Here is a 71,558-nt window from a genome sequence, read left to right on the forward strand (position 1 = left end):
GAATTTATGATATGATATATAAAGGTATTTTTCCCTTTTGTTTTGATCAATCTTTTAATGATAGCTAACTTTGAACCTCTATAAATATTCCATTTTAATCACTTTTTTAAAAAGATTTATTTATTTTATTTGAAAGGCAGAGTTACAGAGAGGCAGAGGCAAAGAGAGAGAGGTCTTCCACCTGCTGGTTCATTCCCCAGATGGTTGCAACCGTGGGAGCTGTGCCGATCTGAAAGCAGGAGCCAGGAGGTTCCTCCAGGCATCTCATGCAGATACAGGGGTCCAAGGACTTGAGCAATCTTCTACTGCTTTCCCAGCCACAGCAGAAAGCTGGATTAGAAGTGGAGAAAGGGGCTGGCACTGTGGCGTAGCTGGTAAAGCTGCCGCCTGTGGTGCCAGAATCCCATATGGGCGCTGGTTCGAGTCCTGGCTGCTCCTCTTCCGATCCAGCTCTCTGCTATGGCCTGGGAAAGCAGTAGGAGATGGCCCAAGTCCTTGGGCCCCTGCACCCACGTGAGAGACCCAGAAGAATTTCCTGGCTCCTGGCTTCAGATCAGCGCAGCTCTGGCCGTTGCGGCCAGTTGGGGAGTGAACCAGCGAATGGAAGACCTCTCTCTCTCTGCCTTTCCTTCTCTCTCTGTGTAACTCTGACTTTCAAGTAAATAAATAAATAAAAAAGTGGAGCAAGCCGGGACTTGAACTGACACCCATATGGGATGCCGGCACTGCAGGTGGCGGTTTTTACCTGCTATGCCACATTGGCGAGCCCCCATACTTTTTCACTTTATGCATTTATTTCAAAACTAATATGGGCTCATCATTTCATACTTTATTCAGTGGGTTATAATCTATTAATATTTATTTTGCAGTTCAGATTAAACCTATTTTACTGTCAGTGCTCCTGTGAACTGGCTCTTGGGAACTTTGTTTACGTATCTCATTCTTTGAGCACTTACTTGCTTCTTGCACAAGATGTTCTGGGTTCACCTCATGTTTTTCTGTGCCTCAACCCTGTAATCAGCCATATCTCTAAGAAGTCCTCTTTCTTTTAGTGGATAATATTATTTAGAAGACAAGATCTTGACATTAAGGATGCTCAATATTCTTGGAGTCTTACTGCTTCTTAATTTACAATTATACTTAAGTCTACATCTAGCTATCATTTATCAATCAAAAGCCATGATTTTATCCTAGTAACTCCAAGTTCAATCCAACATCACAACTTTTTTTTTTTTTTTTTTTTTTTTTTTGACAGGCAGAGTGGACAGTGAGAGAGAGGGACAGGGAGAAAGGTCTTCCTTCCGTTGGTTCACCCCCCAATGGCCGCTGCGGTCGGCGTGCTGCGGCTGGTGCACCACACTGATCCAAAGCCAGGAGCCAGGTGTTTCTCCTGGTCTCCCATGCGGGTACAGGGCCCAAGGACTTGGGCCATCCTCCACTGCCCTCCCAGGCCACAGCAGAGAGCTGGACTGGAAGAGGAGCAACCAGGACAGAATCTGGCGCCCCAACCGGGACTAGAATACCGTGTGCTGGTGCCGCAGGTGGAGGATTAGCCTATTGAGCCGTGGCGCCGGCCAACTTTTTTTTTTTTTTTTAAGATTTATTTATGTGAAAGTCAGAGTTACACAGAGAGGAGAGGCAGAGAGAGAGAGAGAGAGAGAGAGAGAGAGAGAGAGAGAGGTCTTCCATTCAATGGTTCACTTCCCAATTGGCTAGAGCTGTGCCGATCTGGAGCCAGGAGCTTCTTCCATGTCTCCCACATGGGTGCAGGGGCCCACAGACTTGGGCCATCTTCTATTGCTTTCCCAGGCCATAGCAGAGAGCTGGATTGGAAGTGAAGCAGCGAGGTCTTGAACTGGTGCCCCTATGGGATGCCGTTGCTTCAGTTCAGTATGTTAACCCGCTGTACCACAGCACCGGCTATTTTTTTTTAAAGATTTATTTTATCTATTTGAAAGACAGAGTTACAGATAGAGGTAGAGACAGAGAGAGAGGTCTTCCATCCTCTGGTTCACTCCCCAAATGGCCTCAATGGCCAGAGCTGTGCCGATCTGAAGCCAGGATCCATGAGCTTCTTCTGGGTCTCCCACGTGGGTGCAGGGGCCCAAGGACTTGGACCATCCTCCACTGCTTTCCCAGGCCATAGCAGAGATCTGGATCAGAAGAGGAGCAGCAGTGACTAGAGCCGGTGCCCATGCAGGATGCTGGTGCTTCAGGCCAGGGCTTTCACCCGCTGCATCAACAACACCGGCCCCCAACATCACAACTTTTATTTTACTTTTCTCCCTTACCATGTGTCTAATTCACTGATAATGAGAAAATCATGGATTCCTATTATCCCCATTGTGTTGATTTATTTTCTATCAGTCTGCCAGTTTGTAACCAGTCTCTTTTGCTTCACCCTTATCTTTCCTGTGTAGATGCTCACTTGAACTCTAACACCTGCTCTAGATTGTTCTATGTGCTTTTGATCCAGTTTTTTTTTTTTTTTAATTTTTATTTTTTGACAGGCAGAGTGGACAGTGAGAGAGAGAGAGAGAGAGAGAGAGAGAGAGAAAGGTCTTCCTTTGCTGTTGTTTCACCCTCCAAACTCTGACCTCTGGTACTGAGTGAGTGCCATCATTGTTTGCTGCCGGGATGGACACTCTCCTTATCCTCGTTTGGCTTTGAAATCTTCTTCGAGATACCCCTTCTCAGAGACCCTCTTCTCATCTAGTGGGCGGAAAAGAATTGATATATGGCAGACATAACTACTTAAGTTATCTTGGAACACTTGAATCCCCATCAGAGCACCTGGGTTTGTGTCCCATCACCACTTATGATTCCAGCTCCCTGCTAATGTGCACCCTGGGAGGCAGCAGGTGATGGCTCAAGTACTTAGATCCCTGCCATCTGCATGAAAGGCCCAGACTGAGTTCCCAGCTCACAGCCTGGCCCAGCCCTGGTTGTTGTAGGCATTTGAGGAATGAACCAGCAAATGGAAGATCACTCTATTTCTTCAACTTTCAAATAAATAAATATATAATTAATATTTAATCATCATAATAAATAATATAAATCAATATAGTAGGTTTTAGATGCTGTCTAGACAAAGCTCTGCTTTCCAGCTGGCCCTTAGTTGGCATCTAGGAACTTGGGTTTCACAAGTTTCCCACCATCCCCACACTGATTAGGGTAGATCACTGGGCCCAAACTGCTTGCATAAACAATGTGGTTTATGATGAACAACTGTTTTCCTTGTGGGAATCTAGAATTTTGGTGCATGTTAGACCAAGAGTGCCCACATTACCAGCCCCCAATAAAAACCTTGGGCACTGAGTTTTTTGTTTTTTTTTTTGTTTTTTTTTTTTTTTGACAGGCAGAGTTAGAGAGAGAGAGAGAGAGAGAGAAAGGTCTTCCTTCCATGGCTATGGCTGGTGTGCTGCGGCCAGCACACCACGCTGATCCGAAGCCAGGAGCCAGGTGCTTCCTCCTGGTCTCCCATGCAGTGACATCCTCCACTGCCTTCCCGGGCCACAGCAGAGAGCTGGATTGGAAGAGGAGCAACCAGGACAGAACCGGCGCCCCAACCAGGACTAGAACCCAGAGTGCCTGCGCCACAGGCGGAGGATTAGCCTAGTGAGTCATGGCGCCAGCCGGCACTGAGTTTCTAACAAGCTTCCTTGGGAAATAGCACTTCCTATACCAGTATGCCGTCCCAAGTTTCTTCTGGAGGAATGAAGCATGTGGAGTGTGTGATCCCACTGGGAGGGAACTTTTGAAGCTCACCCTGATTTCCTCTGTACCTTGCCCCGTGTGTCTTCTCCTTTGCTGATTTGGGTCTGTGTCATTTTGTTGTTGTAAGTCATAGGCGTGGCTATAGTGATAGCTGTAACTGCATGTTGAGTCCCATGCATCCTGCTAGCTAATCATCAAACCTGGGAGCAGACGTGGGCACCCCTGACCCATTTTGCTTGGGTTCTGCAACTCCATACTGGGCTGCCTCTCTGTAGAACACTCTCTTCAGTCTGCCTGGTGTGTAGGCCTCTGTGGGGAGCCACTTTCCTCATTCTGTCTGGGCCCTCACACCCTGTACCAGGTTGCACTACTTCAGGGACTGGTCTCACCCACTTGTTTGTGGTTTGTAGCGGTTGTGACCAATGCTGCTGTAAATGTTCTTTTTTTTTTTTTTTTTTTTTTTTTTTTTTTTTTTTTTGTGGACATATGCTTTTCAGTTCTCATGGGTAGATACCTAAGGATGACACTGCTGAGCCGGCGCCGTGGCTCACTAGGCTAATCCTCCACCTTGCGGCGCCGGCACACCGGGTTCTAGTCCTGGTCGGGGCACCGGATTCTGTCCTGGTTGCCCCTCTTCCAGGCCAGCTCTCTGCTGTGGCCAGGGAGTACAGTGGAGGATGGCCCAAGTGCTTGGGCCCTGCACCCCATGGGAGACCAGGAGAAGCACCTGGCTCCTGCCACCGGATCAGCACGGTGCGCCGGCCGCAGCGCGCCGGCCGCGGCGGCCATTGGAGGATGAACCAACGGCAAAGGAAGATCTTTCTCTCTGTCTCTCTCTCTCTCACTGTCCACTCTGCATGTCAAAAAAAAAAAAAAAAAAAAGACACTGCTGGGTCATGAGGTAGATATTTGTTTACTTTTGTAAGGAACTGCCAAAACTTTTGTCGAAGTGTTTGCACCATTTAACACTCCTACCAACAATGTCTGAGTACCTATTATCACTAAGAAATTATGTAATGAGAGAAAAGTCTTTTCTGTTTACCATTTTTGACATTCTTTATTCCTCTGTGGGTTTGTATTTTCTTCTGCCAACAGTCTTGTTCAACATCTCTCTCTCTTTAAAGATTTTTACTCATTTATTTGAAATCAGAATTACAGAGAGAGTGAGACAGAGGCAAAGAGAGAAACCAAGAGAGGTCTTCCATTGGCTGCTTTACTCTCCTAATGGCCACAACAACCAGGGCTGGGCCAGGCCAAAGCCAGGAGGAGCCAGGAACTTCTCCGGCTCACCCACATGAGTGCAAAGGCCCAAGAACTTGAGTCATCTTCTGCTGCTTTTCCAGGTGCATTAGCAGGGAGCTGGATTGCAAATGGAACATCCAGACTAGAATTGGTGCTCATATGAGATGCAGGCGCTGCAGAAGGTGGCTCTAGCTCCACACCGCAGCGCTGGCCCCTGTTCAACATTCCTTATATTCCAGGTCTACTGATGATAAATCAGCTTTTGTCTCAAACGCCCTCATTTTCTTTTTGTGTCCTTTACAGATGCAGCCATTTTTGATAGTTTTAAAATTCTTGATTCACAGTTTCATTTTATTTTCTTTAAGTACTTTCAGGAATTATTCCATTTTCTTGTTTGCAATTTTTTGTTTATTTTTTTATGATTAGTCAGAATTTGTTTTCATTTTTGTTCTAGACATGAAATATGTCTTTCTCACCCAGGCTTCTTCTGGTCATTTGAAAATTTTCTGTTCATCTTTGGCAATATCACCATAATGTGCCTGAGTTTATTTTCTTTTATTTATCCTGCATGAGGTTCATTAAATTTTTCATCTTTAGTCTTAATATTTTCAATAAATTTCTAATTTCTCCAGTTACTTCAAATACAATATTTTTTTTCTTTCTTTCTGAAATTCTGACTAGACATATGTTAGACTCAGCCCATTTTCTCTGTGTGCTACAATCTGAGAAAATTCTTTTGCCCTGTCTTCAGATTCACTGGTCCTTTTTCATGTGGTATCTAAACTGCTATTAAGCATGTTAAGTAATTTTTCATTTCAGAAACTGTTTTTCAGTTCTAGGATTTCTATTTTGTTAATGATTTATAAGTTACATTTCTTTATATGATACTCCTCATTCTGCTGGTTCACTCCCTGAGCTGGGTCAGGCCAAAGCAGGAGTCAAGAACTTCATCTGGGTCTGCTAGGCACATTAGCAGGGAGCTGAATTAGAAGTGGATCAGCTCTGGGACTTGAACCAGTGCTCACAGAAGATGCAGTGTTGCAAGTAGTGGCTTAACCCACTGCACTACAATGCTGGTCCCAGCTTCCTTTACATTCTTAAATATGTTTACAATTACTTTCCTAAAATGTAATTTCTTGGAAATGCTATTTGGCACAGTGGTTAGGTCACCACTTAAGATGCCTGCATCCCATATCTGAGCCTGCATCCTATATCTGAGTGCCTGGTTCAAGTCCCAGTCTTCCACTTCCAATTCAGCTTCCTTCTAGTGTACTGCCTGGGAAGCAGCAGGTAATGGTTTCAGTTAAGTACTAGAGTCCTTGCCACCTGTGAAGGGACACCCAGATTCAGTTGTAGTTCCTGACTTTGGTCTGGCCCAGCCTGGGTTTTGCAACTATTTGGGGAGTGGATGGAAGATCTCTGTCTTTTTTGTCTCTCTGTCATTCAAGTAAATTGAAAATAAATAAATAGATAAATTTTTAAAAAGTCAATTCTGGGTCTATTTGTTGATTTTTCTTCTGGTTATGGATCACAATTTTTTTCCTTCTTTTTTTAAAAAAGTTATTTATTTATTTATTTATTTAGGAAAGGCAGAGTTACAGAGGAGAAGGGAGAGAGACAGAGAATGAAAGAGAGATCTTCCTTCCTCTGGTTTACTCCCCAAATGGCCTCAATGTCTGGAACTGGGCCAATCTGAAGCCAGGAGCCAGGAGCTTCCTCTGGTCTCACACATGGGTGCAGGGGCCCAAGCATTTGGGCCTTCTGCCACGGTTTTTTCAGGCCATTAGCAGGGAGCTGGATCAGAAGTGGAACAGCAGGGTCTTGAACCAGTGCCTATATGGGATGCTGGCACTGCAGACAGGGGCTTAATCTACTACTTAAACTACTTGGCCACAGTGCCAGCCCCTCCGTGCAGTTTTTTAAAACGTCATGTAGCTTTTTCTTTTAATAAAAATATTTAATAATTTTTTTACTTGTTAAGATTTATTTATTTATTTGAAAGGCAGAGTTAGATAGAGAAAGGAGAGGCAGAGAGAGAGAGAGAGAGAGAGAGCGGTCTTGCATCCAATGGTTCACTCCCCAATTGGCCACAACAGCCAGAGCTGCACTGATCTGAAGCCAGGAGCCAGGAGCTTCTTCCAGATTTCCCATGGGGGTACAGGGGCCCAAGGCCTTGGGGCCATCTTCTGCTGCTTTCCCAGGCCATAGCAGAGAGCTGGATCAGAAGTGGAGCAGCTGGGTCTCAAACCTGCACCCATATGGGATACTGGCGCTTCAGGCCAGGGTGTTAACCCACAGTGCCATAGCCAGGCCCCTAATTACTTTTTCAAAAGATGTATTCATTTATTTGAAAGGCAGAGTTACAAAGAAAGAGATAAAGAGAAAGATCTTCCACCTGAACCTGGAACGCCATCTGGGTCTCCCACATGGGTAGCAGGGGCCAAAGTACTTCGGCCATCCTCCACTGCTATCTTGGGCACATTAGCAGGGAGCTGAATTTGAAGTAATGCAGCTGGGACTCAAATTGGCACCATATGGGATGCTGGTGGTGAAGATGATGGCTCTACCAGCTACACCGCAACACCAGGGCCTCCCCCCTCAACAAGCTTTTTAAATTAAAAAAAATTTTTTTTCTCTCTCTCTATCTCTCTCTCTAAAATGATTTGTTTATTTGAAAAGCAGAATTAGAGGCTGGCGCCATGGCTCACTTGGCTAATCCTCCACCTGTGGCGCCAGCATCCCATATGGGCGCTGGGTTCTAGTCCTGGTTGCTCCTCTTCCAGTCCACCTCTCTGCTGTGGCCCAGGCGGGCAGTGGAGGATGGCCCAGGTACTTGGGCCCCTGCACCCACATGGGAGACCAGGAAGAGGCACCTGGCTCCTGGCTTCGGATTGGCACAGTGCTGGCCGTAGTGGCCATTTGGGGAGTGAACCAACGGAAGGAAGACCTTTAAACAAAATAAAAAATAATAAAATAATAAAAAAGAAAAGCATAGTTAGAGAGACATCTTCTATTTGCTGGTTGGTTCATTCCCTGAATAGCTGCAATTGCCAGAGCCAGGCCTGGCCAAAGACAGGAGCCTGGGACTCCATCTGGGTCTTCCACGTGGGTGTCAGAAACCCAAGCACTTGGGCCATCTTCTGCTGCTTTTCCAGGTGCATTAGCAAGAAGTTCAATCAGAAGTGGAGCAGCTGGGACTTGAAGCACTTGAACTGGCACTCATTTGGGATGATGGCATTGCAGGTGGAGACTTAAACCTCTGGGCTACAACACCAGCCCCAGCAGCTTTCTAAAGCTGCTTTGTTTCTCTCTGGTATCCTGTCCTGCAGTCATATTGATAACTTAGAACTCCAGTCTCTTTCTTATGTCAATAACATCACTGTGTTTTTGAGCTACTCCTTCTTGTGGTGTGGCCCAGAAAGAACCTTCAGATAGAAACCCATTGGTGAACATGAGGTTTACCTTTTGTTTTGTTTCCTTTCTCCCAAGGATCATATCCCCTGACTGGATGTTTTAATTCAATATTTAAAAATAGTTGTTTCAGGGCCAGTGATGTGGCATAGGGAGTAAAGCTGCCTCCTGCAGTGCTGGCATCCCATATGAGTGCTGGTTCAAGTCCCGGCTGCTCCTCTTCCAATCCAGGTCTCTGCTATGGCCTGGGAAAGCAGCAGAAGATGGCCCAAGTCCGTGGGCCCCTGCACCCACGTGGGAGACCCGAAAGAAGCTCCTGGCTTCACATTCGGGCAGCTCCGGCCGTTGCGGCCATTTGGAGAGTGAACCAGCTGATAGAAGACCTCTGTCTCTCTTTTTCTCTGTAACTCTACCTTTAAAATAAAAATAAATAAATCTTAAAAAAAACAAGCAAACAAACAAAAATCAGTTGTTTCAAATATGTTGTCCAGCTTTCCAGTTGTTTACAGAGATGGGACCAATCTGGTACCAATTACTTTGCCGTGGCCAGAGTAGAAATCTCAAATTGGTTTCTGTATTATATTTTAAAAAGATTTTCCAGTGGTTTCTCTCAGGGAAGATGAATAGTGAATTGGAAATATGGGGATCTTCTGGGGTACTGGCAATTGTATTTTTCCTGATTTCTCAACTCCCATGTTGAGTTTGTGAAGTAGGCTGTGATGCTTAATTACGTCTATTCCTCCATATAGTATACTTTCATAAATGTTAATTTTAGATTCTCAGAAAGTTTCTTAACTTTTATTAGAAAAATATTTTGCTGTGCTTTCACAAAGGCTAGGCCTCTGGGACCTGTGGGGCAAGACTAAAAGCGGAAGAGGATATCTTTGCTCTGGAGACTAGGAGGGAAGAGAAAAGGGGTGGAACTGAGAATAAACAGGAAGTACAGACGTGTTGAAAGGAGTTTATTAACTGTGTCTATTCAAACAACAAACAATAATAATAATTGTTCAATATTATTTTGTGGAATTGATTTTCTTTTCTTTCATTCTCTTCCAAATATTCATTCATTTAACCATTTGAAAGGCAAAGTGACGGGGGTGAGGGAGGAGAGAGAGAGAGAGAGCGAGAGGTCCTCTATTTCCTGGTTTATTCACTAGACGCCAAAGCCAAGGAGTCAGGTCTCCCAGGTGGGTGGTGGAGACCCGTATACTTGAGCTACCACCTGCTGCTTTGCAGGGCATGCTTAGTAGGAAGCTGGGAGTGGACCCAGGACTAAAACTCAGCTACTCCAATGTGGGATGTGGGCATCTGAAGCAGCAATTGTTTTTAGGGAACTACCTAAAGAGACCACTGCCTCTTGTAAATAAAGCTTTCCTGGAGCAACTCACACTAACCAGTTTATTTGGGGACACTCTAAGCAAATGAACCTCTAATAGTACCCTTAGCCCAGATTTTCAAAGATAAGCACAGCTGATCATAGGGAAACACTGGGGAGAAGATGTTAAGGCAGGAGGTTAATTACTGCAAGGGCACAGCACAGCTAGTGAGGGTGGCATGTTCAGAATACTATATATACCTTTCTACCTCATTTATGTATTTATTCATATTGGATTCAGAGTCAGCTAGATCATTTGAGCTTTGGTCAGATCCTGAAGGGCTTCACAATTATCTCTTAGAGAACACTCTGGTAGTAACATAGAAAATTGATCAGAGGTAAGTCAAAAGAAGGATCATGAAATGTGAATAGAGTAAGGAGGGGCTGGTGCTGTGGTGTAGTGGGTAAAGCTGCTACCTGAAGTGCTGGCATCCCATATGGGTGCCGGTTTGAGTCCTGGCTGCTCCATTTCCCATCCAGTTCTCTGCTATGTCCTGGGAAAGCAGCAGAGGATGGCCCAAGGCCTTGAACCCCTGTACCTATGTGGGAGACCAGGAAGAAGCTCCTGGCTTTGGATTGGCACAGCTCCAGCTGTTGCAGCCATCTGGGGAGTGAACCAGCAGATAGGAAACTTTCTCTCTCTCCCTCTGCCTTTCAAATAAAATAAATAAATCTTTAAAAAAAAAAGAGAGAGGCCAGCGCCGCAGCTCAATAGGCTAATCATCTGCCTGTAGCGCTGGCACCCTGGGTTCTAGTCCCAGTAAGGGCACCAGATTCTGTCCCGGATGCTCCTCTTCCAGTCCAGCTCTCTGCTGTGGCCCTGGAGTACAGTGGAGGATGGCCCAGGTCCTTGGGCCTTGCACCTGCACGGGAGACCAGGAGAAGCACCTGGCTCCTGGCTTCGGATCAGCTCAGTGTGCCGGCCACAGCACGCTGGCTGCAGCGGCCACCGGGGGGGGGGAACCAAAGGAATAAAGGAAGACCTTTCTCTCTGTCTCTCTCTCTCTCTCACTGTCCACTCTGCCTGTAAAAAAGAGAGAGAGAGAGAGAGAGAAAGGAGATGGAGACCAGCCTGGACTAAGTGTTTTTTACTGGACTTAAGTTTGAAAGTCAGGAAGGAATTCATTCATCCATCAAGTTGAATGTAATAAATGAACATTAAATGAGAAATTTTGGCTTTCTCACCTGAGTATAAAAGGGAAACTGGTGATGCCATCTTAAAAAATTGTGAATACAGAGAGTAGATTAAGTTTGGAGGGAAAGATGTTGATTTCATATTTAAATGTTGTGAATTTGACATGTTTTTGGAACATGCTGGTGTAAATGTCTAACAGGCTTTACGTGCATCATGTGGCATTTGAGATTGCTAATATTTGAATGTTTGTCCCTTCAAAAATTCATGTTGAAATTTAATCACCATTTTAACAGTGTTAAGAGGTGGGGCCTTTCAGCTCTCTGCTGTGGCCTGGGAGTGCAGTGGAGGATGGCCCAAGTGCTTGGGCCCTGCACCCCATGGGAGACCAGGAAAAGCACCTGGCTCCTGGCTTCAGATCAGCGCAGTGCACCGGCCGCAGCGCGCCGGCCATTGGAAGGTGAACCAACAGCAAAAGGAAGACCTTTCTCTCTGTCTCTCTCTCTCACTGTCCACTCTGCCTGTCAAAAAAAAAAAAAAAAAAAAAAAAAAAAAAAAAAAAAAAAAAGAAGAGGTGGGGCCTTTGAGAGGTGATGAGGCCACATGAGTGCTGCCTTTAAGAAAGGAGTTTCTGGGAGGCCGGCACTGTGGTACAGCAGGTTAAAGCCCAGCCTGCAGTGCCGGCATCCTATCTGGGCACTGGTTCAAGTCCACTTCTAAACCAGCACCCCTGCCGATGTTCCTAGGAAAGCAGCAGAGGATGGCCCAAGTCTTTGGGTCCTCGCACCCATGTGAGAGACCCAGCAGAAGCTCCTGACTCCTGGCTTCAGATCAACCCAGCTCTGGCTGTTGTGGCCATTTGGGGAGTAAACCAGCGAGCAAATGGAAGATCTTTCTCTTTCTCTCCCCCCCGCTCCCTCTTTCTCTCTGTAGCTCTCAAATAAATCTTTAAAAAAAAAAAAAGTTTCTGGGAGGCAGGTTAGTGGTTAAGACTAAATTAGGATGCTTGCATCCCATAAAGTGCCTGGGTTCACGTTCCAGCTTTGCTTCTGACTCAAGATTCCTACTAACTCCGACACTGGGACACAGCAGGTGATGGCTCAAGTAGCTGGGTCCCTACCACCCACATGGGAGACCTGGATTAAGTTCCAGGCTCTAACCATGGCTGTTGTAGGCATGTAGGGGAATAACCCAGTGAATGGGAGCTCTTTCTCTGTGTCTCAAATAAAAAAAAAAAAAAATCCAATCATTGAAAGTAGGTTGTGTTTTGCTCTGGTGCACTCTCCTGCCTTTTTTTGTTTACTTGCCTTTCTGCTTTCTGTGATGGAATTATGTAGTAGTAGAAAGATCCTCACCTTGATGTTGGATTTTCTAGTCTCCAGAACTGTGAGCCAAATACATTTCTGTTGTTTATAGATTACCTAGTCTGTGGTATTCTGTTACAGCAACATAAAGAGGACTGAAAAAGAGAAAAACATTTCTTTGTGAGTGGTTGTTGAAGTAGTGACTAGGCTTGCCCAGAACTTAAGCATTGTGAACAGAGTGGACACCTTGGTGGAAATACCAGAATTTAGGTTGTGGGGTAAAGACGTTCCTTCAAAAGTATCTAACACATGGTCAGAGAATTATGAAAACCATGCAGGAGGGAGCAGTTAATGTATGAAGCAATGCAGACAGGTAGTAGATTACAGGAAACTAACCATGTATTCAACAAAAAGAAGCTCATTAATGACCACAGCAAGGAAAGTTTTAGCTGAGAAAAGGTGGTAGAAGTCAGGAGATAAGGCAGAGGCAGGTAGAGTATCCAACGCGAAACTCAGGGCCTTTCCTTCCAGTCCAGCTCTTCTTGTAGTCTTAGTACAATTACTCCCTTCAACTTCCTGAAGCAGAAACTCTCCAAATACTGAGTCCCTTCCCTATCACTAAGATCCCCATCTAATTAGGACACTAAGTCCCCTGGATTCTACTTTAACATTTCTAGTATTCCAGAAAGGCATGTCCCACATAAAATTATCTATGGGTATTAATATCAGAGATAATTTTAATGTTTTTCTGACTGATAATTTGCTTTGTCAATACTGTTCTGGAATGACTGCATTTACTCATGTAATTAAAGTAATAAAAATGTATGTGGGCTGGCGCTGCGGTACAGCAGGTTAACGCCCTGGCCTGAAGCGCCTGCAACCCATATGGGCACTGGTTCGAGACCCGGCTGCTCCACTTCCAATCAAGCTCTCTGCTATGGCTTGGGAAAGCAGCAGAAGATGGCCCAAGTCCTTGGGCCCCTGCACCCATGTGAGAGACCCAGAAGAAGTTCCTGGCTCCTGGCATCGGATGGGTGCAGCTCCGGCCGTTGTAGCCAGTTGGGGAGTGAACCATCAGATGGAAGACTTCTCTCTCTTTCTGCCTCTCCTCTCTGTGTAACTCTGACTTTCAAATAAATAAATAAATAAATAAATATTTTTAAAAAGTAATAAAAGTTTGAAAACAGTTTTTCTCATTCATCACCTTATATATGATATTTTTTCTTTGTTTCCAGGCCACAATCCTGGCTCAAGCCAGTATAATTACGGTAACTTTGTAACCTCCCTTTCTGTTGCTGTTGTGACACTCTTTCAGTTTTACTTTAATAAGTCTTCTCCAGTGAAAAGTTCTTCAATGGCTTCATGTATCTTTGAGGATTAAGTTCAAGCTTTCAGGCTTTGTGATAAAATCCTACTCCTATCTCTCTTTCTGGTCTCCTGCCCTTTGTTTCAGACTTAAAAAAATAAATACATATATATATATATGTATTATTTATGTATTTATTGGAAAAGCAGAGTGACAGAGGGAGACAAGATAGTTTTTTTTTTTTAAAGATTTATTTATTTGAAAGACAGAGTTACAAAAATGAGAGAGAGAGAGAGAAGTCTTCCATAATGGCTGGAGCTGGGCCAATTGAAGCCAGGAGCTTCTTGTGGGTCCCATGGGGGGGGGGGGGAGAAGAGGGAGAAAGAAGAAGAAGAAGAGATGAAGAGAAGAAGAAGGGGAGGAGGAGAGAAGAGAGAGGAGAGAGAGAGACAAAGAAAAATAAAAAGAGAAAAGAGGAGGGGGGAAAGAGAGAGGAGAGAGAGAGGAGGGAGAAAGGAGGAGAGAGAGAGAGAGAGAGAGAGAGAGAGAGAGAGAGAGAGAGAGATCTTCCATCTGCTGGCCACAATAACCAGAGATGGGCCTTGCCAAAGCCATCTGGGGCTCTTAGATGGATGGCGATCCACTACCTTCCCGGGTACATTAGTAGGAAGCTGGATGGGAAAGGGAATATCTGAGACTTGAACCAAACTCACACTCCAATATGAGATGCTGGTATCACAAATGGCAGCTTAATCTGCCGTGCCACCATGCTGGCCCTCAGGTTGTTGATTATTGGCTGCCTTTTTTGTGTGTGTGAATTGATGATTCATGTTCATCGCTCTTTTTCCTATTGAGTTATGATATTCTTACTGACATAGTAATTCTTATTTGTGTGGCTAATTCTTTTCTCAGTCTTTTTTTATATTTAGAGATTACTTTTGTTTTTGCTGTAAATTTTTGGTTTTTAATAAATTTTCTTTATATATTATATTTATATGAAAGGCAGAGAGAGACACACACACAGACAGAGGTCTCCCACCTGCTGGTTGACTCTCCAAATGCCTACACCAGCCAGCACTGGGACAGACCTAATCAGTAGCCAGGAACTCAGTCTGGGCCTCACAGGTGGGTGGCAGGAACCCCGGTACTTGAGCCATTCATTACCTCTTGCCTCCCTAGAATTCAGGCACTCCAATATGGAGTTAGAGTCTTAACTGCTGTGTTAAATACCTGCCCCACTAGTCTTTTTTTTATGTAGTAAAATACATCAAATGTATTCTAAATAATTTTGCTTCTTACTCATTAAGACCTACCTTACTCTAAAGATGCACATTTACCTGCTTGTGCATTTTTTCTAATATTGTTATTTTAGTTTTTCCAGTTATGTCTTGGAATGTTTTTGCACCATCCACATTATTAGTCTCCTTGTAAATGATTTTCTATGATTGAAAATTCAGTAAGTTAATTGAATGCCCACAATGGTACTCAAAAAGATAAGGTCCCTGACTTAATAACACTTATATTCTTGAGGTGGAGGTGCAAAATAAGTAACTCATGTAAGTATTGTTTTTAATAATGACTACGCAGGAAATAAAATGGGGAAGTATCTCTTTGGAGACCTCAGAAGTAGACAAAGGACATTTACACAATACCATCAAATGAGTCTTCTATAATTTACTTAGCCATTTTCCCTTACTGTCGGTTTTTAGATTTCTTGCACATTCTTGCCATTATACTAATAAATACTATTGATCAGAACAAATCCTTCTGCACGTTTGTTTTCATTGAGTAATTTCCTGGAGCTGTAACTGTGCCTGAATAGGAACAATCAGAATATTTTTATACATTGCCACGTTTGCGTTTAAGAGGGAGTTCCAATAGTCAGCTATGACAGCAAGCTGAATGCTGCTCTGAGGGGTAGGAATAGAAATGTCTAAAAGGTAAGTTTGGGTTCAGCAAGAAGAAAAGCTAAGTGTAATGACCCGGATTTACTAGTGAGGTTGGGCAGGACGATGGTAAGTACTTGCTCGGAAGCAAGAAAAACCGGATTCTAAATCCACTTCTGCCACCCTGTGACCTTCACAGGTTATAGCGCCTCCCGAAGCCTTAGCTTCCTGAAATGCAGTTAGATCGCGATCAGGCTTTTCTTCCCACCATCTTCAGATCACGCATTCTCTACCCCTTCCGATTCTCGACACCTGCTCGTGCAATTGGCGTACAAAACAATGGAGTGAACCGTCAGCCGCGAAACGCCTACTAATCACTGGCAAGTACTTCCGGCGGCAGGGACAAAGGCTTTGAAGTGCTTGGGACCGCACTTCCGGCTCTTTCAAGCTGCGCAATTCCACACCGTGCGCGAGCCGCAGCCTGGTGACTTGGGGGCCGCGAGTGCGCATGCTCCCCTCAGGCGAGGGGCGGGGCCGCGAACGGGGCGGGGCCGGACCCTGACTTGTCTCACGGTTACTGGGCCGGCGCGAGCGCGCGAGGCTTGGGGGCGGGGCGGGGCGGAGCCTAGTCCTAGTCTGCCCGCCCTGCGGGTCTCTGAGCGTCACGGTGCTCCGGGGCCAGAGGTCCTGTCAGGTGAGGAGGTCGCGCCGGCAGAGGCTCTGGCTGTGGCAACTCGGTGCTGGAAGCTCTTGCCGGGGGAGTTTAGTTGTTAAGTGGGCGCGGCACCACCCCGCTCGCTCCTTCCCTTGTGGCAGCCATGGCGAAAGGCAGAGTCGTCGAACGATCGTCGACGGAGGCGCCGCACACGACCCCAGTGAGAGATGGGGCAGCGAGGACGCGAGGTCCCGCGGCGTCAGGTAGCGGAGACCACCTGAAGGGTGAGTGGGCCCGGGAACCGGAGCTGGGGCTGGCCCGGGGGCGCCAGTGTTCCTGGGGGCCGCCCGCGGGGAGAGTTCCTCGGTGGGTCTGGCGGACTTGTGGGGAGAGTGGGGGCCTGCTGACGCCCGCGGGCGAGCGCACAGGGAGTGGGGGGCTTGGGCTGGGGCCCCGCGCAGTGCTTGGCCGGCCACCCATTGGATTTGTTGTAATTTTTTTTTTTTTTCAATTGAATTCAGTTAAGAGAAGGAATGACACTGTCTTGACGCTCAGGGAGCTCGCAAGGTTGATGATAAACCTAGGCAGAGCTGGAAGGAACATTAGCGCTCGCTGCGTTTTTACGGATGAATAAACAGGCTCAGGGTGTATTTGGCTTGTGCAGATTCCCAAAGTGGTAGTTAGGAACAGAATTTACTGCTAGGTACCACTTCCAGGTGATAAGAGTTCCTGGAGTCGAGTCCATTCCCTTCCGTTTACTTATGACTTTGGACTCGTTGGGGATAATAGTAGTATCTATTTAATAAATTGGTACATGGGCTACATGAAATAATTAATGTAAAGGAATTAAATAATGCTGGGCCTGTGTGAGAGGGGACTAAATAAATGTTAGCAATTACTATTATGGCTCATTCTAAAGTTCTTTTTCCCCCAGTACACCATCCTGGCATTTTTCAGAGTCCTGAATACCTAGAAACTAAAAACTTTGATTCCATCCTGGCGTGGAACTCTTTGTCACTTTCCAGATGAAATGATTAAGCTCTTTAAATGCTTTTAAAGCTCATGAATTGAAGTGATCTTAACAAATCACCATTAAGTTGTCTGCAGTTCTGTCACTGTGATGGCTAAAGAGAAGATCTTTGGAGAGTGTATAGCGGAAATGTTAATGTAATTTTCAAATAATTCAAGATGTTTTCAGCATTCTAATTTGACTCTTCAAGCTTTATATATTTGGTTACTTTTGTGAATGATAGACTATAGAGCCAAATAACTTAATGTAGCTTCAGAAAATCAAATGAATCCAGTTTTTTTTTTTTTTAATATTTGCTTATTTATTTGAAAGTCAGTTACACAGATCTTTCTAACTGGTTCATTCCCCAAATGTCTGCAACAGCTGGGCCAGGTGGAAGCCAGGAGCTTCATCTGGGTTTCCCACATGGGTGCAGGGGCCCAAGCACTTGGGCCATCATCCGCTGCTTTCCCAGGCACATTAACAGGGAGCTGGATCAGAAGTGGAACAGCTGAGACTCAAACTGCTGCCTATATGGGATGCCAGCATCAGAGGTGGTGGCTTAATCCAATACACCACACTACTGGCTCCGTGAATTGGTTTTTAAAGTATAAATCTAGGGGCTGATGCTGTGGAAGTGGGTAAAGCTACTGCCTGCAGTGCTGGCATCCCATAAGGGCACCGGTTCGAGTCCTGGCTGCTCTACTTCCTATCTACCTCTCTGCTATGGCCTGGGAAAGCAGTAGAAGATGGCCCAAATCCTTGGGCCCCTGTACCCACGTGGGAGACCCAAGGACTTGGGCCATCTTCTACTGCTTTCCCAGGCACAGCAGAGAGCTGGATCGATCGGAAGTGGAGCAGCCAGAACTTGAACTGGTGCCTATATGGGATGCCCGCACTGCAGGACTCGGCTTTATGTACCCTGAGCCACCATGTTTTAATGATTCCCTATTTTTTCTTCTTTCCTTTCTCTCTCTTTTAATGTTGGTAATTCTCTTGATAGGCAAATGATTTTTGTGGCCCTCTTACCTGATAGGGTTTGGTGGTAATCTGTTGATGTGATGGCATTAGTAACTACTTAGCATCTGATTTTGCAAGATTTGAAGAACAGCTTTTATTAATTGTAGGTGGTAATTTAGGATACAGAAAAAGTAGACTTTGAAGAGAAAGGTTTTTGTAACCCTTGAGAAATTCATAGTAATAGAATGTTCTTGTAAATTCCATGTCACTTTAAATGAATATATATATATTAAAGATTTATTTATGTATTTATAAGTCAGAATTACAGAGAGAGGGAGAGAGAGATCTTCATTTGCTCGTTCATACCCCAAATGGCTGCAATGGCTGGGGCTGGGCCAGGCTGAAGCCAGGAGCTTCCTCCAGTTCCCCCACGTGGATGCAGGGTCCTAAGCACTTGGGCCATCCTCTGCTACTTTCTCAGACACATTAGGAAGTGGAGCAAGCAGGACATGAACTGGTGCTCATGTGGGATGCTGGGGCTGCAGATGGCGGTTTAACCTGCTGTACCACAGCACCAGCCTCAAAGGAATTCTCTCTCCCTCTCCTGTCACTCTGCCTTTTAAATAGATAAATAAACCCTTTTTTTTTTTTTTAATTTATTTATTTATTTGAAAGGCAGAGCTACAGAGAGGCAGAGAAAGAGAAAGGTCTTCTATTTGCTGGTTCACTCTCCAGATGGCCGCAACAGCCGGAGCTTTGCCGATCTCAAGCCAGGAGCCAGGAGCTTCTTCCAGGTCTCCCACACGGATGCAAGGGCCCAAGGACTTGGGTCATCTTCTGCTGCTTTCCCAGGCCACAGCAGAGAGCTGGATCAGTAGTGGAGCAACTGAGACTCCAACCGGTGCCCAAATGGGATGCCTGCATTGCAGGTGGTGGCTTTACCCATTATGCCCCTAAATAAACGAAAAAAAAATGTTTTATTCTTTTAGTGGATTTGTTGCTATGACTCTGGTCATGTTTAAGATTTGAGTCTAATAGACTGTTGACCACTTTGAAGAATTGAGCAGCAACCCTGAAAGTCTAATAATTCTTGCATGATAGGGAAAGGTGAGAGCAGACAAGAAGTAGAACTTGTTAAGAAGCTTTTAACCTAATCTACGTTTAAGGGTATTTAGACCAGAATATATTCTTTTTTTTTTTTTTTTTTTTGGACAGGCAGAGTGGACAGTGAGAGAGAGAGACAGAGAGAAAGGTCTTCCTTTGCTGTTGGTTCACCCTCCAATGGCCACTGTGGCCGGCGCGCTGCAGCCGGCGCACTGTGCTGATCCAATGGCAGGAGCCAGGTGCTTCTCCTGGTCTCCCATGGGGTGCAGGGCCCAAGGACTTGGGTCATCCTCCACTGCACTCCCTGGCCACAGCAGAGAGCTGGCCTGGAAGAGGGGCAACTGGGACAGAATCTGGCGTCCCGACCGGGACTAGAACCCGGTGTGCCGGCGCCGCAAGGTGGAGGATTAGCCTATTGAGCCGCTGCGCCGGCCTAGACCAGAATATATTCTTATTGTGCTGTTTGTCCTGACCTGTTTACAGGCATATTCCCCATTTTAAGAGAACTCCCAGGACTAACATTTTCAGTGTATAGGTCATTCATTACCCTTGTATGGGGTGTGGAGTCAGTTTGAGGGATGATGATGAATATTTTAAACAGGAATGGAAAATACTAGAGTGCTTTGCATGTAGAAAGAGGCAAGTATTGTTTCTTAACATCTTTTCTTTTTTCCAGTTACATAGATTGTGTGTACCACTTTGTAATCTGAAACACACTGCTTATTGTGAAACACAGTCAAAAAAGTTTGAGAAACAGTGTCTCAAAATTAGTTTTATTGCTCTTAGAAGACAATAGGACTTGTTCTACCTTGTATAATAAATTTCTCTCAAATCTCTTTTGGGTCATGCCCTGTTAATTTGGTTCAAGAGATACAACTTAAGCATCTGCTAGGGCAAGATACTAGCTTAGAGGCAGAAGGAAGCTCTGATTACTTATAAATGGGATCCAAGGGTAGAATTGGCAAGTGGACATCAACCAAGGTATTAATATGATTTGATTAGGGGCCAGCTTTGTGGTACAGCTCATTAAGCCACCTCTGGCATTCCATATGAGTACTGATTTACTCCTAGCTGCTCCACTTTCTGATCCAGCTCCCTGCTAAAGTGCCTGGGAAAGCAGCAGAAGATGCCCCAAGTGCTTGGGTCCCTAACACCCATGTGGGAGAATTAGGTGTAGTTCCAGACCCTGTGGGTTCAGCCTAGCCCAGCCCCGGCTATTGTTGCCATTTGGGAGGTGAACCAGTGGATGGAAGATCTCTCTCCCTGTTCTTCCCTAATGCCTTTCAAATAAATACATCAATCAGTCTTTAGAAAGAATGTGATTTGTTAATGCCAGTGTCAACCCAAATATTATATGTGGTGATTATTATTATTATTTGCCTATAATCGTTAAAAAACCGAACTTAAACCTTTGTTGAAAGAGAGTTTATTGGTTCATGTAGCTGAAAAATCTAGTGATGAAATAGAATTTAGTGGCTTCAGCCTGGGACCAGAATGTTCAGTATCAGATTTGTTTCATGTTACTAGCTTTAGCTAAGTTTGTTTCCTCTTTTTTTTTTTTTTTTTTTTTGGATAGGCAGAGTGGACAGTGAGAGAGAGAGAGAGAAAGAGAAAGAGAAAGGTCTTCCTTTACTGTTGGTTCACCCTCCAATGGCCGCCGTGGCCGGCGCACCGCGCTGATCTGATGGCAGAAACCAGGTGCTTCTCCTGGTCTCCCATGGGGTGCAGGGCCCAAGCACTTGGGCCATCCTCCACTGCATTCCCGGGCCACAGCAGAGAGCTGGACTGGAAGAGAATCCGGCACCCTGACTGGGACTAGAACTGGATGTGCCAGCGCCGCAGGTGGAGGATTAGCCTGTTGAGCCACGGCGCCGGCTTTTTTATTTATTGGAGCCAACGCTGTAATGCAGTGGGTTAACACCCAGGCCTGCATGCCAGCATCCCATATGGTCGCAAGTTCAAGTCCCAACTACTCCACTTTTTTTTTTTTTTTTTTTTTAAGATTTATTTATTTGAAAGAGTTACACAGAGAGGAGAGAGAGAGAAAAGTCTTCCTTCCTCTGGTTCACTCCCCAATTGGCCATAATGGCTGGAGCTGTGCCAATCTGAAGGGTGCAGGGGCCCAAGGACTTGGGCCAGCTTTTACTTCTTTCCCAGTCCATAGCAGAGAGCTGGATGGTTAGTGTGCAGCCTGGATTGGAAGTGGAGCAACTGGGACTCAAACTGGCATATGTATGGGATGCTGGCACTGCAGGCGGCAGCTTTACCCACTATGCCACAGCGCCGGCCCTGGTAAATAAAATATTTAAAAAAAAAAAGAGTTTCAAAAACTGAATATCACTTTTTATTTTGGTATTGTTATCTGTTGTTTTCTTACATCGTTGTTGAAAAAGTTTTTCTAATTACAGAGTGAAGAAAATAGATTTCAAATTAAATCTGGAGGTTAGTTTTGTTCAGATGTCTATATATTTCATCATCTAGATGTAAGGCAACAGATTGTAATTAGAGAGAGAGGTTCTCAGCAAAAAGCAAGAGTAATGATCTGCAATACAGTTAACTGTTGTCTGATACCTTTCTCCTGTTTGACCCTTACTTAGAACAGGTATATTTATAGAATGAAGAAAAATACAGGTTGAGCAGCCTTAGTCTGAAATCCAAAGTGCTCCAAAATCCAAAACTTTGAGTTATAGATATGATGCCAAAAGTGGAAAATTCTACACCTGACTTCATGTGATAAGTTCGATTCAAAACACAGGTGCATTGAAAATATTGTATAAGATTACCTTCAAGGCTGGCGCCGTGGCTCAATGGGCTAATCCTCCGCCTTGTGGCGCCAGCACACCAGGTTCTGGTCCGGTCAGGGCGCCGGATTCTGTCCCGGTTGCCCCTCTTCCAGGCCAGCTCTCTGCTATGGCCCGGGAGTGCAGTGGAGGATGGCTCAAGTGCTTGGGCCCTGCACCCCGTGGGAGACCAGGAGAAGCACCTGGCTCCTGCCATCGGCAGCGCGGTGCGCCGGCCACAGCGGCCATTGGAGGGTGAACCAACGGCAAAGGAAGACCTTTCTCTCTGTCTCTCTCTCTCTCACTGTCCACTCTGCCTGTAAAAAAAAAAAATCTTAAACATGTCTCTCCCAAATATTTTACATAAGGGGTAGTAAACCTGTAGTGTAGTTTAATTTTAATAGGAAGCATAGTAAATATCTTATTTAATTTTTAACTTAATAGGACTACATTACCTGTTCAGAGTTTTTTTTTTAAATATGAATTGATTAATAATTTTTATGTCTTTTAAAAAAGATTTATTCATTTATTTGTATGTCAGAATTAGGGAGAGAGATCTTCTGTCTACTGGTTCACTCCTCAAATGGCTGCAATAGCCAGGGCAGAGCCAGGCCAAAGCCAAGAGACAGGAGCTTCTTCCTCAGCTCCCACATGGGTGCAGGGGCTCAAGTACTTGGGTTATCCTTCAATGCTTTTCAAGGTGCATTAGCAGGGAGCTGGATCAAAAGTGGAGGAGCTGGGACTCTTACCAGTGTCATGGAATTCTGGCATTGCAGGAGAGATTTAACCTTCTATACCACATAGTAGAAGTTCTAAAGACAAGTTCTGTGAAAGGGAGAAGGATCAGCCATTTGTTCTTAGAAGTCATTCTCGTGTCCACATCCTCAAGAGGAAACAAAACAAAATTATTAGTGGCTATGAAGGATTTAAAAGATGCCCATAATACTAAATTATTTGTGTTAGTCTTTATACTCTGGGCCTGATTCTAGCATGGGAATTAAAATTGTAGACTACAGCATGTCAATACCAGATACATTTAAAAGGTACATACCCTTAAGAAGCAATAGGCATCCTGAAAAAATACAGGGACCACTTCTGTGTGTAACATGTGTTTGCAAAGTCAGCCTCTACAAACGTATACTCAAAAATTCATTATTTCTTACTGATTTCCTTTATAATAGTGTCTTTTTATTTAATAAAGTAGAAAAATAACTTTATCTTGTGAGAATAGTTTGTATTTAAAAAGATTTCCATTCAGAAACCAAAACTTCATTCTTGATAGACTTTGTTATAGCATGTGCTAATTTTTTTTTAAAGAATTATTTTTTATTTATTTGAAAGAGTTACAGAGTAAGGTAGAACCAGAGAGAGGTCTTCCATTCCTCTGGTTCACTCCCCAAATGACCACAATGGCCAGAGCTGAGCTGATCCGGAGCCAGGAGCCAGAAGCTTCTTCCAGGTCTCCCATATGGGTGTAGAGGCCCAAGGACTTGGGCCATCTTGTACTGCTTTCCCACGCCATTGCAGAGAGCTGGATCGGAAGAGAAGCAGCCAGGACTTGAACTGGCGCCCATATAGGATGCCAACGATGCAGGCTGGGGCTTTAACCCGCTGTGCTACAGCTCTGGCCTCTGTACTAATATTTTTGTAGCTTTCAACTAATTACTCTTTTCTTTCTTTTTCTGATTTTTTAAAAAAAAATCTATTTATTTGAAAGGCAGAGTTACAGAGTGAGAGAGAAGGACAAACAGAGAGAAAGGAGAGATCTGCTATCCACTGGTCACTCTCCAAATAGCCTTAATGACTGGTGCTGGGCCAAGCTGAAGCCAGAAGCCAGGAGCTTCTTCCAGGCCTCCCAGGCTGATGTAGGGGCCCAAGCACTTGGGTCGTCTTGCACTGCTTTCTCAGGCCATAAGCAGAGAGCTGGATCGTTAGTGAAGTAGCTGGGACTCAACCGGCATCCGTATGGGATGTTGGCATTGCAGGTAGAAGCTTAGAAGTTTTACCTGCTATGCTACAGTGCCGGCCCCAGATATGTTTTCATATTTGACCTTCCTCAGGTGTTTCAGGTATGTTTTTAATTCTCTGTGCTACAAAAAAACAAAACAAAACAACAACAACAACAACAACAACAAAACAAACCAAACCAAAACAAAACAAAACAAAACAAAAAATACCAAAAAACTGTGCATAATAGTTCATCAGATGCCAGCATTGTGGTGCTGCAGTTTAGGCTGCCACTTAGAACAGCCATATCCTATACCTTGTGTGCTGGTTCTGCTTCTGATCCAGCTGCCTGCTAATGTGCCTGAAGAGGCAATGGAAGATGGTCCAAGTACTTGGGCCCATGAAACCATGTGGGAGATCAGGATGGAGTTCCTGGCTCCTGACTTTGGCCTAGCCCAGACTTGGTGTTGCAGCCATTTGGGAAGTAAAGCACAGATGGAATCTCTCTCTCTTTCTCACTCTGACTCTCTCACTGTATTTCTTTGTAACTATGCCTTTCAAATAAATGACTAAATCGTTAAAATATATATTTAAAAAGTAAATAGCTTATTAGAAGGCAGACGTGCTGGATTTATTAATCCATTTTGGAGGCACCTTTTGTGCTATCTTATGATCCCATTCCTTCCTGCAGTGTGATGTGAGCAGATAACCTTTGAGGTTAGAGGAAATATAACCAAGTTAGAATAACAGGGACTAGTTGGGAGGTTAGCCTGATGAGTGACATGCTTAGCTTATAGATATTCAAAAAGATAATTTGAAAAATTTTAAAAAGTTTTATTATTTGAAAGGCAGAGTTACAGAGAGGCAGAGAGAGAGAGAATCTTCCATCTGCTGGTTCACTCTCCAGATGGCTACAACGGCCATAGCTGGGCTGATCCAAAGCTAAGATCTCAGAGCTTTCCCTGGGTCTTGCACGTGGATGCAAGGGATCAAGTACTTTAGCTGTCTTCCAGTGCTTTCTCAGGCCATCAGCAGAGAGACAGATCATAAAAGGGACAGCAGAGACAGGAACCGGCACCCATATGGGATGCCAACACCGCAGGTGGCAGCTTAACTCAATATGCCACGTTCCAAATATTTTACTAGTAGCCATTTTGAAATATAGAATTAATTGTCAACCATGGTTATCCTGCTGTGTTATAGACTATTTTAAGTTATTCCTCCTATCTTGGAGGACTGTTAACCATTGTTTCTCCATCCCCTCCCTATTCCTCCCTTGTAACTACTCTGCTCTCTACAAGCTTTAAAAAAAATCATTTCATTATTTGAAAGACAGAGCATGCAAGTAAATGAGTGTGCCCATCTACTTGGTTACTATTCAGATGTTTGCAGTGGCCACATCTGGGCTAAGGTTGAAGCTGGGAATCAAAAATGCAACCCAGGTCTTCCATGCAGGTGTCAGGAGCACGTTACTTGTTACCCCCACTTCCTTTCATAGTCTGCCCTGGCAGGAAGGTAAATCAGGAGCTGAAGCCAGGAATGGAACTGAGATGCTTCAATATGCGATACAGACACTTTAACCACGAAGCTAAACACTTGTACCTCTACAGGATTTTCTAAAAATAGAGGATGCATCCTTTTCTTTTAGCTCCTATGTACTTACCTATAAAATAGGCAGAGTGGTTTACAGGCAGAGTGGTTTAGAAGCTTTTAGGTGTGTATAGGTCATCTAGATATTCAGTTATGTCTAGGCTGGGGCCTGAGAATCTTTATTTCTTTAAAAAAAAAAAACTTCTAAAAAAGATTAATTGATTTGAAAGGCAGAATTACGAAGCATGATGTAGGGACAGAGATCTTCCATCTGCAGGTTCACTCCAAAAATGGCCACAAAAGCCAAGAAAGAGCCTGGAACTCCATCCTAGTCTCTTGCATGAGTGACAGGAGTCCAAGTACCTGGGCCATCTTCTGCTTTCCTAGGCACAGTAGCAGGGAGCTGGATTAGAAGTGGAGTAGCCTGCATATAGCCACTTCCTGCAATTCCAGAATCACATATGGGCACCACCTTTTTGAGTCCTTGGCTGCTCCATTTCCAATTTAGCTCCCTGCTAATGTGCGTGAGAAAGCAGCAGGTGATGGCCCAAGTGCTTGGGCCTCTGTACCCATGTGGAAGACCTGGAAGAAATTCCTGGCTTCTGCAAGACCCAGCCCTGGCCTGACCCAGCCCTGGCTGTTGCCATTTGGGGAGTGTACCAGTGCATAGAAGATCTGTCTGTCTATCTTCCTTTCTCCCTGTAACTTTGATTTCCAAATACATAAATTTTTTTAAATTATTTTATGTGGGGAGCAACTCGGACTAGACTAAGTTACTGGAATTAAGACTTATTCTATGCATCTGCTCTCCCACAATATGGCGCTGGGAGAGGAGGCAACAGCTTCTACCCAGCTGCCTCTCACCAACTTGACAAGCTGCAGGACCTGCTCCTGATTGGAGGAGAGCAGCGTACTCGGCGTGTGGGTAGCAGAGTTGGGATTGGCAGAAGAGGACTATAAAGGAGGAGAGAGACAACATGCACCAGGAACATCTAAGAGGAACATCTATCTGAAGGAACACCTGTGCAGCCCCCGAGAGAGCCGGCCGGTGGTGTGCCGCTCCCCCGCGGAAGTGGGGAAAGTGGCTAGGGGGAACCGCCCTTCCACGGAGGTGGAAGGGTTGGTAGCCAACCTGGGAAGAACCAGCAGCAAACCCGGGGAGGGCCGAGCAGACAAAAGAACAGCGCAGGGTCCTGTGTCGTTCCTCCACGAAGACGGGGAGCAACAATTTTATTTTATTTTTTTATTTTTGACAGGCAGAGTTAGACAGTGAGAGAGAGACAGAGAGAAAGGTCTTCCTTCCGTTGGTTCAACCCCCAAATGGCTGCTACGGCCAGCGCGCTGTGCCGATCTGAAGCCAGGAGCCATGTGCTTCCTCCTGGTCTCCCATGCGGGTGCAGGGCCCAAGCACTTGGGCCATCTTCCACTGCCTTTCCGGGCCACAGCAGAGAGCTGGACTGGAAGAGGAGCAACCGGAACAGAATCCGGCGCCCCAACCGGGACTAGAACCCAGGGTGCTGGCGCCTCAGGCAGAGGATTAGCCCAGTGAGCCATGGTGCCGGCCTGAGAGTCTGCATTTCTAACAAGCTCCTTGGTGATGCTGATTCATGTAAACTGCAGAACACAATTTGAGTAGCAAGGAGCTAGATGGTTTTTATTGCTTTGCTCAGCATAAAATTTAGCAAAATCACTCAGTAAAAGACTACCACGGGGCCAGCACTATAGCAAAGTGGGTGAAGCTGCCACCTGCAGTGCTGGCACCCTGTATGGGCGCCAGTTCAAGTCCCAGCTGCTCCACTTCCAATCCAGCTTTCTGCTATGGCCTGGGAAAGCAGTAGGAGATAGCCCAAGTCCTTGTGCCCCTGCACCCGTGTGGGAGACTTGGAAGAAGCTCCTGGCTTCTGGCTTTGGATCGGTGCAGCTCCAGCCGTTGCAGCCATCTGGGAAGTGAACCAGTGGGTGGAAGATCTCGCTCACTCTGCCTCTGCCTCTGTAACTAAACAGACAAACAAATAAATCTTTAAAAAACAAAAACACACAAAATACTATAATGGTTAAAAATGCAGTTTATCTTGAAGATTTTTTGATTGAAAGGGACAGGATTTTTTTTAAACCAGCACAAAAAAAGAAGATATAATATATGTATACACAAATACATATGTGTGTGTGTGTGTGTGTATATCTGGCAGTCTTACTGGCATTCCTAAGTAAAATATTAAATTACAGCCCGGCTTCAAGGGAAGTAAAAATTTAGAAAGCAATAAATAGGGGCTGGTGTTGTGGCATAGGGGGTTTAACCTCTGCCTGAGACACCATTATCCATATGGTCCCTGGTTCCTATCCTAGCTGTTTCACTTCCGATTCAGCTCCCTGCTGATGTGCCTGGGAAAGCAGTGGAAGAAGGCCCAAGTACTTGGGCCCCTGCCATCCATTTGGGAGACCTGGATGAAACTCCTGATTCTCGGCTTTGGCCTGGCGTAGCCCTGGCTATTGTGGCCATCTGGGTAGTGAACCAGCGAATAGAAGATCTCTCTCTGTCTCTCCTTCTCTTTCTGTAACTCTGATGTTCAAATAAATGAATCTTTTTTGTTTCTTAAAAAAAAGGTTCTGTGGGGAGTAAGTAGCTGGAGGATTCATGTAGTTGTGGCTCCATCCTCAGGGAACTGAAAATAATAAGTCCTAATAACAGTATGCATATTTTTTAATTCCCTGAGTTATCAATTATCCATGAGGTAATGGTAAAAGTGGGCAAAGAAACTGAATCATCCTCTGCTACCATTTTCCCAGTGAGTACTTTGGTAGCTTACCTGTCCTGGCCTCCTTACTACTCACTGCTTCCTGGCAGACCAGGGCTGCTCATTCTTCTGCTTACTGTTTCTTGGGTCTCATTTTGTACTTTATTTTACATATACTTTTTAAAAAAGATTTATTTATTTATTTGTCAACTATACAGAGAGAATGAAAGAGATCTTCTATCTGCTTTTTATTCCCCAAATGGTCACAACAGCTGAATGGGAAGTGGTGCAACTGGGACTCAAACTGGTGCCCATAAAAGATGTGGAGACTGTGGGCATGACTTTCTTTGCCACAGTGCCAGCCCCTCTTGCATATAATTTTTTTTCTCAAAGATTTATTCATGGCCGGCGCCGTGGCTCACTGGGCTAATCCTCCGCCTGCGGCGCTGGCACTCTGGGTTGTAGTCCCGGTTGGGGTGCCGGATTCTGTCCCAGTTGCTCCTCTTCCAGTCCAGCTCTCTGCTATGGTGGTGGTGGTGGGGCGGTGGAGGATGGCCCAAGTGCTTTGGCCCTGCACCCGCATGGGAGACCAGGAGGAAGCACCTGGCTCCTGGCTTCGGGTTGGCACAGCGCGCTGGCCGTAGCAGCCATTTGGGGGTTGAACCAACAGAAGGAGGACCTTTCTCTTTGTCTCTCTCTCTCTGCCCCCCCCCCCAATTATTCATTTATTTGAAAGGTAGAGTTACAGAGAGGCAGAGAGAGAGAGAGGTCTTCCAACTGCTGGTTCATTCCCCAAATGTCAACAACAGCCAGAGCTGCGCCGATCAGGAGCCAGGAGCTTCCTCTGGATCTCCCATGCAGGTGCAGGGGCCCAAGGACCTGGGCCATCCTCTACTGCTTTCCCAGGCCACAGCAGAGAGCTGGATCAGAAATGGATTAGCTGGGACTCGAACCGGCAACTCATATGGGATACCGGCACCACAGGTGGCAGCTTCACTCTCTATGCCACAGCATCGGCCCTTTGCATATAATTTTAGGATATAACATTGAGATTGCCTTTCGAGGAAATGTAGACATTCTCATTCTTGGAGTCATAGAACTACCCAAAAGATTTGAGGTTCAACTATATATATTTTGAAGCCCTTGGTGTAAAGAGAATACAACATCCTCCAGGTTTTGTTTTTTTTTATTTTGTTTTTTTTGTTTTGTTTTGTTTTGTTTTGTTTTTTTTGACAGGCAGAGTGGACAGTGAGAGACAGAGAGGTCTTTCTTTTTCCATTGGTTCACCCTCCAGTGGCCGCTGTGGCCAGTGCGCTGTGGCCAGCGCACTGCGCTGATCTGAAGGCAGGAGCCAGGTGCTTCTCCTGGTCTCCCATGCGGGTGCAGGGCCCAAGGACTTGGGCCATCCTCCACTGTACCCCCCGGGCCACAGCAGAGAGCTGGACTGGAAGAGGAGCAACCAGGACAGAATCTGGTTCCCTGACTGGAACTAGAATCCGGTGTGCCGGCGCCGCAGGCGGAGGGTTAGCCTAGTGAGCTGCGGTGCCGGCCATCATCCTCCAGTTCTATTAGTGATTACCTGTGTTCTTAAAATAGTTGAAATAATTGCCAGATTATTTCATTTTTTCCTAAGATGTCTTTCAGTCTATGCTCTTGGCTCCCATTATAGATAGATAAAATGATAAAAATGAATGAGTGATAATATTTAGAGCATTTAGAGTAGTGCTTTTTTTTTCCCTCTTTGACTTGAAGGACAAATCAATGCTGTAAATTCTAGTATTCTGTTCATTCATGCTTCTAAAATGTATATAGCCCCAAAAGTAAACTTCAAATACTATATTGTACTATAATTTAACATCATAATGTTTTAGACAAATATGTGAACAGTTTTCTGGAAAGAAAAACATTTTTTAAACCTTTTTTGTTTGCTTAAATTCTTTGTTTTTGCTTTATTTGAAAGACAGAGAGATAAAGATCTTCCATTTGTTAAATGATTCCCAAAATGCCCACAATGGCTAGGACTGGGCCAGGCCTAGAGGGGCTGGAACTCCATCTGGGGCTCCCATGTGGGTGGGAGAGATCCAAGTACTTGAGCCATCATCTCCTGCCTTGAAGGGTACACATTAGCAGGAAGCTAGATGGAAGCAGAATAACAATACTCAAACCAGGCACTCTGATATGGGATGCAGACATCATAAGTGGGGTCTTACTATTTGCTGGCTTGGAATACTGTCTTCCTTTATTTTAATAATATACTCTTTTTTTTTTTTTTTTTCTTTCAGAAAAAGCCTGGGCAGAAGCTGGGTCAGCAAGAATGTCACTCCTTATATTGGTGTCCATTTTCTTATCTGCAGCTTTTGTTATGTTTTTGGTATACAAAAATTTTCCTCAGCTTAGTGAGTAAGTATACCCATAGAGAAACTGAAAATATCTTGATATTTATACAGATGAAAATGGATTAAAAGTTAAAATTTAAAGGTACATTAAGCAACAGAACTGTTGGGGTGATTGTGTATCAGTTTTTGTGACTTAGAGAAGTCCTCATCAACACTCTTTTTTTTTTTTTTTTACAGGAAGAGTTAGACAGTGAAAAAGAGACAGAGAGAAAGGTCTTCCTTTTGTTCGTTCACCCCCCAAATGGCTGCTACGGCTGGCGCGCTGCGCCGACCCGAAGCCAGGAGCCAGGTGCTTCCTCCTGGTCTCCCATGGAGTGCAGGGCCCAAGCACCTGGGCCATCTTCCACTGCCTTTCTGGGCCACAGCAGAGAGCTGGACTGGAAGAGGGGCAACTGGGAGAGAATCTGGTGCCCCAACCAGGACTAGAACCCGGTGTGCCGGCGCCACAGGTGGAGGATTAGCCTAGTGAGCCGTGGCGCCGGCCCTCATCAACACTCTTACTTAAGTACTTTTCACAATTGCCTCTTGATCTTTATAAAGTTTTTTTATTTATTTATTTGAAAGACAGGCAGACAGACAGAGGTCTCCCATCCACTGGTTCATACCCCAGATGCTGGCAACAGCCATCTCTGGGCTATACCAAATTCAAGAGCTAGTTACTTAACACAAGCCTGCCACATGAATGGCAAAGACTCAAGTACTAGAATCATTCATTACCTGCTAAGTCCCAGAGTATGCATTATCATATCCTAGAGCAGAACCAGGTACTCTGATATAGGATGAGGGCATCCTAAGAAGCATTCTAACTGCTACACCACTCTCTCCATACCTCCTAATTTTCTATGCAGTTTTCCTAGTTATGGCCTTAGCTTTCTAATAACTTTCAACATTTTTTTAAAATGACATTATAGAGGCCAATGCTGTGGTGTAGAAGGTTAAACCTCTGCCTGCAGTGCCAGCATCCCATATGGTCACCGATTTGAGTCCCAGCTGCTCTACTTCCAATCCAGCTCCCTGCTAATGCCCCTGGGAAAACAGTGGAAGATGGCCCAAGTACTTGGGCCCCTGCACCCATGTGGAAGACCCAGAAGAAGCTCTTGGCTCCTTACTTTGACCTGGCCTAGCCCTGGCCATTGCGGCCACTTGGGCTGTAAACCAGTAGTTGGAAGGTATCTCTCTCTCTCTTTCTCTCTCCCTCCCTCCTTCTTTCTCTCTCTCCCTTTCTGTCTCTCCTTTTCTTTCCCTCCCTCCCTCTCCCTCCCTCCCTCCTTCCCCACCTCCTCTCTCCCCCCCTTCTCTCTCTGTATTTCTGCCTTTCAAATAAGTAAATAAATCTTTTTTTTTTTTTTTTAAAGGTACTATAATGGGAAAACACATTTTTATATCATGATCCTGCACCTTTCCCCTTCAATCTTGCATTCATCTAAATCTAAAACTAAGTTAAAGTTTCATGATACAAAGGATGTTTTTCTGTTATTTCTATTTTGTCATCATCTTTTTTTTTTTTTTTAAAGATTTATTTATTTATTTGAAAGGCAGAGTTACACACAGAGAGAAAGAGAGGCAGAGAGAGAGAGCAGCCTTCCATTCTCTGGTTCACTTGCCAATTGGCCACAACAACTGGAGCTGTGCCGATCCGAAGCCTGGAGCCAGGAGATTCTTCCAGGTCTCCCATGTGGGTGCAGGGGCCCATATAGGATGCCAGCACTGCAGGCCGGGGCTTTAACCTGCTCTGCTGCAGCACTGGCCCCTGTATTCTTATTTACAAATGTTTTTTGTCTACTTGAAATGCAGAACAACAAAAGGCAGTATCTTCCATCTACTGGTTTATTCCTCAGATATAGCCAGGAGTAGGTTAGGTCAAAGTTAGGAGCCTAGAACTCTATCCAGATCTCCCACATGAATGGCAGGGCCCCAAACACTGGACCATCATCATCCACTGCCTTTCAAGATGCATTAGCAAGAAGCTGAATTAGAAGAGAATAACCTGGACTATAACTGCCATTCTAGTATGGGATGTGGGCATGCCAGAATCAGCTTACCCGTTGGTGGCACAGTACCCCCCACCTTAATTTATCTTATTCTATTTTACCACAAACCTTTTTTTCTTTTCTTTTTTTTCAATTTTCATTTTATTTGAAAGGTTGAGAGAAAGAGATCTGTCATCTGCTGGTTCGCCAAATAGGCACAATAGCCAAGGTCACGGCAGGCTGAAGCCAGGAGCTTAGATCCCCTCTGGTTCTCCAATGTGGGTTACAGATACCATCTGCCTCCTAGGGGTACACATTAGGAGCAAATTGGAAGTGGAGCCAGGAATTCCAGTATGGGAGTGGCATCTTAACTGTGTGATGTCTTACCTGCTGTGCCCAACCTTTGCTCCACACAAACTTTTTGAAGTACCTTTGCTTATGTATGTGTTCATACATGCCTGCTCATGTATATACACTCCTGTAGAAAAGAATTTAATTTTTTACTTTTTGGTAATTTTTTTATTTTTTTATTTTATTTATTTTTTTATTTTATTTTTTTTGACAGGCAGAGTGGACAGTGAGAGAGAGACAGAGAGAGAAAGGTCTTCCTTTGCCGTTGGTTCACCCTCCAATGGCCGCCGCGGTCGGCGCGCTGCGGCCGGCGCACTGCGCTGATCCGATGGCAGGAGCCAGGAGCCAGGTGCTTTTCCTGGTCTCCCATGGGGTGCAGGGCCCAAGCACCTGGGCCATCCTCCACTGTACTCCCTGGCCACAGCAGAGGGCTGGCCTGGAAGAGGGGCAACCGGGACAGAATCCGGCTCCCCGACCGGGACTAGAACCCGGTGTGCCGGCGCCGCTAGGCGGAGGATTAGCCTAGTGAGCCGCGGCGCTGGCCACTTTTTGGTAATTTTTAAAAATAATGTATATGAGTATTATATATACAACTCAGTGAATTTAAGATTTTTTTTGTCAGGCAGAGTGGACAGTGAGAGAGAAACAGAGAGAGAAAGGTCTTCCTTTTCTGTTGGTTCACCTCCGCAATGGCTGCTGCGGCCGGCGCACCGCTCTGATCCAAAGGCAGGAGCCAGGTGTACTTATCCTGGTCTCCCATGGGGTGCAGGGCCCAAGCACTTGGGCCATCCTCCACTGCACTCCCAGGCCACAGCGGAGAGCTGGACTGGAAGGGGAGCAACGGGGACAGAATCTGGTGCCCCGACTGGGACTAGAACCTGGTGTGCCAGCGCCGCAGGTGGAGAATTAGCCTATTGAGCCTCGGTGCCCTCCTGAATTTAAGTTTTTTTAAAAATTTGAGAGAGAGATCTCCCATCTGCTGTTGTCATTTCCTAAGTGCCTACAGTAGCCAGGGCTGAGGCAGGTTTGAGACAGGTCAGAACCAGGAACTAGGAACTTGATCTGGGTTCCCCACATGGGTGGCAATTACTGGAGCCATGACCTGCTGGCTTGCAGAGGGCTCATTAACTAGAAGCTTGAATTAGAAGTAGAGCTGGGGCCGGCGCCGTGGCTCAATAGGCTAATCCTCCGCCTTGTGGCACCGGCACACTGGGTTCTAGTCCTGGTCGGGGTGCCAGATTCTGTCCCGGTTGCCCCTCTTCCAGGCCAGCTCTCTGCCGTGGCCAGGGAGTGCAGTGGAGGATGGCCCAAGTGCTTGGGCCCTGCACCCGCATGGGAGACCAGAAGCACCTGGCTCCTGCCTTCAGATCAGCGCAGTGCGCCGGCCGCGGCGGCCATTGGAGAGTGAACCAACGGCAAAAGGAAGACCTTTCTCTCTGTTTCTCTCTCTCTGTCCACTCTGCCTGTCAAAAAAAAAAAAAAAAAAAAAAAAAAATAGAGCTGGGACTTGAACCTAGGCTCTCTGATAAGGGATTGTGGACTTCCTAAGCAGTGTCTTAACTGCTGCATCAAATGCCTACTGCAAGTTTTAAAATTTTGTGAATAACAAGTCATTTTAGTTACCAGGTATTTTAATGGGATTTAAAGCAGCATCTTTCATTGTTCTGCATAGTCAATTTAAATTTTCTCACATAAGTGAACATAATACGCAAAGGAGATTAAAACTTTTAAAAGCAAAAAAATCAGTTCCAAACAATGAGCTGAATACAAAGTAATAATGGAAAGGGAAGTGTATTTTTAGCTTTTTTCTGAACTTTGAGGTGGGATATTTCAGAAAAAGCATGAACTATTAAATCATTATAATTAAAATTCTTGCTTACTTTCTGTTGTTAATGATTATTGATGTTAGCGTATCATGAGGATTACCCAAAATGATGTGAAATGTTTTTAATTTAAATTTCAAATCAATGTTGAAGCAAATGTTTAACCTTCAGTTTGCGTCATCCTGAGCTTTCATATATAGATCACATATCTCATATTATATGAAAACATTAAAAAACAAATAATTTCTAGACCTTTGTATTTCAAAATTGCTAATTTGAACTTAACATATTATAGATCAAGGCATCAAATCATTTTGGATAAAACTTCATGTTTTGAAGTTGACTTAGATACTATTTTGGCAAAATTCTCTTAAAAGTTTTTAATTTTATTTCTTTAGAGAAGAAAGAGTGAATATGAAGGTCCCCAGAGATATGGATGATGCCAAGGCTCTAGGAAAAATTTTATCCAAATATAAGGACACCTTTTATGTACAAGTACTTGTAGCTTATTTTGCTACATATATTTTGTATCCTTTTCCTAGTTTTGTTCAAGAAAAGATTTAAAAGGTTTGCTGTTCAATTATATATAACTTTTTCATTTTTAGAATTGTTAATGTAATAGTATTCAATGAAACATTGAAAAAATTTAAATAAAAAAAATCTCAGTTAAGTCTATCTCCTCAACTCAATTATTTTTATTTCAGAATACTCATTTTCAGTTCTTTTGTATTCAACTTAACAAGCATTTTCCTTTCTCCTCACTATTCAAGATATTTTATTAGTTAACTGATTAATTTAATTGTTTTAATAGTCACCATATCATTTTTTTGAATATTCCCTTAGATTTAGAGGTATAGTTTGTTTGCAGTCTATTGCTTTTGTGTATATTCTATTTGAATCTCCTTTGTTTATTTTTTCTGCCATTTAGTTGCCTTTGTAAAATTTCCTAAGAGAATAATTAGTCATTCAAAGGAATGTTTTTTATAATTCTTTGTGTATATGTGTGTATATATGTCTTTGATAGAATTCACTTATGTATATACATAAATATGTATGATATCTTTGTTTTATAGAATTATATGTTTTAACTAGTCAGGAAACCATCTTTATTCTATCTATTTATTTTCAAACAACCTTTGCTATTTGTGATTAGTCTTCTCATTTGTAGACTTTAACTTTTATTTCTGATTTTTATACCTTTTATTCTTATCTAACTTATATTCCAAATCTTAGCCAATGAAAGACATTACATCTTGGTGTTGTGAAAGTAAATTTAAAAAGGCAGATTGGTTACTTTGTTAATTTTTTCAAAGTATTTGTATTTGTGCTTTCTTTTTTATTTCCTGAATTTCTTTTGGTTTGTTGGTTTTTTCAACTCTCCTGTTAAATTGAACACATTGTTTTTTCTTGGGTTTGTATTAGGTTAGATATTATATATCTTTTCCTGAATTTAATTTCCTTAGGCAAATGTCTTTAGTAAATATGTACACACATTAGGGAAGTTCCTTCCTTTTTTTTTTTTTTTTTTTTTGGACAGGCAGAGTGGACAGTGAGAGAGAGAGAGAAAGGTCTTCCTTTTCTATTGGTTCACCCAGGCAGCGTGCCACGCTGATCCGAAGCCAGGAGCCAGGTGCCTCTCCTGGTCTCCCAAATGGGTGCAGGGCCCAAGGACTTTTGGGCCATCCTTCACTGTACTCCGGGGCCACAGCAGAAAGCTGAACTAGAAGAGAATCCGGTGCCCCAACCGGGACTAGAACCCGGGGTGCCAGCTGCAAGCGGAGGATTAGCCTATTGAGCTGCGGTGCCAGCCAGAAGTTCCTTCTAACATAATCAGCTTAGCAACAAGAATATTTACAAAAACTTTTGCTGCTAATGCACATTCCTCCTTGCTGGCATGGTGAGGATGCATTTGCAGTTAGGTAGTATGACTTATATAGGTACTTTATCCTTATTTTCCCTATTTATTTCCAGAAACAATTGGGGGAATAATTAGTATGTACCTATCTTTATGACAGGCTATTTGGGGCATCTATTGGTAGTCTAATTTTGCATACACTATTTTAAAAAAACCTGTAACTGCTATCTTTTCCTATAAACTCCATTTGTCATCTACCTGTGAAAACCTTAGTGTTAGGCTTATAGGTTATTTTGCCTTTATATACTTAAATCATAAGTTGAAATGTTTTCTCCAAATGAGGAACAAACCCGGTTCATCATTTTCATTTGTCTTTTATAAGGTTTTTGTGAAAAAGCATACAATTTCTGTTTAGTTTTGGAGATCCTCCTCTTTGCCCAGTTTGCCTGTTACCTTTGGAAGGGATGAAGGGGAGATATACCCTTTTGGGCCATCAGACAGTTGTGTAACTGAGTCCTTGTCTTCCATGGGATATTGTAGCCTTATTGTCTTAAAGTCTATGTTGTAGAAAATAGTAAACTGCCCTGCAGAAGGTGAATTGACAGTATGAGTTTGGGTTTATTATTATAAACTACATTTAGTCTAAAATATTATATTATTGGTTAGTATTGATAATTTGTATTTTATTGCATGGTGTTACTGTTAATTGTGATTTCACATCATGTTTTAGATTTTTTAATAGCATGTTAAATTACATAATTTCTATTTATTTACACTTTAAAAAATTATTTATTTATTTGAGAGGTAGAGTTACAGACAAAGGGAGAGACAGAGAGCAAGGTCTTCCATCTTCTGGTTCACTCCCCAAATGGCCAAAGTGGCTGGAACTGGGCTGTTCCAAAGACAGGAGCCAGGAGCTTCCTAAGGGGTCTTCCATGTGGATTCAGGGGCCCAAGTACTTGGGCCATTTTCTACTGCTTTCTCTGGCCATAGCAAAGAGCTGGATCAGAAGAGAAGCAGCTGGGACTAAAACTGGCACCCGTGTGTGATGCCAATGCCACAGGTGAAGACTTAGCCCACTACACCATAGTGCCAGTCCCATACACTTTTTTCTTTTTTAATTTATTTTTAATTTATTTGAAAGGCAGAATTCCAAAGGGAGGAGGAGAGACAGAGAGAGAGATCTTCTATCCCGCTACTCCACAAATGGCCACAACAGCAAGGGCTGGGCCAGGCCAAAGCTAGGAGCCCAGAGCTGCTTCTAGGTCTCCCACATGTGTGCAGGAGCCCACCCAGGCATATTAGCAGAGAACTGGGTTAGAAGTGGAACAGCCAGGTTTTGAACTGATGCCCATGTGGGATGCTGTCATCGCAGGCGGAGGCTTAACTTGGTACTCCATAACACCGGGGCCATTATTTACACTTTTGAGTCTTGAGCTCTGAATGTCAAAAAAATGTATTTTTAAACTCGGTGAACGTTAGGGAAACACTTTTATCTTAGGATATATAACAAAGTTTTGTTTTTACTAGTACGGGCTGATTAATAGAAATATAATATCAAGTATATTTAATTTTTAAAAAATATTTGAGAGTTACATAGAGAGGAGGGGAGGCAGAGGCAGAGAGAGAGAGTTTCTGTTTGCTGTTTTACTCCCCAAATGGCTACAATGGCCAGGACAGAACCAGGCCAAAGGCAGGAGCCAGAAGCTTTATCTGGTTCTCCCACATGGGTGCCAGGGTCCAAGTACTTGGGCCATCTTTGACTGCTTTCTCAGGTGCATTAACAGGGAGCTTGGTGGGGGGGCTGTGCTGTGGCATAGCAGGTAAAGCCTCGCCTGTAGAGACAGAGAGAGAGGTCTTCCATCCACTGGTTCACTCCCCAGATGACTGCAATAGCCGGAACTGCACCGATCCGAAGCCAGGAGCCAGGAGCTTCTTTCATGTCTCCCATGTGGGTGCAGGGGCCCAAGGACTTTAGCTGTCCACTACTGCTTTCCCAGGCCATAGCAGAGAGCTGTATCAGAAGAGGAGCAGTCAAGACTAGAACTGGTGCCCATATGGGATGCTGGTGGTTCAGGCCAGGGTTTTAGCCTGCAGTGCCACAGCGCCAGCACCAGTTTGATTGATTTATAGAGACATGTCTTCTATCCGCTCATTTGCTCCCAATGCCTCGACAGTCAAGGCCAGGGCATGCTGAAGCCAGGAACACATGGCTTGTTGTGGAACAAAATCAAAAGAGTTTGAGAAACACTGTCTCAAATTGGTTTTATTGCTTTTAGAAGACAATAGTGAGCGATAAGAGAAATAGGGTAACAAAGTGAAATAGGATGGAGGGTGGTTGATGTAATTCACTCAGTCTGGCTGACTTGTAAGTAAATCATATTAGGAGTAGAGAGGGGGGCCAGACCAAAACTAGAAAGTAAAGGAAATTAGAAAAGGATAATTCTATTTTGAAAATAAGATTTGAGATTTTTACTACATTATCCTTTTTTTTGTTACCTTTTTAAAAGATGTAGTGGGTCTGGTGCCGTGACTCACTTGGTTAATCCTCTGCCTGTGGTGCTGGCATCCTAAATGGTTGCTGGGTTCTAGTCCCGGCTGCCCCTTTTCCAGTTCAGCTCTCTGCTGTGGCCCAGGAGGGCAGTGGAAGATGGCCCAAGTGTTTGGGCCCCTGCACCTGCACGGAAGACCAGGAAGAAGCACCTGGCTCCTGGCTTCAGATTGGCCCAGCACCGGCTGTAGCAACCATCTGGGGAGTGAACCAATGGAAGGCTTTTCTCTCTGTCTCTCACTGTCTATAACTCTACCTGTCAAAAAAAAAAGCTGTAGTGAATTGAAGTGAATTTTCATAGTTAAATTAGAAATAAATTATTAGACCTTATGTGTATACCTAGATTTCTAGAGAAATTACTTTTCTTGAAAGTATTTAGAGTAAAATGCATTAGAGAAGCAGTTTATTAAAAAAATCTGAAGAGCTTATTTATTTATTTTTGGCGAAATTGTCCAATTCCTCTCTATCTGGTACATGTTGAATATTTGCCTTGATTTTTTTTTTAAGTAGTACACTTGGATTGACATTGTATTTATTGCTTAGTAAACGGTCAGTTTGGAGGCATGACAGCTGAGGAGTCATGTATTTTTAAAGTTTCTGTGTATAATTTTACTTTATTTTTAAATACAGGTTGAGTATCCCTAATCCGAAAATCTGAAATGCTCCAAAATCTAACTTTTTGAATGCCAACATATTACCACAAGAGGAAAACTGCACACCTGATTTACTGCGACAGGTTGCATTCAAAATGCAGGCACACAAAAAATGTTGTATAAAATTATCTTCGGTCTGTGTGTATAAGATGTATATGAGGCATAAATGAATTTCATGTTTAGGCTTAAGTCCTATCCCCAAGATATTCATTATGTATGTGCTCTAAATATTCCAAGTTTGAGAAAATCTGGAACACTTCTTTTCCAGGCATTTCAGATAAGGAATACTCAACTTATACTGAAATGTGGGTATAATCTCATTAACATGATAATTCCTGTATTTATACTTTTTTCTGAAATGTTGGATTTGTCTTTTTAAAATTCCATTTAATTATGCTTTAGTCCTTAACTTAAAAGTTAACAGCTTGCAAACATTTGCTATACCAGGCTCTATATTTCTCAGTATACTCTCAGGGTTTCTTTATCCCTTTCCACTAGCCTTATTTCTTGTTTGTTTGGTAAGTATATAAAATGAAATTGAGAAACTGGAAAAAAGTGGCTTTAAATACAATGAGGATGATGATGGTATCCTAGCCCCACTTGCCTATACAAGCATAAACTTGTAAACTTAAGAAGAGTTAATATGATACCTGTTAAGTCCCTCCATAAAATCTTATAGTATGGATCTTTTTCTAGAACAGAGGTATCATAAACCTAATCGCATTTATAAGCTCTGTTTTAGCCTTTTCTTTTCTTTTCTTTTTTTTTTTTTTTTAACAGGCAGAGTGGACAGTGAGAGAGAGAGACAGAGAGAAAGGTCTTCCTTTTGCCGTTGGTTTACCCTCCAATGGCCGCCGCGGCCAGCGCGCTGCGGCCGGCGTACCGCGCTGATCCGATGGCAGGAGCCAGGAGCCAGGTGCTTTTCCTGGTCTCCCATGGGGTGCAGGGCCTAAGCACTTGGGCCATCCTCCACTGCACTCCCTGGCCACAGCAGAGGGCTGGCCTGGAAGAGGGGCAACCGGGACAGAATCCGGCTCCCCGACCGGGACTAGAACCCGGTGTGCCGGCGCCGCTAGGCGGAGGATTAGCCTAGTGAGCCGCGGCGCCGGCTAGCCTTTTCTTTTCTATTTTTTTTTTTTTAATTTTTGACAGGCAGAGTGGACAGTGAGAGAGAGAGACAGAGAGAAAGGTCTTCCTTTGCCGTTGGTTCACCCTCCAATGGCCGCCGCTGCAGCCGGCGCACCGCGCTGATCCGATGGCAGGAGCCAGGATCCAGGTGCTTTTCCTGGTCTCCCATGGGGTGCAGGGCCCAAGCACCTGGGCCATCCTCCACTGCACTCCCTGGCCATAGCAGAGAGCTGGCCTGGAAGAGGGGCAACCGGGACAGAATCCGGCGCCCCGACCGGGACTAGAACCCGGTGTGCCGGCGCCGCTAGGCGGAGGATTAGCCTAGTGAGCCGCGGCGCCGGCTAGCCTTTTCTTTTCTATTTTGTTTTGTAACTTGGATCATCTAAGAGTATTGCTGGGCACAGTAAATTAAGTTGTAGGGCTGAGGGTGGTGTTTTTAAGCATAGAAATGGAGTGAAAATTTGTCTTTGAAATTTTCATTCTTAGGCTAATGTTAATTGCTTGGATTTAGTCACTGTTTAATCATGGTGCCAATTTTAAGTAGTCTCATTGAATTTCAATTTGATCTAAGAAAAAGACTAGATCAAATAGATTCTTGATCTCTACACAAGAGATATCATACATAGTATCCTCCCTTCTCCCAAGAAGGAAACATTGAGCTTTTCCATGGGTGAATATTTCGATGTGAGTAACATGGCAAAGTATAAAATGCTTGTATCTTCTTGTTATTTTCCAGTGTTCTGGACTTGGTGCCTCATTTTGTTATATGCTCTCCTATTTAGTTGGGAGACCAGTTGTGTACAAATACCTAACAGAGAAAGCAGTAAAATGGTCACAGCAGGTAAGCATTTTTTTTTTTTTTTAAAGAATTGTTTATTAGAAATGCAGAGAGAGAGGGAAAGACAGAGAAAGACCTGGCCACAATAGCCAGGTCTGGGCCAGGCCGAGGCCATGAGTCAGAAACTCCATCCCTGTATCCTACATGTGTGGCAGGAGCCCAAGTACGCGAGCCATCTTCTACTGTCTTCCCAGCTACATTAGCAGATATCTGGATGAGAAGCAGAGTAGTTAGGACTTGAACCTGCACTCTTATAGGGAAGACCAGCATCATAAACAGCAGCTTAACCCTCTATACTATAATGCCAGCCCCTTAGCATGTCTTTTTTAAGTTATGTAATATAACTCCTTGGTTAATTGCAGTGTATAGTCCCTATGTAAATTTACGTAGCCCCTACATAGGTTTAGCTTACAGATGAACTCAGATGATAAAAATAATCTTTTGACATAATCAAGAAGTAGGCAAATATGATTGTTAATAATTTTGAATGTAAATTTTTCATGCCTATGACGGTAATTTGAATTCTTTATCTCTTAAATTTAATTAGAGAGGTTGAGACTGGTGTGGTACAAAGGGTTAATCCATCACCTGCCATACTGGCATCCTTTATGAGTGCCTTCGAGTCCCAGCTGCTCCACTTCCGATCTAGCTCCCTGATAATGTGCCTGGGAGGGCAGTGGATGATGGTCCGAGTGCTTGCACCCCTGCTATCCACATAGGAGACCTGGATGGAGTCTGGAACTCCTGCTTTGGCCTGGCACAGCCCAGGGCATTTGCAGTCATTCAGGGAGTAAACCAGCAGATGGGAGATCTTTCTCTGTCTCTCCCTCTCTATAACTTTACCTTTCAAATAAAGTAAATAAATCCTTTTAATTTGCCATAGTTAGACACCTTACCTGTTTGTTGTTGGTGCAGCATGCTGTCAATGGGTCACTACAAAACCTGTATCAGTGGACTCCTTTGATGTATTTTCACTGCAAACAATTGTGACCTTTAGTCTGGATATCTTCAATGACTAACAATGATAAATACAAGCAGTACTATACACAAAGGGCTTCCATAGTATTGCTCAGAGAATCCTATTTCTGTAAAGAGCAGAAGAAAGAATGTTCTGTATCACAGGAGTTTGTGATCACCTGTCTTACCTCTTTGTTGTACAGATTAGAAAATCTGATATTTTGCCCTAAAGCCAAAGCAAGGTCTAGAATCTCAGATATATACACGTATATATCTAAACGATATATACCACATATATACTGAATGAATAGTTTTGCTTGTAAGTTTCTCTTTGGGGGCCAGTGCTGTGGTGTAGCAGGTAGAGCTACCACCTGCAATGCCAGCATTTATGAACGTCCGTTTAAGTCCCAGCTGCTCCACTTCCGATCCAGCTCTCTCCTATGGCCTGGGAAAGCAGTAGAAGATGGCCCAAGTCCTTGGGCCCCTGCGGCCACATGGGAGACCCGAAAGAAGCTCCTGGCTCCTGGCTTTGGATCACCCGAGCTCCGGACATTGCAGCCATCTAGGAGTGAACCAGTGGATGGAAGACCTACCAACACCCCCCCCCCCCCGCCCCGCCTCTCTGCCTCTCTGCCTCTCGCTAGCTCTCTGCCTTTGAAGTAAATAATAAATCTTTAAAAAAAAGATTTTTCTTTAAAAAAGGTTTTTCTTTGGAAAAGCTATTTTTCTTTCTTTCTTTTTTTTTTTTTTTATTCGAGAGGTAGAGTTACAGATACAGAGAGACGAGAGAAAGGTCTTCCATCCACTGGTTCATTCCCTAAATGACCACAACAGCCGGAGCTGAGCTGATCTGAAACCAGGAGCCAGGAGCTTCTTCCCAGTCTCCTATGCTGGTGCAGGGGCCCAAGCACTTGGGCCATCTTCCACTGCTTTCCCAGGTCATAAGCAGAGAGCGCTGGATTGGAAGAGGGGCAACTAGGACACAAACCATTGCTCATGTGGGATGCCAGTGTCATAGGTGGAGGCCTAATCTACTATACCACAGCACTGGCCTGCTATTTTATCTTTTTCAAGTGTACTCACTAGCTGTTAGAAGGAAGTATAAGCTAATCTTTCTTATATTTAATCAGATAAGTATTTCCATATCCTTCTTTAAACTCATTTGTCAATAATGAATGAGTTCACACATGTGATATATATTTTGATAGCATAAATATTTATCTGTATGGCCCAAATGCTTGGGCCCCTACACCATTATGCATGGATGAAGTTCCTGGCTCCTGGCTTTGGCTCTGGCCATTGTGGCCATCTGGGGAGTAAACCCACTGATGGAAGAGCCCTCTGTCTCTCTGTAGCTCTGACTTTCAAATAAATAAATTAAAATCTTTTAAAGAAATGTACCTTAAACTTATTTAAAGATTTATTTGTTGGACTACCACTGTGGTGTAGTAAGCTAAGCCTCGGCCTGCAGCACTGGCATTCTGTATAGATGCCGGTTCGTGTCCTGGTTGCACCTCTTCTGATCCAGCTCTCTCTGCTTATGACCTGAGAAAGCAGGGGAAGATGGCCCAAGTGCTTGGGCCCCTACACCAGTGTGGGAGACCCGAAAGAAGCTCCTGGCTCCTGGCTTCAGGTTGGCCTGGTTCCAGCTGTTGCAGCCATTTGGGGAGTAAGTCAGCAGATGGAGGAACTTTCTGTCTGTAACTCTGCCTTTCAAATAAATAAATAAATAAATCTTTTTTTAAAAAATTATTTATTTATTTGAAAGGCAGAGTGACAGAGAGAGAGGCAGTGAGATAGAAATCTTTCATCTGCTGATTCACTTGCTAAGTGACTGCAGTAGCTGAAGCTGGGCCAGGCTGAAGCTAGGAGCCAGGATCTTCAGCCTGTTCTCCAATGTGGGTAGCAGGGGTTCAAGCACTTGGGCTACCTTCCACTGCTTTTCAAGGCACATTAGCAGAGAGCTGGATTGGAAGTGGGTTCTTTGATATTGGATGCCTGCATTGCAGTTTACAGGCTATGTCACAATACCATCTGAATTTTTTTTTAAATTGGGGATTAGATTTGTTCATTTGATACATTAGCTCATTACATGGTAGAAAATTAAAGACATTGAAAGTTGGCCACTTGATGTGTAACATATCTAGTTATATAATTTTAGCATTTTAGTTTTAAGATACTATGATTGATCATCATTAAGTTGATTGTTTTTATTGGATAAATTCTGAAGTATCAGGGATGAGAACTTGAAATAAGATTATTTGCTATTAAACAACTTAGTTTTAATTTTGGCCTTTTAGGATACTAATTCTTTACTTTCTATGGCAGGTTGAACGTCACAGAGAACATCTCATTAACTACATTATATTTTTAAGAATAACACCATTTCTGCCTAACTGGTTTATTAATATTACATCTCCTGTGATAAACGTGCCTTTGAAAGTTTTTTTTATTGGCACTTTTCTAGGTAAGACTCCCACCCCTAGTTTGCACTGTGTTTTAGCTCTTTGTATCTGTATCTGAAGGGGTCCTGCTGAATTACATTGTATGCTGTGTGCAGACAGCCAGCACCATGTAGAAATCTTGGGCCTAAAGCCTTGCCTGATAATTAGGTGCTCAGAAGTGTGTGTTGGATTGTGTTGAGTTAGCTAGTTTTGTCCAATTTCTTTGAAATAGAGTACTTTATACTGAATACTGTTTTTATTATTTTTTATTTTTACCTTATTAAGTATTCATTTATTTGAAAGGCAGAGTTTACAAAGAGAGGGAGAGGGAAAGACATCCACTGGTTCACTCCCCAAATGGCAGCAACTGCCAGGGCTGGGCCAGGCCAAAGCCATGAGCCAGGAGCTTCTTCTGGGTCTTCCATGTGGGTGCAGGGGTCCAAGTACTTGGACCATCTTCTGCTATCCCAGGTACATTATCAGGGAGCTGGATTGGAAGTGAAGCTGGCAGAATTGAACCGGTGTCCACATGGGATGCTGGTGTCACAGGCGGCGAGTTTCCCTGCTGTGCCACAATGCTGGCACCTAAATAGGAATTTTGATAACTCCATTCTCTTCTTTAGTACTGAGGGGGAAAATATCAAGTTGCCTTTTTTGAATTATTTTTTCATTTATCATCTACTTGAAGATTGAAATAGACTTGAATTTTTGGTAGAGAATTGATCCTATTTTTTTTTTAATTGAAATCAGTATTTATTGTGGGTATTAGCAAAAGTATGGGGAACCAAGGATCAACAGACATTCATAGTTTCAAGGAACTGACACCAGTTTTTAAATTCATCAGTAGACATGACTGTTTTGTGAATTTTTGTGGTTCTTTAGAAAGAGTGTTTTGCTTTTCTTCCCTTGAATTATTCAGATACTAATAAAATGAGCATATTGGGCCGGCGCCGTGGCTCAATAGGCTAATCCTCCACCTTGCGGCGCCGGCACACCGGGTTCTAGTCCCGGTCGGGGCGCCGGATTCTGTCCCGGTTGCCCCTCTTCCAGGCCAGCTCTCTGCTATGGCCAGGGAGTGCAGTGGAGGATGGCCCAGGTGCTTGGGCCCTGCACCCCATGGGAGACCAGGAAAAGCACCTGGATCCTGGCTCCTGCCATCGGATCAGCGTGGTGCGCCGGCTGCAGCGGCGGCCATTGGAGGTGAACCAACGGCAAAGGAAGACCTTTCTCTCTCTGTCTCTCTCTCACTGTCCACTCTGCCTGTTAAAAAAAAAAAAAAAAAAAAGAGCATATTTTTCATGTATTGCGTATCAGTTAAAGTTTAAGTTAGTACTTGTGAGAATAGATCTTTTTGAAAAGAATAATCACAGCTACTTTAAAAAATTACCTGACTAGCTTAATAACCTTCTCTGAAACCATGTCTTTGTAAATGCTATTTCCTACAGTTGAAATTACTGTATCACAGGATGTGTTTTTTAAGATTATAGAGCAGGCCGGCACCGCGGCTCACTAGGCTAATCCTCCACCTTGAGGCACCGGCACACCGGGTTCTAGTCCCAGTCGGGATGCCGGATTCTGTCCCAGTTGCCCCTCTTCCAGGCCAGCTCTCTGCTGTGGCCAGGGAATGCAGTGGAGGATGGCCCAAGTGCTTGGGCCCTGCACCTGCATGGGAGACCAGGATAAGTACCTGGCTCCTGCCATCGGATCAGCGCGGTGCACTGGCTGCAGTGCGCCGGTGGCGGCGGCCATTGGAGGGTGAACCAACAGCAAAAAGGAAGACCTTTCTCTCTGTCTCTCTCTCACTATCCACTCTGCCTGTCAAAAAAAAAAAAAAAAAAAAGATTATTGAGGAATATTGTAAAGTTATTCTCTGAATACTTTCTTTGAATTTTTAAGGATATGTTATCTAAAATTCTTAGTACAAAATGATGATTATAGGAAGTTGAATTCTTTATATGGAAATAAACTTGAGAAGCTTTAAATTTTTAAAGATTTTTTTTCCAAAATGGGAAATAGCTGTACTTAAATTCTTAGAAGAAAATTTATGCAGAAAGAAAATTTTAACTTCTAATAATATTTTGTGGTTTTTACAGCATGTTTTATTTTTTTATTTCAGGTGTTGCACCTCCATCTTTTGTAGCGATTAAGGCAGGAACAACTCTGTACCAGCTTACAACAGCAGGGGAAGCTGTTTCCTGGAACTCAGTATTTATTCTGATGATCTTGGCTGTTCTTTCTATTTTGCCAGCCATCTTCCAAAAAAAACTAAAGCAGAAATTTGAGTAAAAAGTTGCCAAGTTTTTCATTTTCCTTCCATCATCATCATCATCATCATCATCATCTCAAGATTGGCAGGTGCATCCATTTATGTTTTTAAATCACATCTTCAGTAATTGAAACAAGGAATTTGTAAAATAAAATTTCCTATCAGATAGTTTAAAATAATGGTTTCAAATGGCAAGGGGACAAAGAAAGCATAAATTGACATTGATATACTCTGAAAAATGCTGCCTAGTTAATGGTGGACATCTTATAAATTATGGTACTAAAGGTAGTTATAGATAATAGCAATGTGGTAGAAAATATTCAATTAATATTTTTCTCTTTTAAGTCTAATAACTAAAATATATATTCTAGACTTTATAAATAGTGTGACAGTTCTTGCTATTGTTAGCCTTCTTTCAGCAAATAAAACAGATAACTAATAAAGAGATTTATGTTTTCTTCCTCTTTGTACCCTTTAAGGTCATGGATTTGTTTAGAGATTACATCTTAGTTGACCACAGAATATGGAAAAGATAGCAAGTTACCTATTTTGTGAATTTTATTTTTTCTGTTCTAAATTTTTATCATGCACTAGTCTGAAATTTAAAATTCTGGCTAGGCTGTTTTCATTCTTTTTTCTAGCTTTTACAGTATTTCCACTGTACATATACAAAACATGAATTACATGATAACTGTATCATATTTGGTGTTGATAATTTGTATGCTCAGATACTATTTTGTTATAATACCTCTATCACAGGAGGGGATCTAAAACACAAACACTCAAAGTATGCAGTTTTTAAACATTAGGTTAATTATATTTTGAAATAGAAACAGTGGCAGGACAGCTCTTCAGTAGTTAAATATAGTTTGTCCCAGTGACTAAAATTTACCTCATTTATTTATTAGTCTAGTCATTAAGGAAGGTGTTATGTAATTATCCTTTTCATGCATGGTATACCTATACGAATGCCTTATTTCCTTTCTGTTTGGCTCTTTAATTTGGGACTGCTTTTGATTAATGCAGTTTCCCAGTTAGTGTTTTTACTTTTTCTAACTTACAAAGTAAAATTAATTTCTCACGTGGGAAATACAATATTTAAATAGTTCTGGAAAAATGAACCCACTTTTGCTGCTTGGTGAATGGTTATGCCTTGGATTCCTTGATTCTAGGACGTAGCCAATCTAAAGTACTCTGTCAGTTTTACCTTTACCCCCAAACTGTCGTTATGTTGAAAAGTACTTCAGCTGTGTGAGAAGCCCTTGTGTGTTTTTGTTATGAAAGGTATAACCATCTTCAAAACTTGTTTTCTGCTACATAATGTGGATTAATTCTTTATTTTTTCTGTCACAGTATTAATAAATGGATTTATTGTAAATACAAAGAAAATATATAGATTAATATAGTATTCTTATGTCACCTGGCATTTTCTTAGAAATTATTTATTGTTACTTTTAATAAGATTTTCTTTTTATTACTGGCCAGAGACTGGGTGATAAAGCTTTTGTTATTTTTACAAATAAACTTAAAACACAGCCTTTTTGGACAAAGTTCACTAAATATACCTGTATGAAAGATACTTGAGTAAATTTTTATGAGCCTTTTAAAAATAAAAGAGCTTGGATTCAGGAGAAGCTTTGTTACTTCTGTGTATGTGTGTTGTATTTACTCTTTTCTCACAGTATTTTCCTGGTCCTTATTATTGATTGTTTTCCTTATACGATTTTTTTTTCCTGTTAGAAAACTAGCTCCCACTTTAGGTGGGATGTATTTCTTCTCCCAAGAGAATATCCAGTTTTGCCAGATCCATTATCATTGACTGTCATGAAAGAACCTTTTGGGGCTGGTGCTTTGGCATAGCTGGTAAAGCCGCCGCCTGCAGTGCCGGCATCCCATATGGCGCCGGTTTGAGTCCAGACTGCTCCACTTCCGATCCAGCTCTCTGTTATGGCCTGAGAAAGCAATAGAAGATGGCCCAAGTCCTTGGGTCCCTGCACCCATGTGGGAGACCCAGAAGAAGCTCCTGGTTCCTGGCTTTAGGTCGGCACAGCTCTGGCCATTGTGGCCATCTGGAGAGTGAACCAGTGGGTTGAAGACTGTCTCTCTCTCTCTCTCTCTCTTTGCCTTCCCTTCTCCCCTGTGAATAACTCTGACTTTCAAGTAAGTAAATAAATCTTAAAAAACACACACACACACACACACACACAAAAACACCTTTTGGTAGGCTTTAGCTGTTTTGTCCCTAAATACAGTTGGTAGCCTTTACACAGATTCACAGGCTTGGCCTGATGCCAAATATAAATTCAAGCTTCAGCCACGTCTTGAAGTTGCCCAGTTACATAATAATAACCACAAGAGAACAAACGTCTGTAGTGGAGAGGTGGTGAGCAAACTAACTAGGAAGTTAACACTATTCTGTTCTTGTCTTAGTGGTTTCTCTCTCAGACTCTAGTAATTTTTAGTGTACTATTTCTTTTTTTTTTTTTCTTTTTTTTTTTTTTTAAGATTTATTTATTTGAAAGTCAGAGTTACACAGAGAGAGGAGAAGCAGAGAGAGGTCTTCCATCTGCTGGTTCACTCCCCAATTGGCCACAATGACCAGAGCTGCAACGATCCGATTCTACTGCTTTCCCAGGCCATAGCAGAGAGCTGGATTGGAAGTGCAGGAGCCGAGACTAGAACTGGCACCCATATGGGATGCTGGCACTGCAGGTGGCGACTTTGCCCATTATGCCACAGGGCCGGACCCTTCTCTGGCTTTTTGAAATGAGAAGAGTGAGAAGGGCCAAAGTATCCCTGATGTGCAAGAAATCATTCAGTGATTGTACTTTAGATTAGAAGGTGGATTTTTATTTTTATTTATTTTTTTAATATAGAGAGACAGAGAGAGAGAGAGTGCTCCCATCTGCTGTTTTACTCCCAGAATGCCAAAAGCCTGGTTGTTCACTATCCAGATGCCTACAACAGCCAGGACCAAAGCTTGGAGCACAATCCACAGAAGTGACAGGAATCTAATTAAGCCAGCACTGCTGCCTCTCAGGTCTGCGTTAGCTGGAAGCTGGAGTCAGGACCCAGAGCTGGCAATGGAACTTAGGTGCTCCAGTGTGGAATGTGGGCATTCTTAATGCTCGGATAAGCACCTACTCCTCGGTGGACCTTACTGAGTTGCAATGCTCTATTTTGATTCTTTTTTTTCTTTTCTTTTTCTTTTTTAATCTAGCACAAACTTGATAGTCATCCAACTTGGGAGAGGTAAGGATATTGTTAAGCTTGCACCACATTTCTGGAGTAAGTGAGCTTTATGGTCTGGGATCCTTACAGCTCAGACATGATAGGAATCTCAGAAATTAGTGAGGGGCTGTGGCACAGCAGGTTTAAGCCATGGAATCCCATGTGAGCACTGGATGGAGTCCCAGCTGCTCCACTTCCAGTCCAGCTCCCTGCTAATGCTCCTGAGAAAGTAGCAGAGGATGGTCCAAGTCCTTGGGCCCCTGTACCCATGTGGGAGACCCAGAAGAAGCTTGTGGCTCCTAGCCATTTGGGGAGTGAACCAGTGGATGGATAGACCTCTCTCTTTCTCCATCTGTCTCTGTAACTCTGCCTTTCAAATAAATAAATCTTAGAAAAAAATGATGAAAGATGAATAGGCCCTTCTAATTAAAAATATTAAGTTGAGGGGCTTTTTTGTGGCATAGCAGATAAAGCCACTGCTTGCAATGTTGGCCTCCCATATCTGCACCATTTCATGTCCCAGCTGCTCCATTTCCAATCCAGCTCCTGAGAAAACAGTGGATGATGGGGGCCAACACTGTGGCATAGTAGATAAAGCTGCCACCTGCAGTGCTGGCATCCCATATGGGTACAGGTTCGAGTCCTGGCTGCTCCACTGCTGGTTTAGCTCTCTGCTATGACCTGGGAAAGCAGTAGAAGATGGCCCAAGTCCTTGGGCCCCTGTACCAGTATGGGAGACCTGGCCTGGAGGAAGCTTCTGGCTTCTGGCTTTGGATCGGCCCAGCTCTGACAGTTACAGCCATTTTGGGGGGTAAACCAGCAGGTGAAGGACCTCTCTCTATTTCTCTTCCTCTGCCTCTCTGTAACTCTACCTTTCAAATAAATAAGAAGTGGATGATGGCCCAAGTACTTGGACCCCTACACCCTTATAGGACACCCAGATGAAGCCTCTGGCCCTAGGCTTCAGCCTAGCCCAGTCCTGGCCATTGTGGCCATTTGGAGAGTGAACCAGTGAATAGAAGATACCACTCTCTTTCCCTTCCCCACCCCTCATAACCCTGCCTTTCAAATAAATCCCAGCAGAATAAACTAATAAACTAAACTGAGGTTTTAGCAAGGTTGCTAGGTATGAACAAATGGCCCCCAGGTAATAGGATATGTTTATTAGACGGCAATCTCTGGGGGTGGGCATTCAGCACAGGTTACGTTCCTGCTTGGAATGCCTACACTGCACATCAAAAGGCTTGGTTCCAGTCTTGGCTCCTCTGCCTCTGAGCCAGCTTCCTACTAATGTGTAACCTGGGAGACAGTAATAGTGGCTCGATTACCTGAGACCTACCACCCATGTCGGGGATCTGGATTGTGTTCTGGACTCCTGGCTTCCATCTGGCCCAGCCCTGACTATTGCAGACATTTGGAGAGAGTGAACCAGCAGATGGATGATTTGTCCATCTGTGTCTCTGGCAGCCTCAAATAAAAATAATGTTTAAAAAGGCAAAAATAATAAAATACTAAATTAAAAAAAAAAAAAGGGTAGTCTTTGGAGTCTCACTGTTAAACCACAAGGTGGCCTCCCTTGTTTTGTATAGCTGATAAAGTTTCCAGTATGGTTAGATTTTATTTACTCTTCTGCCTTTCCTGACTAATCATGAGCTCTTTGAGGTCAAGAACTTTGCTAATTTGGAGTAAGGTTGTTGAGGGCCCCACCAACTGGTAATGCTTGAAGCAAAGGAAGCATAAAGGGATTGGGAATGGTGGTGGGGAGGTGGGCAGGTAGGGAGAAGAGTGGTTAGAAATGGGTAGCAATTTTTGGAAGGAGAAGCTGGGCTTGGAGCTACTCTGTTTAGTGGTGAAGGATGAAATGAAGCATGGTGAGGAGGTGGGGGTGGGAACCAGCATTGTGGCAGTGGGTACAGCTGCCACCTGACACCAGTATCCCATATGGGCACCGGGTTTTTCCTAACTACTTCACTTCTGATCCAGCTCTCTGCTAATGGCCTGGAAAAGCTGCAGAATATTGCCCAAGTGCTTGAGCCCCTGTACTGACATGAGAGACTTGGAAGAAACACCTGGTGCCTGGCTAAGCCCTAGCTACTACAGCCATTTGGAGAGTGAACCAGATGGATGGAAGATCTCTCTCTCTCTCTTTCGCCCTCTCTTTGTAACTCTGACTTTCAAGTAAATAAAATAAGTAACTCTTGGTTTGTTTGACTTCTAAAAAATTTTTCATTTTAAAATGAATGGAGGAATTTCCTCCATGTCTCCCATGTGGGTGCAGGGGGGGCTCAAGGACTTGGGCCATCTTCTTACTGCTTTCCCAGGCCACAGCAGAGAGCTGGATTGGAAGAGGAGCAGCTGGGACTAGAACCAGCACCCATATGGGATGCCGGCACTTCAGGCCAGGGCATTAACCCATTGCGCCACAACACCGGCCCCGAAAGTAAGAATTTTTAAAAAATATCTGGGACATAATACAAGGGTACTTCAAAAGGTTCATGAAAAATGGAGTTTAAGGCCGGCGCCGTGGCTCACTAGGGTAATCCTCCGCCTTGCAGCGCCAGCACATCGGGTTCTAGTCCCAGTCGGGCGCCAGATTCTGTCCCGGTTGCCCCTCTTCCAGTCCAGCTCTCTGCTGTGGCCAGGGAGTGCAGTGGAGGATGGCCCAAGTGCTTGGGCCCTGCACCCCATGGGAGACCAGGATAAGTACCTGGCTCCTGCCTTCGGATCAGCACGGTGCACCGGCCGCAGCACGCCGGCCACGGTGGCCATTGGAGGGTGAACCAACGGCAAAGGAAGACCTTTCTCTCTGTGTTCTGTCTCTCTCTCTCACTGTCCACTCTGCCTGTCAAAAAAAAAAAAAAAAAAAAAAGGAGTTTAAAGGTAAGTTTATTTTGATATAAAAAATTTTCAAATGTATGCATATAAGCAGCCTTCAAAAAGTTAATGGAAAGTGCATATTTTGAAGAAACTGTGCATGGATCTCAAGACATTTCTCAGCCCACCTGCATCCAGATGTGGCCAGGTAATTAGTCCTCACCAACAGAATGTATGTGGGAATTCCTGTAGGTCAGTGGTAGGTGAGAGCACTTAAGTAGCAAATGAAGCCTCTCTCCTCTCTTTTTTGCCTTCTGACAACTAGAAGTAGGATTCTGAGGTTGTAAGAAGGGCAAAATAGGAGACAGAAAGGGTGTGGCCTGGATCTCTGACTCAAGCCCACGCAGGAAAGGCTGACCAAGAATACCCACACTGGAGTGTTCTGTGAGTAAGAAATAAACTTCAGTGCTAAGCCACAGTTACTGTGTTTCTTTGTTTCAGCAACTAGCTTTACTATCACAGAGGTGGGAGGGGAAGGGAATGGGAGGATAGATCATGAAGAGCTTTGTGGGCACAATGTAAAGATTTTATCACATATATAAATATATCTATAATACTCAACAATGAAGGAAAGTCTGACACATACTACAACATGGATGAAACTTGAAGACATTATGTTATTTTAAATAAGCCACTCAATTTTTTTTTTTTTTTTTTTTTTTGACAGGCAGAGTTAGACAATGAGACAGACAGACAGAAAGGTCTTCTGGCCGGCGCCGTGGTTCATTAGGCTAATCCTCCGCCTTGCGGCGCCGGCACACTGGGTTCTAGTCCCGGTCGGGGCGTGGGAATCTATCCCGGTTGCCCCTCTTCCAGGCCAGCTCTCTGCTGTGGCCAGGGAGTGCAGTGGAGGATGGCCCAAGTGCTTGGGCCCTGCACCCCATGGGAGACCAGGATAAGGACCTGGCTCCTGCCATCGGATCAGCGCGGTGCGCCAGCCGCACTGGAGGGTGAACCAACAGCAAAAGGACGACCTTTCTCTTTGTCTCTCTCTCACTGTCCACTCTGCCTATAAAAAAAAAAAAAAGGTCTTCCTTTCGTTGGTTCACCCCACAGTGTCCACTACGGCCGGAGCTATGGCAATCCGAAGCCAAGAGCCAGGTGCTTCTCCTGGGGTCCTCCATGCAGGTGCAGGGTCCAGCACTTGGGCCATCCTCCACTGCACTCCTGGACCACAGCAGAGAGCTGAACTGGAAGAGGAGCAACTGGACTAGAACCTGGCATCCATATGGGATGCCGGCACCACAGGCGGAGGATTAACCAAGTGAGCCATGGTGCCGGGCCCACAATTTTTTTTAAGATTTATTTTATTTGAAAGGCAGAGTAACAGAGAAAGAGGGGAGAGAGAGAATCTTCCATCAGGTGGTCCACTCCCCAAATTGCCATAATGGGTAGAGGTGGGCCAGGAGGAAACCAGGAGCCTGGAACTCCATTGGATGTCCCACATTGGTGACAGGGGCCCAACCAGTTGGCCCATCTTCCACTGCTTTTTCCAGGCCATTAGCAGGGAACTAGATTGGAAGTGGAGTAGCTGGGACATGAAGTGGCAGCCAAAAACTTTTCCAAGTTGTTGCAACTCCAAGGCTCCAATGGTGGTGCAGTGGAATTCAGTGGTGTTTTAATAATTCTTTCATCCAGTATTCCAGTTTTCCCAGGCTCTAGCAGAGTGACTTGCCAAGAGTTGAAGAGAAAGGGATAGAAAGAAGGAAAGATGGAGACTGGCAAGGAGCCTGTATGAACTTACTTAAAACATTGAGAATACACTGAAATCGTCTGTTCAAGTCACTCTTAGGAGAGAAAAACTGCTAACTGTCCAGAAAAACCTGAAGACTCATCAGTTCATAGTCTTCCTTAACTGTATTGTGCTATATTAGAACTTCAGAATTATGGGATGTCAAACATGGATGCACCCTTGAAAAACGATATAACCTTCTGATTTTACAGATGAGGAAACGAGGTCCTGTGAAAGTGGGAGAATATCTGTCTTCTCTTGCTGTGTTTCATTCCTTTGCTACTTGAGGATATTTTGCATTCTTTAAAAAAAATTTTTTTTTTAATTTTGCATTCTTTGTAGTAATCTGATGGAGGCAGAGGCAAGTAAACATTTGTGTTGTGTGGGCAAGAGCAGACATTATGGCGTTTTTTCCCCTAGTGCAGGTTTCTGTTTAATTTTAATGTAGAGTATTGTGTGTGATCATCATTATGGGTATCATAATTTTTTGTTTTAACTTTTGATATAATTTTATACTTAGAAGAAACATTGACATGAATAGAACAGAGGACTCTAGGACATTCTTTAGAATTATGAACATTTTGCCCCATTTGTTGTATTACTTATATGTGTACCCTCCATATACACCAGACATGCATACACGAATGACTTTTTTAGATATATTTCATATGCCATGCAATTTACTTATTTTTTAAATGATTTTTTAAAAATTTATTTGAAAGGTGGAGTTACAGAGGGGCAGAGGCATAGAGAGAGATCCTTTATCTGCTGGTTCACTTCACAGATGACCACAATGGTTGGAGTGGGCCAGTCTGAAGCCAGGAGTCAGGAGCTTCTTTGAGGTCTCCCACATGGGTGCAGGGCCCCCAGGACTTGGGCCATCTTCCACTGCCCTCCCAGTCCATAGCAGAGAGCTGGATCGGAAGTGGAGTAGCCGGGTCTCAAACCAGTGCCCATATAGGATGCCGGCACTGCAGGCAGCGGCTTTACCTGCTATGCCACAGCGCCGGCCTGCACTGATTTTTTAATGCATTCAATTCAGTGATTTGTGGTATAGTCACAGAGTGGTACAGTCATCACTATGAGTATAATCAATTTTAGCATATGATCATTATTCTCCCCCCAAAACCTATACTCATAAACAGTTATTCCCCATTTTCTCTCATAATATTAACTCCTGACTGTAGGCTACTGCTAACCTACTTTCAATCTCTATAGGCTGCCAATTTTGAACATTCCATGTAAGTGGAATCATATATCGCCTAGTCCCTTCTTACTGGCTTTTTTCACTTAGCGTAATGTTTTCAAGATTTGTCTATGTTGTACATGTGTCATTGAGTCATTTTTTTTTTTGAAGATTTATTTTATTTACTTGAAAGGTAGAGTTACAGAGAGAGCGAGAGAGAGATCTTCCATCTGCTGGTTCACTCCCCAAATGGCTGCAAAGGCTGGGACTGCACCAGACCAAAACCAGGAGCCAGGAGCTTCATCTGGGTCTCCTTTAAGGTGCAGGGACCCAAGTAGTTGGGCCATGCTCTTTTGCTTTCTCAGGCACATTAGAAAGGAGTTTGATTGGAAGTAGAAGAGCCGGGGCTCAAACTGGCACCCATATGGGATGCTGGCATTGCAGGTGATGGCTTAACCCATTATGCCACAACTCTGGCTCCAAGACATTGGTTTTTATGACTGAATAATATTCTATAATATGATGGTCCATTAGTTGATGGACACTTGGGTTGTTTGCACTCCTTAATTATTATGAATAACACTGCTGTGAACATTTGTGGACACATTTTTATATGGCATGTGTTTTCATTTCTCCTGGCTATATATCTAGGAGTGAAGTCACTAGGTCATATGGTAACTCTGTTTAACCTTTTGACTGTCTGCCAATCAGTTTTCCAAAGCAGCTGCACTGGTTTGCATTTCTAGCAACAGTGTCTGGATTGTCACCAACACTTACTGTTTTTTTTATTATAGCCATCCTAGTGGGTATGAGGTGGTATCTTATGGTTTTGATTTGCATATCCTTGATGGCTGAGACAGATGTTTTATTTTAAAGAAAAAAAGCCAGGCCTTCCCAAGAGATGAAACAACTCTAAAAAGTTTGAGAATGCTTGAGTTTGGGTCCTGGCTCTGGTTCAGATTCTGTCTCCCTGCTAATGTACACCCTGGGAGGCAGCAGCAGATAGTAGCTCGGGTAGTTGAATCTTGCCACCCAGGTGGGATATCTGGATTGAGTTCTGAACTCCTGCCTTTGGCCTACCAGAGCCCTGCTTATTGCAGGCATTTGGGGAGTAAACCAGTGGATGGAAGATCTCCGCGTCTCTGTCTTTCTGCCTTCCAAATTAAAACAGAACAAAGCAAACACCTAAGTGAGCCAATTTCAAACTGGGAATTGATATGAAGTAATCTTTTTCTTTTCTTTCTTTCTTTTTTTTTTTAAGAAAGCTTTTGTTTAATGAATATAAATTGCATAGGTACATCTCTTTTTTTTAAAGTTTTTTTTAAAAGATTTATTATTTATTTGAAAGTCAGAGTTACACACAGAGAGAAGAGAGGCAGAGAGAGAGGTCTTCCATCTGCTGATTCACTCCCCAGTTGGCTGCAGTGGTAGGAGCTTCACCGATCTGAGGCCAGGAGCCATCTTGGGCCATCTTCCACTGCCTTCCTAGGCCATGGCAGAGAGCTGGATCGGAAGCAGAGCAGCCGGGTCTTGAACCGCTGCCCATATGGGATGCCGGCACTGCAGGTGGCGGCTTTTACCCGTTATGTCACAACGCTGGGCCCTAAACTTAAAAGTTTTTATCTCTCTCTGCCAGGTTGTCACTTCTGGGGCAGATTCCCTTATGGTCATTTTATTAAGGCATCTCTGTTGGGAAGCCTAGATTCCTAGCTGCAGCAGTGCTTGGGTCCTGATAGCTTCCCTCAGGCATTTGCAGAGGTCAAGGCTGCTATATTAGGGCACAGTCCCTAAGACACCCACTAACTTCAGTTGGAGAGACTGAATATTGTCAGAACATAAGAGAACTGTACTTGACTTTCTCAGGTGGGGAGGACCACATGGAAAATAAGTGGATTTTACTTTAAGGACATTGGTGCCCTGCTTCTTTCTTCTTAGGAGGAAACCCTGAGTCACAGTGTTTGGTGCTTAAACAAAGTTCTCTTACACTGTTCAGCCCTTCCTTCCTTCCTAGATTAAAAATAAAGTTTTCTCTGCCTAAGGCCTCTTTTGGCAACACCCTTTTTCCCCATCCCATATCCTTTTATAAACTTGTGTTTTGGCTAACCCTAATGGAAAGCTTTGGCTCAGCTTCTCAATCCCTCTTGCCAGTCTTGGATTCAGATTAGTCTAAAGGGATCTTAGAAGTCTCTCAGGAACTTGGGTACCCGTGAGGGAACCTATACTTTATGTTTTAGGTGCCTGCTGGATATTGCATAGGATCAAGTGAGAAAGAGAAAGGCTTGCCTTTGAGCAGCTGGTGAATTCCTGTGGAATTGAGTGATTAAACACAGGCTGTCCTTCCCAGGGGTTTGGATTTAGTTCTTAAAAGTTACTTAATGAGGCAAATGCTCTTCAAATACCCCTGTTCCAGATATTTTGTGATTCTGTGTGTTAGTTTGGAGTACGTTGAACCCTGTTCTGAGTCTGTGAGTGGCAGGATCCTGGCATGATGAAAAGTGAGAGTAGAGATGATGCAAGATCTCGGGTGTTTTCAGTGTGCTCCCAGGATCACATGTATTTCCAGGAAATACAATGGTAACAGGTATAGTCAGATGACTTGTCTCTCAAATCTTAGAATATTTGCCTGGTTGTCATCTGTGGAATCTCTGGTAGCTTCCTGTTAAAGAGGACCAAGTTAATAGTTTTTGATGTTCATTAGTGTGATGGGTAAGTCCGGTCAAATTTTGCTAGGCCATCTGAGGTCTACTGTGTGGACTTCACTAACTCGCTTAGTTTAAAATGCTTTCCTGGACGGCTGAGAGCCCTGAGCAGTGAGAAGGTCTGTGGAGGGAAGTTCCACCTAGTCAGCTTCATTCCGGTCTGTGAGTCTGGGATTTGTAAACGGTTTCCAGTTGGCAAAACATGATATGAATGTACATTTGTTTATATTGATCACAGAATGAAGAATGTTAGAGCTAGAAATCAAAGATAGTCTAGTTAGCACTTTCAGCAGATGGTAAGGATTAATATTTATAAATGACTTTAGGGTTTTATAATATGCTTTTAAATCGTTTCAATTTTTTTCAGTCCCACTTGAAATACAATTTTTTGGTTCAGTGTTGCTCAATAAGTAAGAACTGTTAGGATCTACCTCTTCTGTATGCTGTTTCACTATTGATGAAGTTTTTATTTTTTATTTTTTTTTATTATTTTTTTTTTATTTTTTTGACAGGCAGAGTGGACAGTGAGAGAGAGAGACAGAGAGAAAGGTCTTCCTTTTGCCGTTGGTTCACCCTCCAATGGCCGCCGCGGCCGGCGCGCTGTGGCCGGCGCACTGCGCTGATCCGATGGCAGGAGCCAGGAGCCAGGTGCTTTTCCTGGTCTCCCATGGGGTGCAGGGCCCAAGCACCTGGGCCATCCTCCACTGCACTCCCTGGCCACAGCAGAGGGCTGGCTTGGAAGAGGGGCAACCGGGACAGAATCCGGCGCCCCGACCGGGACTAGAACCCAGTGTGCCGGCGCCGCTAGGCGGAGGATTAGCCTAGTGAGCCGCGGCGCCGGCCTGAAGTTTTTATTTTTAAATGTTTTTCATTATAGATGTGGGGATTAATCGCTGAATAGCAGAGCTGTGGTTCAGTTCCCAAGCCACACTGCAACAGAGAAACTATGTCAGGAGAGGAGGCAGGTCACTTGTTTTCTGAATTATAGTAATGCCGTTGGTGATTGTTTTGTCCTCTTTCCTTACCCACACTTTCTCTGTTCTAGAGATGTTTTTCTGGGGCCGGTGTTGTGGCGTAGCAGATAAAGCTCCCTGTGACAATCCCAGGATCCCATGTAGGTGCTGGTTTGAGTCTTGGGTGCTCTACTTCCAATCCAGCTCCCTGCTAATCTACCTGGGAAAGCAGCAAAAGATAACCCAAGTGCTTGGGCCCTTGTGCCTACATGGCAGACTCAGAGGAAGCTCTTTGCTTTAGTCTGGCCTAGCCCTGGCCATGGGTCATGCTCTGGGTGTGACCCTGAAGAACCGTGTTATCTCTGATTTATTCTTTTTTTTTTTTTTTTTAATTTATTTGACGGGTAGAGTTATAGACAGAGAGAGAGACAGAAAGGTCTTTCTTCCGTTGGTTCAGATCCCTGCTAATGCAGCAGAGGATGGCCCAAGTGCTTGGGCCCCTGAACCCACATGAAGACCTAGAAGAAGCTCCTGGCTCTGGATCGGCTTGGCTCCAGCCACTGCAGCTATTTGAGGAGTGAACAGCGGATGGAAGACCTCTCTCCTGTCTCTATTTCTCCCTGTAACACTGTCTTTCAAATAAATAAAATAAATCTTAAAAAAAGTCATCCATTTCTAAATTGCTGATTTAAAAATAAAAAGAGTGGTGAGCATTTGGACTAGCACTTAAGACAGTGGTTGGGAAGCCTGTATCCCAAATGAGCCAGAGTGCTTGGACTGGAGTCTTAGCTCCATTCCTGATTCCGACTTCCTACCACTGAGCACATTGGAAAGCAGACAGTGATAGCTCAACTACTTGGGTCCTTGCTACCCACATGGTAGACCCAGACAGACTTCTGGGCTTCTGGCTTCAGGCTGGCCCTGCATGGGCTACTGCAGACATTTAGGGACTCAACCAATGGATAGGAGCTCTCTCTGCCTCTCAAACAAATAAAGATAAACAAAATGCTTGCTTTATAAATAAGTAAAAAGGAAAGATGATGGAAAAATTCCAAACCTCTCTCTTGACTCTACATGCCCTTATATCTTTATTCCTTCAAGACAAGTTTCTTGGGAAAACAGTCTACACTCACTTTTTCTTCACCAATTCTCACTCCCCTCCACTTAGCTTCTGCCCCTAGTAGTTTTAAATCCCTCTGCAAAGATCATCAATTTTGTGATTGAATACAATGAATTCTTTTTAAAAATGATTTATTTATTTATTTATTTATTTTAAGGACAGAGTTACATAGAGAGAGGAAGAGACAGAGAGAGATCTTCTATCCACTGATTCACTCCCCAAATGTCTGCAATGGCTGGGGCTGGGCCTGGGCCAGGCCAGGTCAAAGACGGGAGCCTGGAACTCCATTCGGGTCTCCCACATGAGTAGCAGGGGCCCAACCACTTGGACTATTTTTCATTGCTTTCCCAGGTGAATTAGCAGAGTCCTGGATTGGAAGAAAGCCAAGCAGCCAGGATATAAACATGCTCAGATAGGATGCTGGCATCTCTGGTGGCAGCTTAACCCTTTGCACACCACCTGCCCCAATGAATTCTCTTCAGTCTTGCTTGACATCTTCCCAGAGATTGAAAGTACTACTTCCTTCGTGAAGTTCTCCTTCTCTAAACTCTCTTTCCCCTCAGTTTTAAGGTATTTTCCCTTTTTCTATCCATTCTCCTTTTATTTATCTGGTCTTTCCTCTTTAATGAGGAGATGCTTCTTTTTCCCTAACATCCATGAGAGCAGAAAAAATATTGTAGGATTCTTCCTTTTCCTTCAGTCTTGAATCTCCCATAGTGTGATACCATACACATTTTTGACTTCAATTGTCATACTACCAGTCTGTGAATTTTCACTCTCGATTTCTTCCGTATGCTCCAGAATCATGCATCCGGAGCTTGAAACAGCAATGCAGAACATTTGGTACATAGGCATACTGTATGCTAATATCTGTAAGTTACTAACTTCATAATATCCTTACCTATTTTAGAGAAGTAAGGGCTAAATGTCTGAGTGGCATAGATTAAATGCTCTTTGAGGCCTGGGGCCATATTTCATCCACTTTTGTATATCCAGCACCAGTCGAGTGAATGGCACATGGAAAGCCTCAGTAATTGATTGCATCTGTCCACTTCTGCCAGCTCCCTCCCATCTTATCACTGCCACAACCAGCTTCCTACCCAATTGCAGCTTCAAATTTTCTCTGCAGAGGGGTTTAGAAGCGGCAGACTGTCTGGAAGGGGACTAGAGAGTGCCACGTGACCTGGTTCCAGGTATCTTTCAGTTTTATCTATGGATGCTCTCATTACTGAGTATATATATATTTACAACTGATCAACTTACCCGAGTTACCTGAGCACATCATGCCTTTTCCTACCTTTTGGTCCACTGCTCATTCTGTCTGTTCTTCAAAATATTCATCCAGTCTTTATTTCACTTGTGTCTAAGTAGGCCTTTAGAACTCTGCTAAGCTTTTTTGCAACTCTTAAATTGAACAAAGAGCCTCTCCTCTGAGCTGTTTGTGCAAACTTCTTATCCTAGCTCCTACCAAATTACATTACAATGATGTTTGTATGTGTCTACTCTCCTCACAATAATCCTCTAAGTGTTATTATTTAACTCTGTTTAACAAATGAGCATCTCAGGCACACAGAGCTTAAGCTACTTCCCCAAGGTCACCAGCAAGTAAGTGGTATAGCCACATCGGTACCTAAGCAGCTGGATTTTAGAGCTCCCCACTTAAACTCTAATATTCTTGAGGGCAGGCGGAGACTGTGCTGTATTCATGTGTATATCCCCAGCACGTACCAGGGTACCTCGTACATCAGTGCAGTAAATGTCAAACTAAACATCACTGGTGGAGTTCTGCTAAAAATCTCAGGAATCCAAAAATTACTGACATAATCTTTACCCTTCAAGTTCATGACCTTGTGAGGCATGGAAGATTAGTAAAAATATTCCAGTAATAAAAAGGAATGAACTAAGGGGAAAACGAGAACTGAGTACCTTATGTGTTCAAGCATTGATGTTAGAATGTTGAAGATCATCTTTAAAATATATCTCAGGGCCAGCGCTGTGGCATAGTGGGTAAAGCCACCGCCTACAGTGCTGGCATCCCATGTGGGTGCTGGTTCAAGTCCCAGCTTCTCCACTTCCAGTCCAGCTCTGCTATGGCCTGGGAAAGCATTAGAAGATGGCCCAAATCCTTCGGCCCCTGCACCTGCATGGGAGACCGGGAGGAGGCTCCTGGCTCCTGACTTCAGATTGGCGCAGCTCTGGCCATTGTGGCCAGTTGGGGAGTGAACCGGCAGATGGAAGACCTCTCTCTCTGCCGCTTTACTCTCTGTGTAACTCTGACTTTCAAATAAATAAATAAATCTTTAAAATTAAACAAATAGGCCGGCGCCCGTGGCTCACTTGGCTAATCCTCTGCCTGCGGCACCGGCACCCCGGGTTCTAGTCCCAGTTGGGGTGCCAGGTACTAGTCCCAGTTGCTCTTCTTCCAGTCCAGCTCTCTGCTATAGCCTGGGAGGGCAGCGGACGATGGCCCAGGTGCTTGGGTCCCTGCACCTGCTTGGGAGACTGGGAGGAAGTACCCGGCTCCTGGCTTTGGATCGGCGCAGCGCCTGCCATCGCAGCCATTAGGGGAGTAAACCAACAGAAGGAAGACCTTTCTGTCTGTCTCCCTCTCACTCTCTATAACTCTCTCTCTGTCTCTTTCTCACTGTCTAACCCTGCCTGGCAATCAATCAATCAGTCAATAAAATCTAAGTAGCATGAATACAGAATCTTTGCAGAACTCATGGTAATAAAAAAACAATCAAATTCATGTTGACCAACAAATTGTGGACGTTAAACTGGAAGATGTCTAGTGCAAATTCTAGTACTCTAGCCCAGGCTCTGCCCTCTTTTTTATCAGTTTACCAATTCACAATCGCTTTTCAGCCTTTTGGCTAAGATCAAGTGTAGTACCAATTCACAGTCATGACACTGCCATGAGCAACACACTTGTACTAATAGTGGTAATATAATTATAATGAATGCAATAAGGTTAAAGAAGGCATGCTGGTGGAAAATGTGAATAGCTCGGAGAACTGAAGATTAGCTAACATGAAAGACTGCATAGTAAAGAATCAGAATAATTCTATTATCTAGAACAATGAGCAAGATAAGATTTTAAAATATCAGAATTTCGCCTTATTTTTTAAACAATTAATTGCACAAGAAAATTATTAGAGTGCAATGATAGTTGTAGTTTTAAAAACCCAGGAGTGTTAGTTGACTTTAGTCTTAGTTGTGGGCTATGGCTGCTACAAAGAAAATTAGAATAAACTCTGGTTGGATTCTTCTGAACACAGTGTCAGGGTCAAGGAAGGGTGGTCAGTGGCCAACATTCTGCACTGCTTAGACTACATCTGAGTCACTCGTTCAATTTTTGGAACTGTATTTTAAGAGAGACATTGACAAACTAGAGAAGCACAAGAAAAAAGGTAGAGGGCTAGAAGTGTAGTCAGCTAGACAGTGAAACTGGGACTGTTTTGCATGAAGAACTGAAGAAAGAGTATGACAACAGGGGCCAGTGTCGTGGCACGGAAGGTTAAGCTGCCACTTGCAATGCCTACTTCTCCTGTCGGAATGCCAGGTCAAATCCTAGTTGCTCTGCTTCTGATCCAACTCCCTGCTAATGTGCCTGGAAAACCAGCGGAAGGTGGCAATGAGTACTTGGCATCTGCCACCCTTGTAGAGATCCAGATGGCTTCAGCTTGGACCAGTGCTAGCAATTACAGCCATCTGGAGAGTGAACCAGCTCATGAAAGATATTTCTATCTTTCTCTCCCTCTCTCTCTGAGTGAATCAGCAAATGGAAAATCTCTCTCTCTTTCTCTCTCTCTCTCTCTAATAAGTGATTAAATCTTTTTTTGAAAAAAAAAAGATGTAAATGTATGTGTGTTTATATCTTACATCACAGAAAATAACTAAAATCTATGGGTAGAAGTTAGAAAGAAGGAGATCTGATTCCAACATGAGGAAGCATTTTCAACTGATGCAAACCATTTCATAGTGGATTGGGTTCCAGCAAGAAGCAGTAAACCAAGTCTTATGCTCTCTGTCAAATGCCTAGAGATCAATGTATTAGATGGGAAGACATACTCATTTGATACTCTCTAAGATCTTTTCAAATTGAAGAACCCAAAAAAAACCATCATCTGGGAGGAGATGCAAAAACTTTTTAAATATTTTTCAAATAATTGAGAGAGAATCTTACATTCTTCATTGAGAGAAGACCTATCATAGCTAAAACCAAGCTTAAAAACTAAAACTAGGGCATTGCTCCCACCTTTTAAGAGAGTTGCTTCCTTCTTAGTGCTGCTTTTGCTACATCTCATATGTTTTAGTGCATTACGTTTTCATTTTCATTTGTCTCAAGATTTCTTCTTCTTCTTCTTTTTATTTATTTGAAAGTCAGAGTTACACAGAGAGAGGAAAGGCAGAGAGAGAAGTCTTCCGTCCGATGGTTCACTCCCCAGATGGCCGCAACGGCTGGAACTGCACCGATCCGAACCCAGGAGCCAGGAGCTTCTTCCGGGTCTCCCCTGCGGGTGTAGGGGCCAAAGCACTTGGGCCATCTTCCACTGCTTTCCCAGGCCATAGCAGAGAGCTGGATTGGAAGAAGAGCAGCCAGGACTAGAACCGGCACCCATATGGGATGCTGGCGCTTCAGGCCAGGGCATTAACCCACTGCACCACAGCGCCAGCCCCAAGATTTCTTCTTCAGCTTATTTTTTGTTCAGGAATATGTTGTTTAATTTCCACATATTTGTGAATTTTCCAATTTTCCTTCTGTTACCAATTTCTAGTTTCATTCCTCTGTGGTCAGAAGAGACACTTGGTATGATTGCAATCTTAAAATTTTAAAAGTTTTTTCATGATCTAACATATGATCTATCCAGGAGAATGTTTTGTTTGTGTTTGACAATAATGTACACTCAGAGGCATAAATTCCAATGGAGAAGAACAGGGGGCCCAGAAATAAGCCTACACATACATCAACTGATCTTCAACAATGGTGCCAAGAGTATGCAATGGGGAAAGGATGGTCTCTCCAACAAATGGTGCTGGGAAAACTGTGTATTCTGATGGAAAAGAATGAAACTGAACCCTTATGTTATAGTATATACAAAAATCAACTCAAAATGGGTGAAGATGTAAATATAAGGCCTAAGATTATAAAACACCAGCAGGAAAATATAGGAGAAAAACTGCTTGATAGTTGTTTTGGAAATGATTTCTCGGGTATGCACACACGAAAAACAGGCAACAGCAGCAAAAATAGACACGTGGGACTACATTAAACTAAAAGCCTACACTGCAAAGGAAACATCAACAGAGTGGAAAAGCAACTTATAGATTGAGAGAAACATACCATACATCTGATAAGAAGATAATATTCATGATTTTAAGGAACTGTTACACTCAACCGTGAAAAAACAATAATCTGGTTAAAAGTAGGCAAAGGATTTGAATAGTTTCTCCAAAACAGATATACAAATGACTACCAAGTATATGAAAAGGTGCTCAACATCACTAATAATCAGGGAAATGGACATCAAAACCACAATGAGCTATTACTTCACACTTATTAGAGTAGCTATTAATTTTTTAAAGATAAATATGCTCCATCAATCTTACTCCTGAGTATTTATCCAAATGCATTAAAACCAAGATCTCAAAGAGATATCTGCACTCCCATGTTCACTGCAGCATTATTCACAGTAGCCAAGATACAGAAACAACTTAAGGTCTATAGACAGGTGAATGGGAAACAAAAGGTATGTTCATACACACACACTTATATGTATATACAATGTAATATTTTTCAGCCTTTAAAAAGAAGGAAATCTTGTGATATACAACAACAGGATGAAGCTGTAAGACATTATGCTAAATGAAATAAGCCAGTCACAGAAGGACTGTAATCCCTGTAACATGATTAATCTAAAATAGTCAAATTCATAGAAACAGAGAGTAGAATGGTGGTTGCCTGGGTCTGGGAGCTGGGGTAAGGCGGGGCATGGAGGACATGGTCAATTGTTCAACAGGTATACAGCTTCAGTTATGCAAGGTGAATCAGTCTAGAAATCTGTTGCATAACATAGTGTCTATATTTTAACAATATTTTCGTATGCTGAAAACTTTAAGAGAGTAGATCTCAAGTTAAATATTCTTACCACATACACAAAAAGGTGGGCAGGAAAACCTTTTGGAGAAAATGAAGATTTTTATTACTTTGTGGCTATGGTTTCATGGGTGTGGACATATTTTGTAATATCAAATTGTATATACTAAATACTTGCAGTTTTTGTATATCAATTATACTTCAATGAAGCTATTAAAAAATAAATGTGGAGCCAGCACTGTGGAGTAGTGGGTAAAGCCAACGCCTGCAGTGCTGGCATCCCATATGGGTGCTGGTTCGAGACCCATCTGCTCCACTTCTGATCCAGCTCTCTGGTATGGCCTGGAAAAGCAGTGGAAGATGGCCCAAGTCCTTCGGCCCCTGTACCCATGTGGGAGACCTGGAAGAAGCTCCTGGCTCCTGGCTTCCCGTCAGCCCAGCTCCAGCCATTGCGGCCATCTGGGGAGTGAACCAGTGGATGGAAGACTTCTCTCTCTCTGCCTCTCTGTAACACTGCTTTTCAAATAAATAAATCTCTTTAAAAATAACAAATAAAAAAGCACCAAAGAAAATTTTCTTAAGTAGCTTCAATTCTTTATTTCTTTTTTTGTAAGATTTATTTGAAAGTCAGTTATGGAGAAGCAGAGGCAGAGAGAGAGAGAGAGATAGAGAGGTCTTCCATCCATTGGTTCACTCCCCAGATGGCTTCAATGGGTGGAACTGCACTGATCCGGAGCCAGGAGCTTCCTCTGGGTCTCCCACGCGGGTGCAGGGGCCATCTTCTACTCCTTTTCCAGGCCACAGCAGAGAGCTGGATGAGAAGTGGAGCAGCCAGGACTTGAACCAGCGCCCATATGGGATGCTGGCACTGCAGGCGGCAGCTTTAGCCACTACACCGCAACGCCAGCCCCAGTTTATTTCCCTAATAGTACTTCGCACATAATGGCACCTAAACATTTGTTAGTCTGACTGATTTATGTTTGTTTCATGAACACTTGTATTTTATACTAATAAGCAACATAGAATTGGCATGGACCAGTGATGTGGGTTTTTCCATGTACTTTCTGTCTTTGTGACTACAAAGGCAAAGCATTAATTCCAGCTTTGTAACCTTTTTTTTTTCTAAGCACCGTCATATAATAAAGACTTCACAATTTTCATCTGAATTAAGTCTAAATCCAGATCTAAGCCTACTGGTGTATTGCCTTTCCTTCAGTCCTGAAATAATAAAACAGTAAAAATGCAGACATTGTTCATGATTAAGGAAACACAGGGCACACATCTTGATTTTCAAGTTCGCAGGCTGCTTGCTTCAGCAGAGTATGTACACGCAGCACTGAGCCATGAAGTTTTCTTTCCCCACATTTCAAACTACTCTTTCATTACAAATCCAAACTCCTCTCCTCATTACACTCTTGTCCGCTTTATTCCAAGTTAAGAGTATTATGGAACTAATTCTTATTTCAGTCTCTTACCATCTTTCTTAATTTTTTATGTATATCTTTGTCTTTTGAAGTGTTAATATTTTTTAAATTAGCTTAAGGGCAAATATAGTGGACTCACATTATCAGCTGGGAATGCTGCATTTTAAAGGTCAAGCAAATAGCAAATCTGATGAGTATGCTACCTCACTGATACTAAACCAGAGATGAAAAAGGTGGTGGCTGTATGAGGGGCTCTTTTCTTCTTCTTCTCCCCTTTATCTTTTATTCTTTTTTTTCCTGAGAGTGATGTATGTGAAGGTGTGCGATCTCACATGTTTGTGCATGTGTACATGTGTGTATGTATAGGGATACAGAGGAGAGAAGAGGAGAAAGAGGGAGACAGGAAGAGAGAGTGAGGCAGGAGTTGGATAATATTAATAATGGCTAAAATACATACATACATACAAAAACACACAAGAAACACATAAGGTAGACACAGGAGGGAAAATAGATCTTTGGATGGAGGAAACAGCTGAATCACAGAATACAAGGTTGCATACTCTAAATTAGCCCACATGTATTTCTTCAGGGTTACCCTTAACAACTATCACACTATCAGCAATATTCAGAGGCACACCCATTACATTTCCACATGGGCACAGCCACTCCTATCTCTCCTCTGTCTCTGGCCTCCCTTTCTCTAACTTCCAGACACGTGCACACGGAACTCTGCTTTTTCCAGAAACCTTTTGGTATTTCCTGCTATTCCTTTTCTTTCCATCTCTGGATTGATTCTTATTCCCAGATTGTGCAAGTTGGTAGTTGGCCTGATTATCCGATTAAAATAGGCAGAGAGAAATGAGTCAATTTCTGTCCAAAAGGCATACTTCAAAGGAGATTGTTAACGCTAGTGGGCTTCTACGCACACTTTCTGGTTCTTGAGTAAGTAGATTTTCATCGGCTTCACAAAGGAAACCACCTCCAGAATATTAAAGTACATTCATCTGATTAGCAACATGTACAGAGGAACTATTTTTGCACTGAGGTAAATATCTGAGCTGCTGGTCTAGTTAGAAGAACCATATACACCATTCCCATCAGTCCAGAAATCTGGTCAATCTTACAGCCTTGCCCATTCTGCCCCTCATTTTTGCAAAGAACATACCCTATGGCAGAATACAAAGCGAAAGGCGGCAGAGGTACAGTGAGCAGTGGCGGGCCCAGAGGCCAGTCAATCTTATACTAAGAAAGTTAGATGAAATTAAATGCATGCATATACATGCATATATATTTTTTCATTAAAAGCTAAAACTGGAGAGAAGTTGAAAGAACAATAATCTATCATACCCACTTCACCTAGATTTATCAGTTTAGTATTTTACCACATGTGCATTATCTATCTTGAGTAAAGCAGTTGAGAGTTAAGTTATATATATAAAAGACTTTTTAGAAAATTTAAAATTTATTATTTATTTGGAAGGCAGACACAGATATCTTCCATCTATCATTGTACCCCATAACTGGTGACATTAAATTTGATCATTTGGCTAGGGTGGTGCCTCTCACATTTCTTTGCTGTAAAAGTAACTTTGCTAACCTTTTGTAATGAATAAGAAGTTGGAAGACACTATGAGATTGTGTAGACATCCTGTTCCCCAGCCAAGTTGCACCCAATGATTTTAATGTCTATTGATAATTTTTGTCTGAATCAATGATTACCATAATGGTTGCAAAATGGTGATTTTCTAATTTCAGAGTATCTTCTACATATATTAGTTTGCATTCCACTGTCAAGAACTTTCAGCCTTCCATTTGTTGATTTATTTACTAAAAAGCTTAAGAGTAACTATGCACTTATGGATTCTTTTTTTTTTTTTTTTACATCACTGCGGTACATCTTTCTTTTTAAAAAAACTTTTATTTAATAAAATATAAATTTCCAAAGTACAGCTTATGGATTACAATGGCTTTCCCCCCCATAACTTCCCTCCCACCCACAACCATCCCATCTCCCGCTCCCTCTCCCATTCCTTTCACATCAATACTCATTTTCAATTATATTTATATACAGAAGATCAATTTAGCATATATTAAGTAAAGATTTCAACAGTTTGCACCCACACAGAAACACAAAGTGAAAAAATGCTGTTTGAGTACTAGTTATAGCATTAATTCACAATGTACAACACATTAAGGGCAGAGATCCTACTTGAGGAGTAAGTGCACAGTGACTCCTGTTGTTGACTTAACAAATTGACACTCTTGTTTATGGCATCAGTAATCACCCTAGGCTCTTGTCATGAGTTGCCAAGGCTATGGAAGCATTTTGAGTTTGCTGACTCCGATCTTATTTAGACAAGGTCATAGTCAAAGTGGAAGTTCACTCTTCCTTCAGAGAAAGGTACCTCCTTCTTGGATGGCCCATTCTTTCCACTGGGATCTCACTCACAGAGATCTTTCATTTAGGTTTTTTTTTTTTTTTTTTTTTTTTTTTTTTTTTTTTTTTTTTTTTGCCAGAATGTCTTGGCTTTCCATGCCTAAAATACTCTCATGGGCTCTTCAGCCAGATCCAAATGCCTTAAGGGCTGATTCTGAGGCCAGAGTGCTGTTTAGGACATCTGCCACTGTCTTGGGGCCAGCGCTGTGGCGCAGTGGGTTAATGCCCTGGCCTGAAGCACCAGCATCTGATATGGGCACCGGTTCTAGTCCCGGCTGCTCCACTTCCAATCCAGCTCTCTGCTGTGGCCCGGGAAAGCAGTAGAAGATGGCCCAAGTCCTTGCGCCTCTGCACCCACATGGGAGATCCGGAGGAAGCTGCTGGCTCCTGGCTTCAGATCAGTGCAGCTCCGGCCATTGC

General features: G+C 43.4%; 1 protein-coding gene and 1 long non-coding RNA gene across 4 annotated transcripts; one reads left to right on the top strand and one right to left on the bottom strand.

Annotated features, from left to right (window-relative positions):
- Positions 1-15,897: 15,897 nt before the first annotated feature.
- TMEM41B (transmembrane protein 41B) lies at positions 15,898-49,019 on the top strand. 3 transcript variants are annotated; one of them, XM_008265991.4, is made up of 7 exons: positions 15,898-16,312; positions 30,436-30,553; positions 35,092-35,220; positions 40,177-40,270; positions 41,617-41,721; positions 45,004-45,142; positions 47,236-49,019. In XM_008265991.4, exons 1-7 carry the CDS (start codon positions 16,192-16,194, stop codon positions 47,403-47,405), a joined length of 876 nt encoding a protein of 291 aa, XP_008264213.3. In that variant the 5' UTR covers positions 15,898-16,191; the 3' UTR covers positions 47,406-49,019. The 3 variants fall into 3 exon arrangements, 2 of the variants coding, with proteins under 2 accessions (XP_008264213.3, XP_051680395.2); XR_011388528.1 differs by lacking the exon at positions 40,177-40,270 and having other exon boundaries at positions 35,092-35,260; XM_051824435.2 differs by lacking the exon at positions 45,004-45,142.
- Positions 37,840-41,622, bottom strand: LOC138849591 (uncharacterized). The gene is made up of 2 exons (XR_011388532.1): positions 41,227-41,622; positions 37,840-40,495 (listed from the first exon to the last, which is right to left on the bottom strand). It is a non-coding gene; the product is annotated as an uncharacterized lncRNA (long non-coding RNA).
- Positions 49,020-71,558: the final 22,539 nt, after the last annotated feature.

Source organism: Oryctolagus cuniculus, chromosome 1 (genome assembly GCF_964237555.1).
Source record: "Oryctolagus cuniculus chromosome 1, mOryCun1.1, whole genome shotgun sequence".
Classification (NCBI taxonomy): Eukaryota; Metazoa; Chordata; class Mammalia; order Lagomorpha; family Leporidae; genus Oryctolagus; species Oryctolagus cuniculus.

Coding starts and splice junctions, on each gene's coding strand:
- TMEM41B (XM_008265991.4), top strand. CDS start 16,192: ATGGCGAAAGGCAGAGTCGTCGAACGATCGTCGACGGAGGCGCCGCAC. Junction 30,554..35,091: donor AATTTTCCTCAGCTTAGTGA/GTAAGTATACCC, acceptor TTATTTCTTTAG/AGAAGAAAGAGTGAATATGA. Junction 35,221..40,176: donor TATTTTGCTACATATATTTT/GTATCCTTTTCC, acceptor AAAAGTTAACAG/CTTGCAAACATTTGCTATAC.